We start from the raw sequence: 69,340 nt of genomic DNA, 5'->3' as shown, positions 1-69,340 counted from the left end.
TTTGCCGATCGACCAGCCCCGCCATTCTTTGGTCCCACCCCGTCTTCCGCTCCCTTCGCCACCCCGGACCAAACTTATGAACTTTTAATCGCTCATTTCCAACGGATAATACCGACAAATTGAAAAGCAAACTGTGTAAAGTTTGCACTCGACTTTACTAAAGGCGTAGGTACTCAGTCCCCCCTCCCAACCCCTTTTCGCCATCCTCCGTTGACTCTGTGTAACCCTCGACTAATTCCTCGCAACGTTTACCCAAAGAAAACCACGGTTTCTTTCTAGCCTGCAGGAAAACAAATAATTGAGGGCGAAAAAAAACCGAGAAAAAAAACAGTAAAAAAAAAAGGAGGGAGGGAGAAAAAGCAAGGAAAGTGAAATAAAATTGGTAGAAAGTACAATTCAAGACGGCAAGCATTATTTGCTCGCAACTGTTTTTAACTCTGCATCGCGAGAACAACTTTTCAACTTCGTTTTCAGGGAATTTCGATCATGTTTTTTTGTGCGATACAGCCGTCGTGCGCAGACGGTAACTTATAATTAATCGTAACAGACTCGTATAATGTTGGACAGTTTTCGTTTACTTTAAAATATTTTGAAATGTTATTGTTGAAAATTCGGCACAATGGTGCATTTACATAATTTCTCAATTTAGTATAATTCAAACAATGACGATTATTTTACCTGTTTGATTAAAAGGAAAGAAAACTGAAAGTGCATAAATCAAAGTTGCAAGGTGTTCCTTTGCAGCAACCTAAGTAGTAATCAGCGTTAGACGGGGTCAGGAGGCGCGAAGAAATAGATCGATAGTAGATGAGAGAATAAAAAATAATAGGATAATTTGAAGCAATACTAATTTCTGGCACGTACGATACGGAGTGTCGATAATTGACAGGCTCAGACCGTCTTTACGAGCTACACACACACACACACGGATACAACAGATATGCAATGCGATAAATCGGTTAAGTATATCAATCAGACCGCGGCGTGAACATCATGATTACTTCTCGAGCCACGTACGTGGGTATGTAATTTCCAAACGATCTATCGATCCGTGATTCGCGATATCTTTGCAATTTTGTCATTTTCGAAGGTGCGATGATTGGCCATAACGGTGTAGAAATTAAGATTTACGACGGTATGAGAAGCACCCGAGAAAGCAGTGATCGAATACGGATTGAGAAAAAAAACGAGGAAATGAAAAATCGTCGGCGGTAAAGAAAAAAAAAATAAATGCAGATTCATCATCGCGGTGTAAAGTAAAAAATCTGACTATCGGTAGCCCGTGGGTAAAAATTGACGGTAACGGAGGTGTAAAATCCATCATGTGGCGTCATCGAGACGCCCCGAGATCACAATCGACAATTAACGGCGATCGAGGCGTCGAATCCGGAGCTGGAATCCATCGGATCCCTGGCTCTGGTATCGCGCAACATGGAACTACGTCGTAAGGACGTAACTCTACCTCCTGATATGTAGACCACATATATGCAAGCCAGCCAGGTGCGTACAGGATGCCCTAGATACACGATACGCCGGCGAACGCGCATCGCATCTCCGTTTTTTATACGCCGCGTCGCGTGCAGAGCTGTGAATTCGACACGCTCGTAGAATCGAGAACCCATTGAATCTCCTCGTTCTCACTCGCCTTCGTTAAATTATACGGGAGATTTTTAATCTTAGGGCGTGAACTGCGTGTAAAGAATCGAAAAATCGATACCGAGAAAATATGGGGTGTATATAAAATTTGGTATGGTTGATTCCTTCGATCACTCCCGGATCACGTCCCACTGATATTGAACTTAAGTTACACTTAGATTTCACGGTGTAGTTGAGAACTTTTTTAACCCGGTATTTTCACTGTAATTGTATTGAAAGCGTACCATATTTCCACAGAAAAATCACTGATATAAAAATTTTCAAATCCACCACCAGAATAACACTGAAATTACACTTGAAATCTACTGAAATTAAATAAAGTGAAAAAAAAAAACAAACCTATCAGTCATATTTTGGTAATACCAGAGTAGATTTACTGAATGTTATTTTGGTAAAACTGATGTAGAAAAATTTCCCAATTACACCGAGGAATTGAGTGGAATTTAAGTGATTATCCGAAGTATCATTCTAATATCACTGACTTTAGGATCCGCTGAAGAAACACTGAATCCAGAATTTCAGCTCACGCATAATCAACCTTCTACACTGATTGTGACAGAAATTTTTAGTTCCGTTTACCGCTCAGGCCTTAACTATTTTCATTTTTTACCACAATCGAAAAATATAGTTCTAGGTAGAAAATGACAATTAGTTTTCTAGGTGTTACCGGAAAGTCTAGTATCCGTTACTATTCTTTCTCATTACGATCACTTTTGCTATATTTTCTTGCAACTGTTGCGAAAATTTAATGCTGGTGCAACGATAAATTGACGTTAAAGTCTTGTTTAACTAAAAAAATAGAGTAAGCCTCGTAAACTGATTTTACGTTGCAATTACCAAAAAAGGATCGACGATAGCGCAAAATGATTAGGTATACCTCGTTTTTCGCAATTCCAACAATATTCAAACAGTTTTTTTAACGATACCTGTTTTACCAAATTTTTCTGGTTACTGTAACAAATGAAATGTTTCTCAGTGTAGAATTAGCAAAAGCGTCTTTCGCAAAATGCAAACCGCATCGTTGACCGGAAATTCTGAAATATTGGTGCGACTACTCCGCGATATTTCGGCTGACGTTAATTGATTTAGCCTGAGGACAGATGCCTGCAGTTGTTCCAGTTTATCTCGATGGAAGTTCGCGTTTGGTATTACAGGCTGCATCGACGAGGGGCAGACGGCGGATCGAATTTGACGAAGTAATTTCGATGTACTAATATTCACGGATCAACTTCGCTGATACGCATCCTTGGGAAATCTAGAAGGGTATTAATGGGTACGCCTTGAAATGAGATATTTCCGAAGGTCCGATTTAAGCGTGTGTATGCCGATGGGATTTTGACGTAATTAATTACTAGACGAGCGTCGGTGAGGCGAGAAACGAGATCATCCGACGAAGAATTTGCCTACATAAAGAGTTCCGCCACATTGAGAAAAAAAAAAAACAACATCCTTCTCTCTAATTACCAGAAAATTGAACGGTTCAAATTATTTTAAAATCACAATGAAAAGCGGTACAAGCAATCATTTGGTGCAGTTATTCCAACATTTAATCGCTTGTTCATTGGACCAAGGTCTAAATATCCATTTATCATTTCACAAAAATTAAATCACCCCAATAGTTATAAGAAAATATGATACGAGTGAACATAATAAAAAAAAAAAATAAAAATTCTAAGACATATTAGGTCTTTTTGGTTACAGATAAAAAATTAATTTTCCTTTCGTACCAAGAACTATATTTTTCAATTCCTAGGAAATTCCAATGTCTCGTTTGGACTACTGTCGAACGAAATAGACGAAGAACGAAGAAACAAAAAATCGCATGTGGGCGTTGACGCGAGTCATTATGCATTGCCCGTAACTTGGAGTACGAGTCGAGTGACAAATTGCAGTGCAACGTTAAGAGACCGTGTGCATTGTCGGTAAGTGACGTGTCAAAACAATTAATAAAAACGCAGACGGGTGGATTACGCTCGGCCGTTTATACAATCTTCCAGCCTTTTTCTTCTCGAAATTTTGCAATCTTGTCACCGCTACGTGGCTAATTCCCACCGTTTCGATCTCTGCATTCGTTGCAGTTCGAGAGACATCCAACAGGATCGATGTAATTCGCACTGAACCGGATTTGGAAATCAGCCTTAAGTGGGAAGGACGATTATCTGAGGATCCGCAGATCAGCCGAAGGATAAACGAGTTCTTCGAATTTAAAATCAATCAACTTCTTTCCTCTTACCATATAACGCATCCCGTCGTACAATAAGCAAAGAATTTTATTCTGGCCCAAATTTCGCACGGATCTCCAATAACGGAGAACAACGGTCAACCAGAGAGAGAGAGAGAGAGAGAGATTGAGAGAGAGAGAGAGGAGTGTTAATTTCTCTGTGTCATTCAGGGCGAGAGCTCGAGGAATAAGAAGGCCGTGAATCCCGGTGTTCGAGGTCGTTATACGTTTACGTATAAAAGATACTTATCTACGTTTGCGCAACTCGAGCGCGCTGTTTGCCGGGATGCTGTTGCCGACTTTGCGGGCGTACCTTCGGCAAAAATTATAATTAATATTTAATGCACGGTCGTACGAAAGCGCAGGAATTTCGTGCCTCCGAACTTAATTCGCATAGGATCACCGCCGCGGTTATATATGTATTTGGGCATCGCGACTCGAGCAGCGTCCTCGAGATTTTACGCTCCGGGCTTCGCGCTCGATCATTGAGAGATCTCGCCTCCGCGGTCTGTAATCCATCCACATATTATAATACGTACCGCCCAACAGCCTCTTAGTCTCTTGACCTCTCAGCCTCCGCAAATCTCTGATCCCTTAACCCCCGGAATAAATAAAAAGAGTGAGAAAAAAGAAAGGAAGAAAAAAAAAAAGAAGTATTCATCCGGCCCCTGTTACAACCAGCGGCTTCTGTGTGAACTCGAACGAATTTCTCGCCCTCCTATTTATAGCTGCGGTCAAATTCTGGCGAGAGAATTCTTATCTCATTCGAACTGGTTCAACGTCGGTAATTATGCCTCGTTAGATTCCGCGAAATTTAGATAACGCGATAATTTGCCCAAGTTTGATGTTTTTACGTAAGCGGCGTTTTGAAAGATCGATCATTTCCAAAGATTTGATCATCCATCCAAGTTGCAAAAGTCACGAGTATCGTAGATTTCTGTCAAGAAAAAAAAAAAGAAAAAAAACAAAGCAAAAAAAGAAAAAATAAATGTGAAACGAAGCTTGGTGGCAGGGTCGGAAATTGAAATTCTAAATACATGCCCGGTGGTTTGTCTAACAATAAGCAAATTTATTCGGGCAGGTGGTCAGGCATTCACGCCAAATGTCAATTATTAACAACGGTTGTTATTCAATCGAATAAACTGCCCTCGGAGTTCGTCACCGCTGTGCCGCGATTCTCTCTGTATAAGCTCGCAGCGCGGAGAAATACGAACGTTTTGCCGTATAAAATCGAGTAAATTGAAACAGACCGAGAGGGGAAAAGTGTAAAATACATTTCCCGACCGACCCAGTCGCCTCCGTTTTCATTGTTCCCGGTGTTTTACATTTGCGGATGGATTTATATTTTCTCTATTGTCCGCAACGCAATTCAGGAAAATATATTAATTCTAAATCCATCTGTCGAACAGCATTACAGAGCTCCGCAGCGAATGTTCGATCAGTCGGAGCTCCCAGGGATTTTACGGTTTCGCAATCCGTCCTCATCAATAGTTGTACGTTCCATTCAAATGTTCCGAATTTAATTATTCAAACAAATTCCCTTTCCAAATGCGTAAAAGAATTTTCAGAAAATAATTGTCACTCGTTCTTCGAGCTGCGAACCCTGTATCCGAGCCGTTTTTTCGCGTCCATCATCTTGTCATCGCCGAGCTTGCGTCTCCGCGTTCGTCGACGGAAAATTTGCGAATGCGGAAGCGTCGCTCGTTTTCCGATAATCGATGCGGTCTTGTTGCAGGGTGGAAATTCGACGATGCGAAATATCCTGTGCCCGAAGTGTATCTGAAAGGTCGACAGGTTTTCCTTCCTTTGGACGCGTCGTCCGAGTGTGGAGATGTCCAGCAGGGCTCGTCATTTTCCGTACGTATTTCATAGCGCCGAGTCGACTGTTTCTGATACCAAAAAATTCTCCTTCACCGATGTCTAAACGCGGCCAAGCTGAATTTCCGAGTTATTTCCTCGTGTGATACCTTGATGTAGACCTTAAATGGCCAGGGTATAAAATCCTCAACGAACACGCTCATCGCGCTGCAGATGTCTCAAGGGAATCGTGCGATAACATCGTTCGTTGCGCCAGTGCAGCGCGCACCGAGTATAATCTCTGAGATTTTCAAGCTAACATAATAGGATACACGTGTGTCTGTAGTCACGTAAGAACGTGAGTTAATATGATTTGTGAGAATCGTTACTACTGGCCGGCTCTCGCTGCTCGAGATATTATACGGTCAAAGTAAAAGCACCGTCGTCGTAACATGGAATCAGATCGACACAGCTGCGAGTTTCAACGTACGTGAATATTTCTACATTTCTTCGTCACCGGACTCATTGGTTTTACTTGATATATCGGAACTCTTCTTACGAACAAACTTTTTCAGCTGAAACGAAAAGTCACGGCAAGAAATTTTTGGAAAAATACTTTGCGGGAATGATGAACGGCGCATGCAAGTTCAGGTCCATGGGCATGCGTACTTGGTATTGTATTATCCCCGGCAATAACGGCGAACCAGTGCCAAATGGTTGTATTATATGGTCTTGTGCTTGTATGGTGGGAAGAGTGAAGGATTCATGCATCATCCCTGAAGCAATAACTGTCAGAAGTAGATCAATTAGGAACGCCTCAATCGGCAATAGAGTTGCGGATTGATCTCATCCACATTAAGATCGCTTATGCACGCGTGTCACTCGACTTCTTTGCAACATCATTCTATTTCAGGGGATGGTGTCATCTAATGCGCAATTACTAGTCCATGTAGCTTAGGGTGTGCTAAAAAAAAAATAAAAAATTTTTTTCAACGCGCAGCAATATTTCAGGAGAGCATCTAATTTGCAATTAGATTATCTTGGCCATATATGAGCTCTTAGTATTGATATGTGAAGGTATATATTTCATTTTTTCCATTTTCCATTTAAGTAGCACGTAATAAAAATAGGACAATTTTTGAATTTTTTTTTTGCCTCGTAAACGGCCTTGCTTTATAAACTATCTAAATACAGATTCTTGTAGGATATTTTACGCTCTATAAAATAGCACTGATACAGAATTTTCCTATCTCTAACCGATTACGAGAGTTTCGCCTCTTAAAAATTAAGTCATCTCGAATATCTATTAATTCATTGGAGTAAGAAAAATTCTAGCTTGGTACTTTTTCATTGAGCGTGAAGTTTCCAATAAGAATCTGTATTTAGATAATATATGAATCACGCCATTTACGAGAAAAAAAAATTAACAAATTTTCAAAATTTTCCTACTTCTTATTTAAATGAAAAATGTAAAAAATAAAATAGGCATCTCTAAATAAATATAATAAGAGCTCATATTTGGCAGAGATATTCTATTTGAGATGCTCTACCGGAATCTAGATGAGCATTTGAAAAAAAAAACTATTTTTTTCTTGGTACATATATCCTGAAGTAGTTATATCGGAATGACAGAAGGTGCAGCATATTTTTGATTGTGATCCGTTATGAAATTTGCAAAAGAATCATTGCCAGGAGCTGAATTTTCACCATGCAGAGAGTTATGCGATAAGACTTAACGCAACATTGTAATAATGACAGAGGTGCAGCAATTAACATCACTGGAGGTTAACAGCGGTGTGGGTAATAAAGAGTTTTAGTAGGCTTTCGCGGTATTTGCGTGAAAGAATAAACAGCAAACGTGCAAAAAAAAAAACAAAAAAAAAAAACGAATTAAACACTACGAATTATAGCATTGTCTCTGCGAAAACGTTGCGACAGAGACAGAGAGTTTCGATCGCTCTGCTTACGGAGCGTTTGTACCGAGTACGAAAAACAAACCGGCCTCAATCAGTCATTGCAAACTCGGCGTTCACCGTTTGTTGCAACGACGGGTGTTTTCCACGCGACGAATGAACATCCGGTTGAAATTGTCGACGATTAACAAATTGCAGAACGTAATTCAGCGAGCGGTTTTTTCCCCATTCAGCATTCAGGATATAAAAACGGGGAAAAAGTTCAAGGCAAAAGGTTGTTCGTTTTCAATGAAAAGAGCAGATCATCGATGACCCGGCAAAGTGCTCGGTAATTCCTGGTTCCACGAGTTCGGTTCAAACGGCTGACATTTGATTGAAGCGAATTTGCCCGCGTTCAGAGTTTCGCACGTTCAAAAACAATTCACCATAGGTACCAACTCCTTCGGATCAAGAGCGTTTGCAAGCACGGCTGAGAATCCGAAGCAAAATGCGATGACCGATCGTTCGCTTGGCTCCCGTACAGCAGCTGACAAGGTGTATTAAAACTTGTGCAGAAAGTGAGATCTTTTGGTGAAATGATCGTTCAACGTTCAAAGTGGGCCCGGCAGCTGAGCACGCGTGAGGCCCATTCCGGCTCGACGAATGGTGGGGACCACCGGCCCGCCCGTCCTTGCCACTCGGCGATCTCGTTGTTACAGTTTGCTCCTCCGGGCCGCACGCGTGCGTTACGCAACGTACTTGCAGGTTTTTGGCGGGGATATGGGCGCCGTTTTTTCGGTATAAAAACCATGCACTACCAATGGTAGACATTACACCATCCTGTGTTCTCCAAAGGCAAACATGAAGGTGAGCAGAGCCCGAGTCCGGCGTCCGACCGTCTCGTAAGCTTCTAACCGTTTTCTTCTTCCAGGTCTTTATCCTCCTCTCGCTCTCCGCCGTCGCTCTGGCCAGTCTCGAGCCGGCTGGATATCGTCCTCCAGGATCTGCTTCTCCATCGGCCAGGTACCTGCCGGCCAGCCCCATATCGAACCAATACCTTCCGGCCAGCCATCACTCCTCCAGCTCTATCTCGAACCAGTACCTTCCGGCCAGCCATCACTCCTCCAGCTCTATCTCGAACCAGTACCTTCCGGCAAGCCACCACTCCTCTAACTCCATTTCGAACCAGTACCTTCCGGCAAGCCAACACTCCTCTAACTCCATTTCGAGCCAGTACCTTCCGGCCAGCCGGTACTCGTCCGCACCTTCGAACCAGTACCTGCCTGCCAACAAGTGGAGCCAAGTGCCCGCTGTCGCTCCTTCGAACCAGTATCTACCGGCCTCACCTTCGTCCTCGGCGCCATGGGCCAGCTCTGCATCCTCTCAGTCAGCACCTTGGGCCAATTCAGCATCCTCTTCGGCGTCCCGTTGGGCCGCCCCGTCGAGCCAGTACCTTCCGGCCGCTCAGAACAGCGTCCACAAGTCCTCGATAAGCGTGCCTTCCAACGTCTACATCCCAGCAAGCAGTCATGGATCGTCTTCCAGCTACTCGTCTCACAGTAACGCAGCTCCGTCGAGCCATTACCTTCCGGCGAATGCCGGGTACCGATACGCCCATCAGGATGACGAATCTGTGAGTTTGAGGTGCGGTGTGTGGTTGGGACAGTGATGATGGTTTTTTCGATCTTGTTTTCAGGCGCCGGCTAAGTATGAGTTCGAATACGAAGTCAAGGATGAACCCTCCGGCAATGACTTCGGACATCACGAGAGCCGCGACGGTGATAACACTCAGGGAGTCTACACCGTCGTTCTTCCCGATGGACGCAAGCAGATCGTACACTACGAGGCTGACCAGGAGGGGTACAAGCCAAGGATCTCGTACGAGGAACCCAAGCAGGGATACAACGGCGGATACAACCGTCAGGGTGGATACGCTCACGGACACCCGCAGGGACCCTACTGAGGGATTTGCCTCGGGATTGGATTATGTGCCAGTAACAACGACGACCTAGCGATCTAGATCTTAATATTCGCGTGCTTATTGCGTGCGCGTTTTTGTAATCGTCATTACCATTCGCGCACGGTTTACTTCTCTATTGTGTAAATTATTTTTTTAATAAAAAAGAATGAATTCGATTTGATAATAACTTGCGATTTTTTTAATGCGCGATTCGAACGAACCCATTGCCCCCTTCATTATTTTCATCTCTCTCATCTTGGCGTAAAAAATACAATCAACGGAAGAGTGTGAGGTTGAGTTCCGATTTAAAATACGATAAAGGTGACCGCATCAATGATTTACCAAGACTGCTAACATTGGAGAAAGTATACAAGGTAAAGCCTGTTACGTTTCAAGGATTCGGAGAGCGTATGTCGTTTCATTGAGTCGTTCGATGCGTTGATTCTCGTTTCAAGATTTTCATTCTCGATTCAAGATGCAATCTGAAATCAGAAAAATTTAGTATAAACTAAAATATTTGTTATAGCTTAATACACGGAGCTATTGTTAATGAATTTGCTCTTGGCGTATCCATGACGGATGTTTCATCATTCGTTACGGTAATTGAAGAGCATCGGGTCTTCCTGCTTGAGAATGAGAAGCCATTTATTCAAGAATGGGATAAATTTAACAGTTGTTGATCGAATTTTCAATAAGAGGAACTTGGATGATTGCAATATTCTTTGAAATCACGAGGAATCAATCAAGATAATTCAAATTATTTGAAATTATTGCGAATCAAGTGAAATCATACGACAGCGTTAAAGAAACCAAGGGCAGGTGTTAGAAATCATAGAAATCATTGCAAATCTTGCGGTAAACGGCAAATGGTTACAATTAATTAACATCCAATTGATTTATATGCTCTGTCATGTTTTTTCGTTGGTTCACAGTGGCTTGGTTTACTTGGTCGGTTCACACAAATTTTCATTGAGTTCCAATCATTTTCAGTAATTTGTTGTAATCCGTCGTGATTCCAATAATTCTGTAAATGACTGAAAATCTCCCAAAACGCTAAATTATTGGGAGTCAGGGCTAAAGTTGGTACGCAATGGAAATCACTCTGAATCAATGTCGATGAATTTGAGTCAGTTATTTAATTTTCAAGTGGATCAGGTGCCTCGTTCTTACGTGATTTGAAAGCAAGTTATAGTCACTGCCTTTATTAAAATGCCCGAGAACTTTCTTCGGAAGAGTTTCCTGGCCTAGAGGAAAACGAATTTCCTAGCATGAAAAATATATCCTAGTGATTTGTTAGGCTTACCACATTCACGGCATCCTTAACCATAAATACCATAAAAATCTCATTCTTTGTCAATCACTGCGATAGTTTTACGCGAGATTTCGAAAAACTTGATCATTTAATGTCAAAAATCAAATTCCACGTTGTTCACTTCGCGGAGCTATCCGTTCTCACTATTTCAGAACAGAGAGAGAGGCTCTGAGGTCAAAGCCGAAGGTCGGGTGAGATCGATCCGTACCTGAGTAATGGGTAAGAAGAAAAGACGCGGTGATAACAATGAAGGGAGGGGGGGGGGGGGGGAGAGTTTGAGAAAAAGGGCGAGTAGAAGTCGGGGTCTATTCGTTGTTGGAAATTCTTTCAGGATGAAAGAATTGAAACGTTTACAAGGCAGGAAATGTGTCAGCGTAGATTTTTTTTTATTATCTTGTTTTCCTTTTTTTCACACCGTTATGAAATAATATATCACCGGCTCAGTTATACGTTCGCGAGAAAACTGTACAAGAGTACCGTAATAGGGCTTTTGGGTGGAGATTGCGTAAGCAGGCGTGAGTAATGTTTCGCAGAGCGATAAATTAAACCCCGTTTATCGGAAGAGGGCTCTGACAAATGGGTGACAATTCTTTTTCTCGCTTGGGTTGTTATAATAACCCAGCGTGTACAATTTGACATTTGGAAATGACGAATGTACGATGCTATATATTAGATATCTTCCGCTCATTCTTACAGCTCTACTTATTATTCTTAAAAATTTCTTACCACCCGTCGGCTGGCAAACCCTGAAACCTCGACAAGACGAAGCGGTGCGAATACATCAGCGTGGTTAGCGATTGAGAAACATGGGACGGGGCCATGGATCGAATTAGAATATAAAAATATCGTCGGGATAAATTATGCGGTTTACATGGAAAGACGACGATCACCGCATGACGGTCCTTGCTAGAGTAATTGTGCGATTTGTCGTTATTCGAGAAAATTGAGTTCTCAGCATAAGGCACAGGTACGTATTCTCAAGAGTCGAATAACAAGATTAGTCAATGGATAACGAAGACGAGAAGCTAACGACTCATTATTTCTAAGATTTGGGGGCGTGTGGGTTATACCTGTTAGTTGAAAGTGCAGGCGATCCCTTTGCCAAATGAGGAAGTGATTGATTGGCACAATCCTGGCTCGCGCCGCGCGTCGGTTGCACAGTCTAGAAGCAACTTTGAAAGTGGCTGGCCGAGGAATCCTTGGAGTGAAATTGAAGAATCAAGGATGCCGCGTTCTCTGTGCAGCGAGATGGGCTGTGCGCGGCCTTGCTCTCGATGTTACAGTTGCGTTATGAAACACGACGGATAGAGATACACTCTTACCCACACCCGGGCACAGCCTCCATCGCTCATCTACGCCGAAGATGAATTATATATTATGTAGAATTTGAGAGAGATGCGCAGCTGCCGCTACATTCACACCGGGGGCATTTTTCACTCGGTTTTGCAACTCCCACATACAGCATAGAGCGTACCTATGCAACTCGCACTTTCGCGATCGCCAGGGAACTATATAAGCCGGGGTGGATCCTTGCTTTTAATTACAACCGTTCGGCACGCAGAGGAATACCTACCATGAAGGTAAGAGGAATAAACTAGATCGACACAATGTGATCTGTTGGGCTTCAGTTATCCGAAAAACGGTGCAACTTCTCTTGTCAATTTTCCAAACTGCAGTGATATTTCGAACACATGTAATCTGAATGATTTTATCGCGACTCTTGTGATTCTACAACTACAACTGTACATTGAATTTTAACAGATCGTCGCTGTATTATGTCTGATCGCGGTGGCGTCCGCAAGCCTGGAGCCAGCCGGATATCGTCCTCCAGGCTCCGCTCCCTCGACGCGTTACCTGCCCGCCAGTAACTACCAGGCTTCATCGCCCCGTCAACAGCCCTCGGCCAGGTACCTGCCGGCCAGCCAGTCGGAGAACTCTGCTACCCTGGCTCGTTTCTCAGCCCCATCCAGCGCCTATCTTCCCGCGAACAACTACCAAGCTCCCGCTCGAGCCTCCCCGTCGTCCTCGACGTTCTCCAACGCCCCGTCCGCGTCCTACGGAGTCCCCGCTTCATCGCAGTACTCGGCACCGGCTGCTGTTCCTGAAAATCGTTACCTCCCGGCCAACAACGCTTTGACCGGAGGTGCCAACTCGGGATACGGCTACGCGGATGCTGAAAATTCGGTGAGTCTGAGAATGAACTGATGCTGTAACATCGTTTAACGGTAGACCGATTTTTGGGTTCCGTTTGTTGTTTATCGGTGAACGTTGAATTGGACGTGATTTAACGATGTGAACTTTGCTGCCATTTCAGGAACCCGCTAAGTACGATTTCCAGTACGAGGTAAAGGACAACTACGACAACGACTTTGGACACCAAGAGAGCCGCGACGGCGATGACACCAAGGGCATGTACTTCGTTCTTCTTCCCGACGGACGCAAGCAGATCGTCGAGTACACGGCCGACCAGGAAGGGTACAAGCCCAGGATCTCGTACGAGGAGTCGAGGCAAGGATACAACAACGCATACAATCAACAAAACCGTCAAGCTGGCGGATATTCTCAAAGTGACTCCGTAGGGCCTTATTAGAACTTGACATGGATGATTCCTTGAATAATTTACATTTCAATGTATAGATGTATAATATATATGATTACACATAAATACACATAAAGAAAATTAGTGAACATTGGTCTGAGTTATAATTATAAAACCCTTGGATGTGGGTAATGTCACACTAAAAAACCAACACAAGCCGCTTGAATGTGATTAAACGAGCCACGGCGAGAAAAATACAAACTAGTTCGTTTTACACGTGTATATTTTCAACTTATAACAGGGGTGACTTGGAACTAATCACGAAGATTAATCATACTAAGTTGTATCATGATTGCGCACGTGGGCCTTACTTTTTTCTTCATTTTTGACCGGAAAATTTTAGTCTCAGATACGATTCGTATGACTCTTACCGGACTAATTGGGCCCCCAGGAACTCAGAAAACGTAGCGAAAAAAGCGTTAAATAAATCAGAGGAAAATTACGAGAAAAAAGTACCTGCCAAAAAATGTCGAGAACACAGGTTCTCGTTTAACTTCTGATTCATTAATCGCAGCGTATTAAGACTGCGCCCAGTCGATTTCTCTCGCAAAATTACGTCGAAATACTGCCACAATTATTTGATTCCAGGACTTTTCAAGATCGCAAAAATTTTTGCCAAAAATGCAAAGGGGTTAGCCTTACTTTTTCTTCATTTTTCGACCAAAAATTTTGGGTCTCAAAATCGTTTTGTATCACCCTATCCCGACTAATTGGACCCCTGGGATCTCAGAAAACGCAGCGAAAACAGCGTGGGATCAACAGGAGAGGAGCTACGAAGGAAAAAACACCTGCCGAAAAATGTCGAAAACACAGGTTCTCGTTTTTTAGCTGTAACTTTTGACCCATTGATCGCAGCCTATTGGGACTGCGCTCAGTCGATTTCTCTTGCAAAATTACGTCGGAATACTGCCACAATTATTTCATTCCAGCGCTTTTCAAAATTGCGAAAATTTTCGCCAAAAATGCAAAGGGGTTAGCCTTGCTTTTTTTTTGGCCGAAAAATTTTAGGTTTCAGATTTGATTTAAATGACCGTTTTCTGATCAATCAGACACCCAGAAACTCAGAAAACGCTGCGAAAACAGCGTGGGATCAACAGGAGAGAAGTTACGAAGGAAAAAGCACCTGCTGAAAAATGTCGAAAACACAGGTTCTCGTTTTTCGGCTGTAACTTTTGATGCGTTCATCGCAGCGTATTGGGACTGCGCCCAATCGATTTCTCTCGCAAAATTACGTCGGAATGGTGCATGAAAGAATTTATTCCAGCACTTTTCAAAATTGCGAAAATTTTCGCCAAAAATGCAAAGGGGTTAGCCTTACTTTTTTTTTGGCCGAAAAATTTTAGGTTTCAGATTTGATTTAAATGACCGTTTTCTGATCAATCAGACACCCAGGAACTCAGAAAACGCTGCGAAAACAGCGTGGGATCAACAAGAGAGAAGTTACGAAGGAAAAAGCACCTGCTGAAAAATGTCGAAAACACAGGTTCTCGTTTTTCGGCTGTAACTTTAGATGCGTTTATCGCAGCGTATTGGGACTGCGCTCAGTCGATTTCTCTCGCAAAATTACGTCGGAATACTGCCACAATTATTTCATTCCAGCACTTTTCAAAATCGCGAAAATTTTCGCCAAAAATGCAAAGGGGTTAGCCTTGCTTTTTTTTTTGGCCGAAAAATTTTAGGTCTCAGATTCGATTCAAATGACCATTCACCGACTAATTGGACCCCCCGGAACTCAGGAAACGCAGCGAAAACAGCGTGGGATCAACAGGAGAGGAGCTACGAAGGAAAAAACACCTGCCGAAAAATGTCGAAAACACAGGTTCTCGTTTTTCGGCTGTGACTTTTGATGCGTTCATCGCAGCGTATTGAGACTGCGCCCAATCGATTTCTCTCGCAAAATTACGTCGGAATGGTGCATGAAAGAATTTATTCCAGCACTTTTCAAAATCGCGAAAATTTTCGCCAAAAATTCAAAGGGGTTAGCCTTGCTTTTTTTTTGGCCGAAAAATTTTAGGTTTCAGATTTGATTTAAATGACCGTTTTCTGATCAATCGGACACCCAGGAACTCAGAAAACGCAGCGAAAACAGCGTGGGATCAACAGGAGAGAAGTTACGAAGGAAAAACCACCTGCTGAAAAATGTCGAAAACACAGGTTCTCGTTTTTCGGCTGTAACTTTTGATGCGTTCATCGCAGCGTATTGAGACTGCGCCCAATCGATTTCTCTCGCAAAATTACGTCGGAATGGTGCATGAAAGAATTTATTCCAGCACTTTTCAAAATCGCGAAAATTTTCGCCAAAAATGCAAAGGGGTTAGCCTTGCTTTTTTTTTTGGCCGAAAATTTTTAGGTCTCAGATTCGATTCAAAAGACCCTTCACCGACTAATTGGACCCCCCGGATCTCAGGAAAAGCAGCGAAAACAGCGTGGGATCAACAGGAGAGAAGTTACGAAGGAAAAACCACCTGCTGAAAAATGTCGAAAACACAGGTTCTCGTTTTTCGGCTGTAACTTTTGATGCGTTCATCGCAGCGTATTGGGACTGCGCCCAATCGATTTCTCTCGCAAAATTACGTCGGAATGGTGCATGAAAGAATTTATTTCAGCACTTTTCAAAATTGCGAAAATTTTCGCCAAAAATGCAAAGGGGTTAGCCTTGCTTTTTTTTTGGCCGAAAAATTTTAGGTTTCAGATTTGATTCAAATGACCGTTTTCTGATCAATCGGACACCCAGGAACTCAGAAAACGCAGCGAAAACAGCGTGGGATCAACAGGAGAGAAGTTACGAAGGAAAAAGCACCTGCTGAAAAATGTCGTAAACACAGGTTCTCGTTTTTCGGCTTTAACTTTTGATGCGTTCATCGCAGCGTATTGGGACTGCGCCCAATCGATTTCTTTCGCAAAATTACGTCGGAATGGTGCATGAAAGAATTTATTCCAGCACTTTTCAAAATTGCGAAAATTTTCGCCAAAAATGCAAAGGGGTTAGCCTTGCTTTTTTTTTGGCCGAAAAATTTGAGGTTTCAGATTTGATTCAAATGACCGTTTTCTGATCAATCGGACACCCAGGAACTCAGAAAACGCAGCGAAAACAGCGTGGGATCAACAGGAGAGAAGTTACGAAGGAAAAAGCACCTGCTGAAAAATGTCGTAAACACAGGTTCTCGTTTTTCGGCTTTAACTTTTGATGCGTTCATCGCAGCGTATTGGGACTGCGCCCAATCGATTTCTTCCGCAAAATTACGTCGGAATGGTGCATGAAAGAATTTATTCCAGCACTTTTCAAAATTGCGAAAATTTTCGCCAAAAATGCAAAGGGGTTAGCCTTGCTTTTTTTTTGGCCGAAAAATTTTAGGTTTCAGATTTGATTTAAATGACCGTTTTCTGATCAATCGGACACCCAGGAACTCAGAAAACGCAGCGAAAACAGCGTGGGATCAACAGGAGAGAAGTTACGAAGGAAAAAGCACCTGCTGAAAAATGTCGTAAACACAGGTTCTCGTTTTTCGGCTTTAACTTTTGATGCGTTCATCGCAGCGTATTGAGACTGCGCCCAATCGATTTCTCTCGCAAAATTACGTCGGAATGGTGCATGAAAGAATTTATTCCAGCACTTTTCAAAATCGCGAAAATTTTCGCCAAAAATTCAAAGGGGTTAGCCTTGCTTTTTTTTTGGCCGAAAAATTTTAGGTTTCAGATTTGATTTAAATGACCGTTTTCTGATCAATCGGACACCCAGGAACTCAGAAAACGCAGCGAAAACAGCGTGGGATCAACAGGAGAGAAGTTACGAAGGAAAAACCACCTGCTGAAAAATGTCGAAAACACAGGTTCTCGTTTTTCGGCTGTAACTTTTGATGCGTTCATCGCAGCGTATTGAGACTGCGCCCAATCGATTTCTCTCGCAAAATTACGTCGGAATGGTGCATGAAAGAATTTATTCCAGCACTTTCCAGAATCGCGAAAATTTTCGCCAAAAATGCAAAGGGGTTAGCCTTACTTTTTCTTCATTTTTCGACCAAAAATTTTGGGTCTCAGAATCGTTTAGTATGACCCTATTCCGACTAATTGGACCCCTGGGATCTCAGAAAACGCAGCGAAAACAGCGTGGGATCAACAGGAGAGGAGCTACGAAGGAAAAAACACCTGCCGAAAAATGTCGAAAACACAGGTTCTCGTTTTTTGGCTGTAACTTTTGACCCATTGATCGCAGCCTATTGGGACTGCGCTCAGTCGATTTCTCTCGCAAAATCACGTCGGAATACTGCCACAATTATTTCATTCCAGCACTTTTCAAAATCGCGAAAATTTTCGCCAAAAATGCAAAGGGGTTAGCCTTGCTTTTTTTTTTGGCCGAAAATTTTTAGGTCTCAGATTCGATTCAAAAGACCCTTCACCGACTAATTGGACCCCCCGGATCTCAGAAAACGCAGCGAAAACAGCGTGGGATCAACAGGAGAGAAGTTACGAAGGAAAAACCACCTGCTGAAAAATGTCGAAAACACAGGTTCTCGTTTTTCGGCTGTAACTTTTGATGCGTTCATCGCAGCGTATTGGGACTGCGCCCAATCGATTTCTCTCGCAAAATTACGTCGGAATGGTGCATGAAAGAATTTATTTCAGCACTTTTCAAAATTGCGAAAATTTTCGCCAAAAATGCAAAGGGGTTAGCCTTGCTTTTTTTTTGGCCGAAAAATTTTAGGTTTCAGATTTGATTCAAATGACCGTTTTCTGATCAATCGGACACCCAGGAACTCAGAAAACGCAGCGAAAACAGCGTGGGATCAACAGGAGAGAAGTTACGAAGGAAAAAGCACCTGCTGAAAAATGTCGTAAACACAGGTTCTCGTTTTTCGGCTTTAACTTTTGATGCGTTCATCGCAGCGTATTGGGACTGCGCCCAATCGATTTCTTTCGCAAAATTACGTCGGAATGGTGCATGAAAGAATTTATTCCAGCACTTTTCAAAATTGCGAAAATTTTCGCCAAAAATGCAAAGGGGTTAGCCTTGCTTTTTTTTTGGCCGAAAAATTTGAGGTTTCAGATTTGATTCAAATGACCGTTTTCTGATCAATCGGACACCCAGGAACTCAGAAAACGCAGCGAAAACAGCGTGGGATCAACAGGAGAGAAGTTACGAAGGAAAAAGCACCTGCTGAAAAATGTCGTAAACACAGGTTCTCGTTTTTCGGCTTTAACTTTTGATGCGTTCATCGCAGCGTATTGGGACTGCGCCCAATCGATTTCTTCCGCAAAATTACGTCGGAATGGTGCATGAAAGAATTTATTCCAGCACTTTTCAAAATCGCGAAAATTTTCGCCAAAAATGCAAAGGGGTTAGCCTTGCTTTTTTTTTGGCCGAAAAATTTTAGGTTTCAGATTTGATTTAAATGACCGTTTTCTGATCAATCGGACACCCAGGAACTCAGAAAACGCAGCGAAAACAGCGTGGGATCAACAGGAGAGAAGTTACGAAGGAAAAAGCACCTGCTGAAAAATGTCGTAAACACAGGTTCTCGTTTTTCGGCTTTAACTTTTGATGCGTTCATCGCAGCGTATTGAGACTGCGCCCAATCGATTTCTCTCGCAAAATTACGTCGGAATGGTGCATGAAAGAATTTATTCCAGCACTTTTCAAAATCGCGAAAATTTTCGCCAAAAATTCAAAGGGGTTAGCCTTGCTTTTTTTTTGGCCGAAAAATTTTAGGTTTCAGATTTGATTTAAATGACCGTTTTCTGATCAATCGGACACCCAGGAACTCAGAAAACGCAGCGAAAACAGCGTGGGATCAACAGGAGAGAAGTTACGAAGGAAAAACCACCTGCTGAAAAATGTCGAAAACACAGGTTCTCGTTTTTCGGCTGTAACTTTTGATGCGTTCATCGCAGCGTATTGAGACTGCGCCCAATCGATTTCTCTCGCAAAATTACGTCGGAATGGTGCATGAAAGAATTTATTCCAGCACTTTTCAAAATCGCGAAAATTTTCGCCAAAAATGCAAAGGGGTTAGCCTTGCTTTTTTTTTTGGCCGAAAATTTTTAGGTCTCAGATTCGATTCAAAAGACCCTTCACCGACTAATTGGACCCCCCGGATCTCAGAAAACGCAGCGAAAACAGCGTGGGATCAACAGGAGAGAAGTTACGAAGGAAAAACCACCTGCTGAAAAATGTCGAAAACACAGGTTCTCGTTTTTCGGCTGTAACTTTTGATGCGTTCATCGCAGCGTATTGGGACTGCGCCCAATCGATTTCTCTCGCAAAATTACGTCGGAATGGTGCATGAAAGAATTTATTTCAGCACTTTTCAAAATTGCGAAAATTTTCGCCAAAAATGCAAAGGGGTTAGCCTTGCTTTTTTTTTGGCCGAAAAATTTTAGGTTTCAGATTTGATTCAAATGACCGTTTTCTGATCAATCGGACACCCAGGAACTCAGAAAACGCAGCGAAAACAGCGTGGGATCAACAGGAGAGAAGTTACGAAGGAAAAAGCACCTGCTGAAAAATGTCGTAAACACAGGTTCTCGTTTTTCGGCTTTAACTTTTGATGCGTTCATCGCAGCGTATTGGGACTGCGCCCAATCGATTTCTTTCGCAAAATTACGTCGGAATGGTGCATGAAAGAATTTATTCCAGCACTTTTCAAAATTGCGAAAATTTTCGCCAAAAATGCAAAGGGGTTAGCCTTGCTTTTTTTTTGGCCGAAAAATTTGAGGTTTCAGATTTGATTCAAATGACCGTTTTCTGATCAATCGGACACCCAGGAACTCAGAAAACGCAGCGAAAACAGCGTGGGATCAACAGGAGAGAAGTTACGAAGGAAAAAGCACCTGCTGAAAAATGTCGTAAACACAGGTTCTCGTTTTTCGGCTTTAACTTTTGATGCGTTCATCGCAGCGTATTGGGACTGCGCCCAATCGATTTCTTCCGCAAAATTACGTCGGAATGGTGCATGAAAGAATTTATTCCAGCACTTTTCAAAATTGCGAAAATTTTCGCCAAAAATGCAAAGGGGTTAGCCTTGCTTTTTTTTTGGCCGAAAAATTTTAGGTTTCAGATTTGATTTAAATGACCGTTTTCTGATCAATCGGACACCCAGGAACTCAGAAAACGCAGCGAAAACAGCGTGGGATCAACAGGAGAGAAGTTACGAAGGAAAAAGCACCTGCTGAAAAATGTCGTAAACACAGGTTCTCGTTTTTCGGCTTTAACTTTTGATGCGTTCATCGCAGCGTATTGGGACTGCGCCCAATCGATTTCTTTCGCAAAATTACGTCGGAATGGTGCATGAAAGAATTTATTCCAGCACTTTTCAAAATTGCGAAAATTTTCGCCAAAAATGCAAAGGGGTTAGCCTTGCTTTTTTTTTGGCCGAAAAATTTTAGGTTTCAGATTTGATTTGAATGACCGTTTTTTGATCAATCAGACACCCAGGAACTCAGAAAACGCTGCAAAAACAGCGTGGGATCAACAGGAGAGAAGTTACGAAGGAAAAAGCACCTGCTGAAAAATGTCGAAAACACAGGTTCTCGTTTTTTGGCTGTAACTTTTGATGCGTTCATCGCAGCGTATTGGGACTGCGCCCAATCGATTTCTCTCGCAAAATTACGTCGGAATGGTGCATGAAAGAATTTATTCCAGCACTTTCCAGAATCGCGAAAATTTTCGCCAAAAATGCAAAGGGGTTAGCCTTACTTTTTCTTCATTTTTCGACCAAAAATTTTGGGTCTCAGAATCGTTTAGTATGACCCTATTCCGACTAATTGGACCCCTGGGATCTCAGAAAACGCAGCGAAAACAGCGTGGGATCAACAGAAGAGGAGCTACGAAGGAAAAAACACCTGCCGAAAAATGTCGAAAACACAGGTTCTCGTTTTTTGGCTGTAACTTTTGACCCATTGATCGCAGCCTATTGGGACTGCGCTCAGTCGATTTCTCTCGCAAAATTACGTCGGAATACTGCCACAATTATTTCATTCCAGCACTTTTCAAAATCGCGAAAATTTTCGCCAAAAATGCAAAGGGGTTAGCCTTGCTTTTTTTTTGGCCGAAAAATTTTAGGTTTCAGATTTGATTTAAATGACCGTTTTTTGATCAATCAGACACCCAGGAACTCAGAAAACGCTGCGAAAACAGCGTGGGATCAACAGGAGAGAAGTTACGAAGGAAAAAGCACCTGCTGAAAAATGTCGAAAACACAGGTTCTCGTTTTTTGGCTGTAACTTTTGATGCGTTCATCGCAGCGTATTGGGACTGCGCCCAATCGATTTCTCTCGCAAAATTACGTCGGAATGGTGCATGAAAGAATTTATTCCAGCACTTTCCAGAATCGCGAAAATTTTCGCCAAAAATGCAAAGGGGTTAGCCTTACTTTTTCTTCATGTTTCGACCAAAAATTTTGGGTCTCAGAATCGTTTAGTATGACCCTATTCCGACTAATTGGACCCCTGGGATCTCAGAAAACGCAGCGAAAACAGCGTGGGATCAACAGGAGAGGAGCTACGAAGGAAAAAACACCTGCCGAAAAATGTCGAAAACACAGGTTCTCGTTTTTTGGCTGTAACTTTTGACCCATTGATCGCAGCCTATTGGGACTGCGCTCAGTCGATTTCTCTCGCAAAATTACGTCGGAATACTGCCACAATTATTTCATTCCAGCACTTTTCAAAATCGCGAAAATTTTCGCCAAAAATGCAAAGGGGTTAGCTTTGCTTTTTTTTTTGGCCGAAAATTTTTAGGTCTCAGATTCGATTCAAAAGACCCTTCACCGACTAATTGGACCCCCCGGATCTCAGAAAACGCAGCGAAAACAGCGTGGGATCAACAGGAGAGAAGTTACGAAGGAAAAACCACCTGCTGAAAAATGTCGAAAACACAGGTTCTCGTTTTTCCGCTGTAACTTTTGATGCGTTGATCGCAGCGTATTGGGACTGCGCCCAATCGATTTCTCTCGCAAAATTACGTCGGAATGGTGCATGAAAGAATTTATTTCAGCACTTTTCAAAATTGCGAAAATTTTCGCCAAAAATGCAAAGGGGTTAGCCTTGCTTTTTTTTTGGCCGAAAAATTTTAGGTTTCAGATTTGATTCAAATGACCGTTTTCTGATCAATCGGACACCCAGGAACTCAGAAAACGCAGCGAAAACAGCGTGGGATCAACAGGAGAGAAGTTACGAAGGAAAAAGCACCTGCTGAAAAATGTCGTAAACACAGGTTCTCGTTTTTCGGCTTTAACTTTTGATGCGTTCATCGCAGCGTATTGGGACTGCGCCCAATCGATTTCTTTCGCAAAATTACGTCGTAATGGTGCATGAAAGAATTTATTCCAGCACTTTTCAAAATTGCGAAAATTTTCGCCAAAAATGCAAAGGGGTTAGCCTTGCTTTTTTTTTGGCCGAAAAATTTTAGGTTTCAGATTTGATTTAAATGACCGTTTTTTGATCAATCAGACACCCAGGAACTCAGAAAACGCTGCGAAAACAGCGTGGGATCAACAGGAGAGAAGTTACGAAGGAAAAAGCACCTGCTGAAAAATGTCGAAAACACAGGTTCTCGTTTTTTGGCTGTAACTTTTGATGCGTTCATCGCAGCGTATTGGGACTGCGCCCAATCGATTTCTCTCGCAAAATTACGTCGGAATGGTGCATGAAAGAATTTATTCCAGCACTTTCCAGAATCGCGAAAATTTTCGCCAAAAATGCAAAGGGGTTAGCCTTACTTTTTCTTCATTTTTCGACCAAAAATTTTGGGTCTCAGAATCGTTTAGTATGACCCTATTCCGACTAATTGGACCCCTGGGATCTCAGAAAACGCAGCGAAAACAGCGTGGGATCAACAGGAGAGGAGCTACGAAGGAAAAAACACCTGCCGAAAAATGTCGAAAACACAGGTTCTCGTTTTTTGGCTGTAACTTTTGACCCATTGATCGCAGCCTATTGGGACTGCGCTCAGTCGATTTCTCTCGCAAAATTACGTCGGAATACTGCCACAATTATTTCATTCCAGCACTTTTCAAAATCGCGAAAATTTTCGCCAAAAATGCAAAGGGGTTAGCCTTGCTTTTTTTTTTGGCCGAAAATTTTTAGGTTTCAGATTCGATTCAAAAGACCCTTCACCGACTAATTGGACCCCCCGGATCTCAGAAAACGCAGCGAAAACAGCGTGGGATCAACAGGAGAGAAGTTACGAAGGAAAAACCACCTGCTGAAAAATGTCGAAAACACAGGTTCTCGTTTTTCCGCTGTAACTTTTGATGCGTTGATCGCAGCGTATTGGGACTGCGCCCAATCGATTTCTCTCGCAAAATTACGTCGGAATGGTGCATGAAAGAATTTATTTCAGCACTTTTCAGAATTGCGAAAATTTTCGCCAAAAATGCAAAGGGGTTAGCCTTGCTTTTTTTTTGGCCGAAAAATTTTAGGTTTCAGATTTGATTCAAATGACCGTTTCCTGATCAATCGGACACCCAGGAACTCAGAAAACGCTGCGAAAACAGCGTGGGATCAACAGGAGAGAAGTTACGAAGGAAAAAGCACCTGCTGAAAAATGTCGAAAACACAGGTTCTCGTTTTTTGGCTGTAACTTTTGATGCGTTCATCGCAGCGTATTGGGACTGCGCCCGATCGATTTCTCTCGCAAAATTACGTCGGAATGGTGCATGAAAGAATTTATTCCAGCACTTTCCAGAATCGCGAAAATTTTCGCCAAAAATGCAAAGGGGTTAGCCTTACTTTTTCTTCATTTTTCGACCAAAAATTTTGGGTCTCAGAATCGTTTAGTATGACCCTATTCCGACTAATTGGACCCCTGGGATCTCAGAAAACGCAGCGAAAACAGCGTGGGATCAACAGGAGAGGAGCTACGAAGGAAAAAACACCTGCCGAAAAATGTCGAAAACACAGGTTCTCGTTTTTTGGCTGTAACTTTTGACCCATTGATCGCAGCCTATTGGGACTGCGCTCAGTCGATTTCTCTCGCAAAATCACGTCGGAATACTGCCACAATTATTTCATTCCAGCACTTTTCAAAATCGCGAAAATTTTCGCCAAAAATGCAAAGGGGTTAGCCTTGCTTTATTTTTTGGCCGAAAATTTTTAGGTCTCAGATTCGATTCAAAAGACCCTTCACCGACTAATTGGACCCCCCGGATCTCAGAAAACGCAGCGAAAACAGCGTGGGATCAACAGGAGAGAAGTTACGAAGGAAAAACCACCTGCTGAAAAATGTCGAAAACACAGGTTCTCGTTTTTCCGCTGTAACTTTTGATGCGTTGATCGCAGCGTATTGGGACTGCGCCCAATCGATTTCTCTCGCAAAATTACGTCGGAATGGTGCATGAAAGAATTTATTTCAGCACTTTTCAAAATTGCGAAAATTTTCGCCAAAAATGCAAAGGGGTTAGCCTTGCTTTTTTTTTGGCCGAAAAATTTTAGGTTTCAGATTTGATTCAAATGACCGTTTTCTGATCAATCGGACACCCAGGAACTCAGAAAACGCAGCGAAAACAGCGTGGGATCAACAGGAGAGAAGTTACGAAGGAAAAAGCACCTGCTGAAAAATGTCGTAAACACAGGTTCTCGTTTTTCGGCTTTAACTTTTGATGCGTTCATCGCAGCGTATTGGGACTGCGCCCAATCGATTTCTTTCGCAAAATTACGTCGGAATGGTGCATGAAAGAATTTATTCCAGCACTTTTCAAAATTGCGAAAATTTTCGCCAAAAATGCAAAGGGGTTAGCCTTGCTTTTTTTTTGGCCGAAAAATTTTAGGTTTCAGATTTGATTTAAATGACCGTTCTTTGATCAATCAGACACCCAGGAACTCAGAAAACGCTGCGAAAACAGCGTGGGATCAACAGGAGAGAAGTTACGAAGGAAAAAGCACCTGCTGAAAAATGTCGTAAACACAGGTTCTCGTTTTTCGGCTTTAACTTTTGATGCGTTCATCGCAGCGTATTGGGACTGCGCCCAATCGATTTCTTTCGCAAAATTACGTCGGAATGGTGCATGAAAGAATTTATTCCAGCACTTTTCAAAATCGCGAAAATTTTCGCCAAAAATGCAAAGGGTCTTGCTTTTTTTTTTGGCCGAAAATTTTTAGGTCTCAGATTCGATTCAAAAGACCCTTCACCGACTAATTGGACCCCCCGGATCTCAGAAAACGCAGCGAAAACAGCGTGGGATCAACAGGAGAGAAGTTACGAAGAAAAAACCACCTGCTGAAAAATGTCGAAAACACAGGTTCTCGTTTTTCGGCTGTAACTTTTGATGCGTTGATCGCAGCGTATTGGGACTGCGCCCAATCGATTTCTCTCGCAAAATTACGTCGGAATGGTGCATGAAAGAATTTATTTCAGCACTTTTCAGAATTGCGAAAATTTTCGCCAAAAATGCAAAGGGGTTAGCCTTGCTTTTTTTTTGGCCGAAAAATTTGAGGTTTCAGATTTGATTCAAATGACCGTTTTCTGATCAATCGGACACCCAGGAACTCAGAAAACGCTGCGAAAACAGCGTGGGATCAACAGGAGAGAAGTTACGAAGGAAAAAGCACCTGCTGAAAAATGTCGAAAACACAGGTTCTCGTTTTTTGGCTGTAACTTTTGATGCGTTCATCGCAGCGTATTGGGACTGCGCCCAATCGATTTCTCTCGCAAAATTACGTCGGAATGGTGCATGAAAGAATTTATTCCAGCACTTTCCAGAATCGCGAAAATTTTCGCCAAAAATGCAAAGGGGTTAGCCTCACTTTTTCTTCATTTTTCGACCAAAAATTTTGGGTCTCAGAATCGTTTAGCATGACCCTATTCCGACTAATTGGACCCCTGGGATCTCAGAAAACGCAATGAAAACAGCGTGGGATCAACAGGAGAGGAGCTACGAAGGAAAAAACACCTGCCGAAAAATGTCGAAAACACAGGTTCTCGTTTTTTGGCTGTAACTTTTGACCCATTGATCGCAGCCTATTGGGACTGCGCTCAGTCGATTTCTCTCGCAAAATTACGTCGGAATACTGCCACAATTATTTCATTCCAGCACTTTTCAAAATCGCGAAAATTTTCGCCAAAAATGCAAAGGGGTTAGCCTTGCTTTTTTTTTTGGCCGAAAATTTTTAGGTCTCAGATTCGATTCAAAAGACCCTTCACCGACTAATTGGACCCCCCGGATCTCAGAAAACGCAGCGAAAACAGCGTGGGATCAACAGGAGAGAAGTTACGAAGAAAAAACCACCTGCTGAAAAATGTCGAAAACACAGGTTCTCGTTTTTCGGCTGTAACTTTTGATGCGTTGATCGCAGCGTATTGGGACTGCGCCCAATCGATTTCTCTCGCAAAATTACGTCGGAATGGTGCATGGAAGAATTTATTTCAGCACTTTTCAAAATTGCGAAAATTTTCGCCAAAAATGCAAAGGGGTTAGCCTTGCTTTTTTTTTGGCCGAAAAATTTTAGGTTTCAGATTTGATTCAAATGACCGTTTTCTGATCAATCGGACACCCAGGAACTCAGAAAACGCAGCGAAAACAGCGTGGGATCAACAGGAGAGAAGTTACGAAGGAAAAAGCACCTGCTGAAAAATGTCGTAAACACAGGTTCTCGTTTTTCGGCTTTAACTTTTGATGCGTTCATCGCAGCGTATTGGGACTGCGCCCAATCGATTTCTTTCGCAAAATTACGTCGGAATGGTGCATGAAAGAATTTATTCCAGCACTTTTCAAAATTGCGAAAATTTTCGCCAAAAATGCAAAGGGGTTAGCCTTGCTTTTTTTTTGGCCGAAAAATTTTAGGTTTCAGATTTGATTTAAATGACCGTTTTTTGATCAATCAGACACCCAGGAACTCAGAAAACGCTGCGAAAACAGCGTGGGATCAACAGGAGAGAAGTTACGAAGGAAAAAGCACCTGCTGAAAAATGTCGAAAACACAGGTTCTCGTTTTTTGGCTGTAACTTTTGATGCGTTCATCGCAGCGTATTGGGACTGCGCCCAATCGATTTCTCTCGCAAAATTACGTCGGAATGGTGCATGAAAGAATTTATTCCAGCGCTTTTCAAAATTGCGAAAATTTTCGCCAAAAATGCAAAGGGGTTAGCCTTGCTTTTTTTTTGGCCGAAAAATTTTAGGTTTCAGTTCTGATTTAAATGACCGTTTTCTGATCAATCGGACACCCAGGAACTCAGAAAACGCAGCGAAAACAGCGTGGGATCAACAGGAGAGAAGTTACGAAGGAAAAAGCACCTGCTGAAAAATGTCGTAAACACAGGTTCTCGTTTTTCGGCTTTAACTTTTGATGCGTTCATCGCAGCGTATTGTGACTGCGCCCATTCGATTTCTTTCGCAAAATTACGTCGGAATGGTGCATGAAAGAATTTATTCCAGCACTTTTCAAAATTGCGAAAATTTTCGCCAAAAATGCAAAGGGGTTAGCCTTGCTTTTTTTTTGGCCGAAAAATTTTAGGTTTCAGATTTGATTTAAATGACCGTTTTTTGATCAATCAGACACCCAGGAACTCAGAAAACGCTGCGAAAACAGCGTGGGATCAACAGGAGAGAAGTTACGAAGGAAAAAGCACCTGCTGAAAAATGTCGAAAACACAGGTTCTCGTTTTTTGGCTGTAACTTTTGATGCGTTCATCGCAGCGTATTGGGACTGCGCCCAATCGATTTCTCTCGCAAAATTACGTCGGAATGGTGCATGAAAGAATTTATTCCAGCACTTTCCAGAATCGTGAAAATTTTCGCCAAAAATGCAAAGGGGTTAGCCTTACTTTTTCTTCATTTTTCGACCAAAAATTTTGGGTCTCAGAATCGTTTAGTATGACCCTATTCCGACTAATTGGACCCCTGGGATCTCAGAAAACGCAGCGAAAACAGCGTGGGATCAACAGGAGAGGAGCTACGAAGGAAAAAACACCTGCCGAAAAATGTCGAAAACACAGGTTCTCGTTTTTTGGCTGTAACTTTTGACCCATTGATCGCAGCCTATTGGGACTGCGCTCAGTCGATTTCTCTCGCAAAATTACGTCGGAATACTGCCACAATTATTTCATTCCAGCACTTTTCAAAATCGCGAAAATTTTCGCCAAAAATGCAAAGGGGTTAGCCTTGCTTTTTTTTTTGGCCGAAAATTTTTAGGTCTCAGATTCGATTCAAAAGACCCTTCAACGACTAATTGGACCCCCCGGATCTCAGAAAACGCAGCGAAAACAGCGTGGGATCAACAGGAGAGGAGCTACGAAGGAAAAAACACCTGCCGAAAAATGTCGAAAACACAGGTTCTCGTTTTTTGGCTGTAACTTTTGACCCATTGATCGCAGCCTATTGGAACTGCGCTCAGTCGATTTCTCTCGCAAAATTACGTCGGAATACTGCCACAATTATTTCATTCCAGCACTTTTCAAAATCGCGAAAATTTTCGCCAAAAATGCAAAGGGTCTTGCTTTTTTTTTTGGCCGAAAATTTTTAGGTCTCAGATTCGATTCAAAAGACCCTTCACCGACTAATTGGACCCCCCGGATCTCAGAAAACGCAGCGAAAACAGCGTGGGATCAACAGGAGAGAAGTTACGAAGAAAAAACCACCTGCTGAAAAATGTCGAAAACACAGGTTCTCGTTTTTCGGCTGTAACTTTTGATGCGTTGATCGCAGCGTATTGGGACTGCGCCCAATCGATTTCTCTCGCAAAATTACGTCGGAATGGTGCATGAAAGAATTTATTTCAGCACTTTTCAGAATTGCGAAAATTTTCGCCAAAAATGCAAAGGGGTTAGCCTTGCTTTTTTTTTGGCCGAAAAATTTGAGGTTTCAGATTTGATTCAAATGACCGTTTTCTGATCAATCGGACACCCAGGAACTCAGAAAACGCTGCGAAAACAGCGTGGGATCAACAGGAGAGAAGTTACGAAGGAAAAAGCACCTGCTGAAAAATGTCGAAAACACAGGTTCTCGTTTTTTGGCTGTAACTTTTGATGCGTTCATCGCAGCGTATTGGGACTGCGCCCAATCGATTTCTCTCGCAAAATTACGTCGGAATGGTGCATGAAAGAATTTATTCCAGCACTTTCCAGAATCGTGAAAATTTTCGCCAAAAATGCAAAGGGGTTAGCCTTACTTTTTCTTCATTTTTCGACCAAAAATTTTGGGTCTCAGAATCGTTTAGTATGACCCTATTCCGACTAATTGGACCCCTGGGATCTCAGAAAACGCAGCGAAAACAGCGTGGGATCAACAGGAGAGGAGCTACGAAGGAAAAAACACCTGCCGAAAAATGTCGAAAACACAGGTTCTCGTTTTTTGGCTGTAACTTTTGACCCATTGATCGCAGCCTATTGGGACTGCGCTCAGTCGATTTCTCTCGCAAAATTACGTCGGAATACTGCCACAATTATTTCATTCCAGCACTTTTCAAAATCGCGAAAATTTTCGCCAAAAATGCAAAGGGGTTAGCCTTGCTTTTTTTTTTGGCCGAAAATTTTTAGGTCTCAGATTCGATTCAAAAGACCCTTCACCGACTAATTGGACCCCCCGGATCTCAGAAAACGCAGCGAAAACAGCGTGGGATCAACAGGAGAGAAGTTACGAAGAAAAAACCACCTGCTGAAAAATGTCGAAAACACAGGTTCTCGTTTTTCGGCTGTAACTTTTGATGCGTTGATCGCAGCGTATTGGGACTGCGCCCAATCGATTTCTCTCGCAAAATTACGTCGGAATGGTGCATGGAAGAATTTATTTCAGCACTTTTCAAAATTGCGAAAATTTTCGCCAAAAATGCAAAGGGGTTAGCCTTGCTTTTTTTTTGGCCGAAAAATTTTAGGTTTCAGATTTGATTCAAATGACCGTTTTCTGATCAATCGGACACCCAGGAACTCAGAAAACGCAGCGAAAACAGCGTGGGATCAACAGGAGAGAAGTTACGAAGGAAAAAGCACCTGCTGAAAAATGTCGTAAACACAGGTTCTCGTTTTTCGGCTTTAACTTTTGATGCGTTCATCGCAGCGTATTGGGACTGCGCCCAATCGATTTCTTTCGCAAAATTACGTCGGAATGGTGCATGAAAGAATTTATTCCAGCACTTTTCAAAATTGCGAAAATTTTCGCCAAAAATGCAAAGGGGTTAGCCTTGCTTTTTTTTTGGCCGAAAAATTTTAGGTTTCAGATTTGATTTAAATGACCGTTTTTTGATCAATCAGACACCCAGGAACTCAGAAAACGCTGCGAAAACAGCGTGGGATCAACAGGAGAGAAGTTACGAAGGAAAAAGCACCTGCTGAAAAATGTCGAAAACACAGGTTCTCGTTTTTTGGCTGTAACTTTTGATGCGTTCATCGCAGCGTATTGGGACTGCGCCCAATCGATTTCTCTCGCAAAATTACGTCGGAATGGTGCATGAAAGAATTTATTCCAGCGCTTTTCAAAATTGCGAAAATTTTCGCCAAAAATGCAAAGGGGTTAGCCTTGCTTTTTTTTTGGCCGAAAAATTTTAGGTTTCAGTTCTGATTTAAATGACCGTTTTCTGATCAATCGGACACCCAGGAACTCAGAAAACGCAGCGAAAACAGCGTGGGATCAACAGGAGAGAAGTTACGAAGGAAAAAGCACCTGCTGAAAAATGTCGTAAACACAGGTTCTCGTTTTTCGGCTTTAACTTTTGATGCGTTCATCGCAGCGTATTGTGACTGCGCCCATTCGATTTCTTTCGCAAAATTACGTCGGAATGGTGCATGAAAGAATTTATTCCAGCACTTTTCAAAATTGCGAAAATTTTCGCCAAAAATGCAAAGGGGTTAGCCTTGCTTTTTTTTTGGCCGAAAAATTTTAGGTTTCAGTTCTGATTTAAATGACCGTTTTCTGATCAATCGGACACCCAGGAACTCAGAAAACGCAGCGAAAACAGCGTGGGATCAACAGGAGAGAAGTTACGAAGGAAAAAGCACCTGCTGAAAAATGTCGTAAACACAGGTTCTCGTTTTTCGGCTTTAACTTTTGATGCGTTCATCGCAGCGTATTGTGACTGCGCCCATTCGATTTCTTTCGCAAAATTACGTCGGAATGGTGCATGAAAGAATTTATTCCAGCACTTTTCAAAATTGCGAAAATTTTCGCCAAAAATGCAAAGGGGTTAGCCTTGCTTTTTTTTTGGCCGAAAAATTTTAGGTTTCAGATTTGATTTAAATGACCGTTTTTTGATCAATCAGACACCCAGGAACTCAGAAAACGCTGCGAAAACAGCGTGGGATCAACAGGAGAGAAGTTACGAAGGAAAAAGCACCTGCTGAAAAATGTCGAAAACACAGGTTCTCGTTTTTTGGCTGTAACTTTTGATGCGTTCATCGCAGCGTATTGGGACTGCGCCCAATCGATTTCTCTCGCAAAATTACGTCGGAATGGTGCATGAAAGAATTTATTCCAGCACTTTCCAGAATCGTGAAAATTTTCGCCAAAAATGCAAAGGGGTTAGCCTTACTTTTTCTTCATTTTTCGACCAAAAATTTTGGGTCTCAGAATCGTTTAGTATGACCCTATTCCGACTAATTGGACCCCTGGGATCTCAGAAAACGCAGCGAAAACAGCGTGGGATCAACAGGAGAGGAGCTACGAAGGAAAAAACACCTGCCGAAAAATGTCGAAAACACAGGTTCTCGTTTTTTGGCTGTAACTTTTGACCCATTGATCGCAGCCTATTGGGACTGCGCTCAGTCGATTTCTCTCGCAAAATTACGTCGGAATACTGCCACAATTATTTCATTCCAGCACTTTTCAAAATCGCGAAAATTTTCGCCAAAAATGCAAAGGGGTTAGCCTTGCTTTTTTTTTTGGCCGAAAATTTTTAGGTCTCAGATTCGATTCAAAAGACCCTTCACCGACTAATTGGACCCCCCGGATCTCAGAAAACGCAGCGAAAACAGCGTGGGATCAACAGGAGAGAAGTTACGAAGAAAAAACCACCTGCTGAAAAATGTCGAAAACACAGGTTCTCGTTTTTCGGCTGTAACTTTTGATGCGTTGATCGCAGCGTATTGGGACTGCGCCCAATCGATTTCTCTCGCAAAATTACGTCGGAATGGTGCATGGAAGAATTTATTTCAGCACTTTTCAAAATTGCGAAAATTTTCGCCAAAAATGCAAAGGGGTTAGCCTTGCTTTTTTTTTTGGCCGAAAATTTTTAGGTCTCAGATTCGATTCAAAAGACCCTTCAACGACTAATTGGACCCCCCGGATCTCAGAAAACGCAGCGAAAACAGCGTGGGATCAACAGGAGAGGAGCTACGAAGGAAAAAACACCTGCCGAAAAATGTCGAAAACACAGGTTCTCGTTTTTTAGCTGTAACTTTTGACCCATTGATCGCAGCCTATTGGGACTGCGCTCAGTCGATTTCTCTTGCAAAATTACGTCGGAATACTGCCACAATTATTTCATTCCAGCGCTTTTCAAAATTGCGAAAATTTTCGCCAAAAATGCAAAGGGGTTAGCCTTGCTTTTTTTTTGGCCGAAAAATTTTAGGTTTCAGATTTGATTTAAATGACCGTTTTCTGATCAATCAGACACCCAGGAACTCAGAAAACGCAGCGAAAACAGCGTGGGATCAACAGGAGAGAAGTTACGAAGGAAAAAGCACCTGCTGAAAAATGTCGGAAACACAGGTTCTCGTTTTTCGGCTGTAACTTTTGATGCGTTCATCGCAGCGTATTGGGACTGCGCCCAATCGATTTCTCTCGCAAAATTACGTCGGAATGGTGCATGAAAGAATTTATTCCAGCACTCTTCAAAATTGCGAAAATTTTTGCCAAAAATGCAAAGGGGTTAGCCTTGCTTTTTTTTTGGCCGAAAAATTTTAGGTTTCAGATTTGATTTAAATGACCGTTTTCTGATCAATCAGACACCCAGGAACTCAGAAAACGCTGCGAAAACAGCGTGGGATCAACAGGAGAGAAGTTACAAAGGAAAAAGCACCTGCTGAAAAATGTCGAAAACACAGGTTCTCGATTTTCGGCTGTAACTTTTGATGCGTTCATCGCAGCGTATTGGGACTGCGCCCAATCGATTTCTCTCGCAAAATTACGTCGGAATGGTGCATGAAAGAATTCATTCCAGCACTTTTCAAAATTGCGAAAATTTTCGCCAAAAATGCAAAGGGGTTAGCCTTGCTTTTTTTTTGGCCGAAAAATTTCAGGTCTCAGATTTGATTTGAATGACCGTTTTCTGATCAATCCGACACCCAGGAACTCAGAAAACGCAGCGAAAACAGCGTGGGATCAACAGGAGAGAAGTTACGAAGGAAAAAGCACCTGCTGAAAAATGTCGTAAACACAGGTTCTCGTTTTTCGGCTTTAACTTTTGATGCGTTCATCGCAGCGTATTGGGACTGCGCCCAATCGATTTCTTCCGCAAAATTACGTCGGAATGGTGCATGAAAGAATTTATTCCAGCACTTTTCAAAATTGCGAAAATTTTCGCCAAAAATGCAAAGGGGTTAGCCTTGCTTTTTTTTTGGCCGAAAAATTTTAGGTTTCAGATTTGATTTAAATGACCGTTTTTTGATCAATCAGACACCCAGGAACTCAGAAAACGCTGCGAAAACAGCGTGGGATCAACTGGAGAGAAGTTACGAAGGAAAAAGCACCTGCTGAAAAATGTCGAAAACACAGGTTCTTGTTTTTTGGCTGTAACTTTTGACCCATTGATTGCAGCCTATTGGGACTGCGCCCAGTCGATTTCTCTCGCAAAATCACGTCGAAATACTGTCACAATTATTTTATTTCAGCACTTTTCAGAATCGCCAAAATTTTCGCAAAAATGCAAAGGGGTTAGCCTTACTTCGTCCTCATTTTTCGACCAAAAATTCTGGGTCTCAGAATCGTTTTGTATGACACGTTCCCAAATGATTGGACCCCTGGGAACTCAGAAAACGCAGCGAGAAGAGCGTGGGATCAGCAGGAGAGAAGTTACGAAGGAAAAAGCACCTGCTGAAAAATGTCGAAAACACAGGTTCTCGTTTTTCGGCTGTAACTTTCGATGCGTTTATCGCAGCGTATTGGGACTGCGCCCAATCGATTTCTCCCGCAAAATTACGTCGGAATGGTGCATGAAAGAATTTATTCCAGCACTTTTCAAAATCGCGAAAATTTTCGTCAAAAATGCAAAGGGGTAAGCCTTACTTTTTCTTCATTTTTCGACCAAAAATTTTGGGTCTCAGAATCGTTTTGTATGACCCTATCCCGACTAATTGGACCCCTGGGATCTCAGAAAACGCAGCGAAAACAGCGTGGGATCAACAGGAGAGGAGCTCCGAAGGAAAAAACACCTGCCGAAAAATGTCGAAAACACAGGTTCTTGTTTTTTGGCTGTAACTTTTGACCCATTGATCGCAGCCTATTGGGACTGCGCCCAGTCGATTTCTCTCGCAAAATTACGTCGGAATAGTGCCACAATCATTTTATTTCAGCACTTTTCAGAATCGCCAAAATTTTCGCAAAAATGCAAAGGGGTTAGCCTTACTTTTTCTTCATTTTTCGACCAAAAATTTTGGGTCTCAGAATCGTTTTGTATGACCCTATCCCGACTAATTGGACCCCTGGGATCTCAGAAAACGCAGCGAAAACAGCGTGGGATCAACAGGAGAGGAGCTCCGAAGGAAAAAACACCTGCCGAAAAATGTCGAAAACACAGGTTCTTGTTTTTTGGCTGTAACTTTTGACCCATTGATCGCAGCCTATTGGGACTGCGCCCAGTCGATTTCTCTCGCAAAATTACGTCGGAATAGTGCCACAATCATTTTATTTCAGCACTTTTCAGAATCGCGAAAATTTTCGCAAAAAATGCAAAGGGGTTAGCCTTACTTTTTCTTCATTTTTCGACTAAAAATTTTGCGTCTCAGAATCGTTTCGTATGACCCGATCCGGACTAATTGGACCCCTGGGAACTCAGAAAACGCAGCGAAAAGAGCGTGGGATCAACTGGAGAGAAGTTACGAAGGAAAAAGCACCTGCTGAAAAATGTCGAAAACACAGGTTCTTGTTTTTTGGCTGTAACTTTTGACCCATTGATTGCAGCCTATTGGGACTGCGCCCAGTCGATTTCTCTCGCAAAATCACGTCGAAATACTGTCACAATTATTTTATTTCAGCACTTTTCAGAATCGCCAAAATTTTCGCAAAAATGCAAAGGGGTTAGCCTTACTTTGTCTTCATTTTTCGACCAAAAATTCTGGGTCTCAGAATCGTTTTGTATGACACGTTCCCAAATGATTGGACCCCTGGGAACTCAGAAAACGCAGCGAGAAGAGCGTGGGATCAGCAGGAGAGAAGTTACGAAGGAAAAAGCACCTGCTGAAAAATGTCGAAAACACAGGTTTTTGTTTTTTGGCTGTAACTTTTGATTCATTGATTGCAGCGTATTGAGACTGCTCCCAGTCGATTTCTCTCGCAAAATTACGTCGGAATAGTGCCACAATTATTTTATTTCAGCACTCTTCAGAATCGCGAAAATTTTCGCAAAAAATGCAAAGGGATTAGCCTTACTTTTTCTTCATTTTTCGACCAAAAATTTTGGGTCCCAGAATCGTTTTGTATGACCCCATCCTGACTAATTGGACCCCTGGGAACTCAGAAACCGCAGCGAAAAGAGCGTGGGATCAACAGGAGAAAAGTTACGAAGGAAAAAGCACCTGCCGAAAAATGTCGAAAACACATGTTCTAGATATTCGGCTGTAACTTTGGATGCGTTTATCGTTGACCAACCAACCACGACTCTATGAGGAAATTCAGTTGCTCTACGGTAATTAACATTTTTTCATTCATGTCAACGTCACACGTCAAGGTTACTGAATTGTTGATATCAGAATACTAATAATGATATTTCATTCTCCGCAGACTTCAGCTGCACTTTTCCGCCTATCAAAACTTGAGCAATTCATAGTCAATACATGATCATACCTACCGTGTACAATTTTTCCAGCATGTTGTTTACGACAACATACACTGTACACCTTACTTTGCATACATAACCGTAATGTCTTATGTAATATCATATTTTTTTTTCTCATATCCATTTACCATTCACGTTAATTATATTAGTTGACGATTCAAATTATCACCCACCGATACTTGAACACTTGTACTAGAATTAAGGCGTCCGAAATAAACTGATGCTTCAAGCTAATGATCTGTGATATTATAACACTAATATAGTAGTCATATACTCCCTTACTTCTTTGAGAACCCTTCGCAAATCTTCTGTATTCATGAACGGAATTTTTGAAAGCTATTTATACGTTGATTTTCGCTGCTTCTACAATTTTTGAGGCTGATAGGTCCTTCAGAAATCCAAAATGAACACGAAGAATGACAAAGGATCAACAGCTGAAAATATACTGAGACTGTTTCCTCTTTTTTGCCTATAACTTTCATTCCGTTCGTGCAAGCGTATTTGGATTGTGCACAATCCATTCCTCTCGCGAAATCACGTTGATACCGTATATAAAAAGATTGATATCGGAATTTCGGGAATATCGTCAAAATATTCAACGAAAATTTAAAGGGGTTAACTTTACTTTTCCTTCGGGCAAAAACTATTTAGGCTCAGATTCAGTTATGTTAGCCCTTTTCGATTAATTCTACCCTCAGGAACGCAATGAACACAGCAGAAGCGAGCTGAAAACATTGTATCTTGAACTTAACTCCACTGAACTTGCTAGATTTATTGGACTCCAAGAAAAGCAGAAATGTCATTTAGAATCGGATTACGACTTTTTTCGTTGCACGCTGAAGAGCTGAGGAAATCCTAAGTGAGAGACAGAAAACATCAAAGCACAGGTCTCTTCTCGTTCATTGGTTTCGCAATTCCTTCACTCGTTTTGTGAACTGCTACTCAGCTTCAGTCTCATTCGCTGCTTGGGCTGTCAGGACCGTATTATCAATTTCACATTACTCATTTAATCAAGAACTGGACCAAGGAATGCACAGAGATCAGACGCAGGTAAATATCACGTGGTACAAAATTTCTTTATTTTACATGGTATTAATACATCGGTAGCCACAATATGTACATTTAAATACATGATCGCCTTTATGACGTGTCTATTTATCAAGCCACCATTACGGAACTCATTCCACTCTTAGTACGGTCCTTCGGGATAACCTGCTGCCTGACCATTTCGTTGATTGTATGCGTTGTTGTATCCTTGCCTCGACTCCTCGTACGAGATCCTGGGCTTGTACCCTTCCTGGTCGGCCGTGTACTCGACGATCTGCTTGCGTCCGTCGGGAAGAAGAACGAAGTACATGCCCTTGGTGTCATCGCCGTCGCGGCTCTCTTGGTGTCCAAAGTCGTTGTCGTAGTTGTCCTTCACCTCGTACTGGAAATCGTACTTAGCAGGTTCCTGAAACGGCAGCAAAGTTCACATCGTTAAATCACGTCCAGTTCAACGTTCACCGATAAACAACAAACGGAACCCAAAAATCGGTCTACCGTTAAACGAGGTTACAGCATCAGTTCATTCTCAGACTTACCGAATTTTCAGCATCCACGTAGCCGTATCCCGAGTTGGCACCTCCGGTCAAAGCGTTGTTGGCCGGGAGGTAACGATTTTCAGGAACAGCAGCCGGCGCCGAGTACTGCGATGAAGCGGGGACTCCGTAGGACGCGGACGGGGCGTTGGAGAACGTCGAGGACGACGGGGAGGCTCGAGCGGGAGCTTGGTAGTTGTTCGCGGGAAGATAGGCGCTGGATGGGGCTGAGAAACGAGCCAGGGTAGCAGAGTTCTCCGACTGGCTGGCCGGCAGGTACCTGGCCGAGGGCTGTTGACGGGGCGATGAAGCCTGGTAGTTACTGGCGGGCAGGTAACGCGTCGAGGGAGCGGAACCTGGAGGACGATATCCGGCTGGCTCCAGGCTGGCGGACACCGCCGCGACGAGACACAGGGCAACGAACACCTGAGCAGTCGTAAATCGCAACGTTATTTATGTCTTATTCAGTATTTTGCACGAAGATCGGCTACGAAAATTTTAAGCTGCGCTGTGTTCAGGCGCATTGCAATCTAGCGCATATTCGACAATCACACTTGTCGTACTTATATCTAATTGTAAGAAGTAATGAAATGGGAAAGAATGCCGGTGTATGATTCAAAGTCACTGATCGAGAATCAAGTATCATATCGATTGTAAAATCTCCGTTCTCTCCACGTCGCTTCTATTCATCAGAATTCAGACTGACTCGCGAGTTTATTTCGAAAAGAAATCACTGATGTGTTCAAAGTTTGAGATGCAATTCAGTCCTGATTTTCAGCGAGAGCGATTCGCTGGCACCATACAGATTGCGAATATTTGCACTAGCCGTTTATTCTCACCTTCATGCTTCTCGGAGGGATGCACAATTTGATTTGATTTTTCGGTAGCGATCGCGGATTCTTATACCATCCATCACGGCCTCCCCCTCCTCACAATTTACGACGAAATCAATCTTTCCCCGGCGTTGGGCTTGCGAGCATAAAGCAATATTGGGGATCCGCGTCGATCTGACGTAATCTGTAACATCGGGATCAGAGGCAAGGCCAACTCTGTACGCGAGCCTCGGGATGGGCGCGTGATTAGATCACCTCGTATGATCTGCCTCTCAAAGATGTTTCTCCGTTACGTTTCGCCGCCCGCGTTTTCGGCGCACTTTCAAATTCGAGGCTCCAACGACGCCTCGGCGAATGATCCTTGACTCCCGCACTTGATCATAATTAGTCAGACGCATGCATTATCTGAAACAAAAACGGAAAGCTCGAGGCGTGCGAGACGGCGCGAAAAGTGCAAAAAAAAAAAAACAAAAAAATGTCATTCAAATCCCCGTAAGATCGTTGCAACATTTTCTACCTCAGGTGAATTTTTTCCATGGTAGGTAAACAGCGACAAGAGCGAAAAGTCTCCTTCACATTTCGTACTGTTATTATTCAGAAACAAACGCTGCTTCCACTCAAGTTTTAATGAGACGATAATGAAGCTTAATTGCCGATGTTCTGCAGACGTCGTTGCTTTCATCGGGGACAAAGAGCTTTTCACCGAACTGAAAACCTCACGCTCTTTGAATGAGTCGAGAAGTAACGATAAAAATATATCGATTTTCACCCATCGTTGGTCGAAATTAACGCGGTGAAGATCGTCCTCGCGCTCGGCGATTTCTGTTTTCAACATTTGCAACACCGCAGATGCGCCCGAGGCGATGCAGTACGTTATTATACGGCAGAACTCTCGCGCAAAGTGCAGGAGCTGCTTGCTCCTGCTCTCGAAGGTGGCCGTGCAGTTTTAATTATAATTGATCGACTCTACGCGAGAGAGTAATGCTTCGAAGCAGTAGCCAGTTCTTTAATCGAAGAAATACTGCCCCTCGCGTTCACGTAGGAACGAAGAAAGTCACGTAGGGGAATAACTCACAGCCGTTTTCTGTGTATAAAAACTCACCCGAGTAGGTAAGGGTATACATAGTACCCATGTACACCCTCGAATTCTCTGTATAATAAATCTATCGTGTAATCTGATTTGCGAAGAACGGTAAAGCGGCTCGCTTTTTCGACTCTTGCACACCCTTTTCGTAATTTCAATTCCACTCACGCCCATGATGAGCTGTAAAAAATTTCACTCGTCGGTGTAAATTCGAAACTTGGATAAGATTTCCGTCAAACAATTGGTGTCGAGCTTGCGCAATTCTTGCCTGTTTCAAATCGGAGTATGAGATAATCGGATATTTTTAACAACCGGGGATTATATCCGCGGTGAATCAATACGGGAATCGCGTTTCGCGGAACTGATGGCGAGTAAAAATATAGAGCAAACTTTCATCGAAATGCAATTACACCAAGGGGAGGGGGAGAGATCTGTGTAACGCGTAAGACGAGAATTAAGAAAGTTTTGACAGCCGGCGGTTTGATAACCGCGCTCGCTAGACTTTATCGCGAGAGTAGCGGCTGGTTTCCGCGATAGTATTTCAATTACGCGAAATGACAGACGGACGGGCAAGTAAATTCGCGTTCGTTCATGAGAGCATAATTAACCATACACGTTACACCAACGTCTCCCCTCCGAACAGTACACACACCTTTCTCGCATCGGTGTAATTTTGCGAGATATTATGTGTACCTGCGGAGCGAAAAATCTCTCGTTACGCTTCGGCCGCAAAATTATATCGCGTATCATCGCGGGACCGGCTCTCGCGAAATGGTTTATTTTTATCGCTCGTTTAGTCTCATTTTACTCCTTTTCTCGCTTTTTTTTCGTTTCGTTTTTCTTCTTCGTCTTCTTCGTTTAAATTAAACTTTATTCAATGCAGAGAAGCGCCTGCGGGTGAAAGGAACCTCTGTACATGTGCAGTATCGTTTCGTCTTACGCATGTACGCGTAAGTGTTACGTTAATAAAAGGCATACACGCATCGATGTATAAATGGCTATTGAATTTTTTTATTCATTTAATCGTTCACACAATATGTTGTCTTTTTTTTTTATTTTACTCAATTTTATTTCTTTTCGTGTAAAATATATCATGTGTGTAATGTATATATGGATATGTTATAATATATATGTATGCGTATTCCCCGTGTGTGTAAGCACATGTGGATCACGTTACGCCGTTATGCAACAGCCGTCGACCGGCTTTAACCGATTTTCGCCAACGCATCACGCGTTCAATATGTGTAACATCGTTTATACATCAGATTATTGGTAATGGTTTGATCACAGTATGTGTATTATCAGTAATTCGGAGGCCGGGTGAAAAAGGGGGATGAAAATGTCGGGTTTAGTCTATTGAAATCAGCACGGGCAGAAGATTGAGCAAGATTGGGATTTCTTTATAAAATATCCTCAAAATTGAGGACTCGTTTCTCACAGTGTTCTAAAAGATTCTAAACAATGAATCTGAAATTTCTACAGTGGTTAAAAAAAAATAGTGCTAAACTTTCAGCTTGAATAGATACACCAAGAAAAAATAACCAGCTTGAGTAAATTTCTTTCGTAATCGCCATATTCGTCTTTCCTGAATATGATACTATTGAGTAACCGGCAACTTGTGACAGATGTTATAAGTTTCGATAACACTCCGGATAAAAACCGCGAATTCTTTCTAATTTCCCTTTTATCTTCACCCAGCGCCTGAATAACTTTGTAAACTTCTAAAGGTCCAGAGTGACAATTAAGAACGACGTCTTCAGGAAGCTAGTATCCGTAGCCCCCGTTTCCTCCGGTATTTCCGCCCCTGGATCCTTCGTCCGTGTATGTAACCTTCGGCCGGAAACCATTCTCGTCGGCTTCGTATTCCACCGTCTGTCTGCGACCGTCCGGCAACAGGACGTAGTAAATGCCACGAGCAACGCCACCCTCGGTGTTCTCTCTGTGTCCAAAATCGTTCCCAGATTCAAAGTCGTTTACGGTATATTCGAACTCGTACTTCGCTGGTTCCTAAAGAGGATTCGAAAAAAAAAAAAAAAAATTGAGCAGTGTTGTAACAGAAAACGGGTATGACAACGTAACGTAGAAAAATGGTCATTCGTGCGGTATAATTATCTTTACAAAAGTAGTAAGATCATCCTAGTTTTCACCTAGATTCATTCGTTTTCAATGTAATGAGAAAAAAAAGAATCTTTCGTTTGGCAAGCTTTATTTTTGTGGATGCCCTAAGGTTGATGGCCCGTCGGACAATCGAACGATGGAAAAATACTTACGCCGTTGGAACCATCGTCGTATCCCTGGTGGGCACCAAAGGTGTTGGAATTCGGCGGTAAGTACTGAATGCCTCCGGGTCCATGGGCCGGGTTGGATCCTACAAAGTCCGAGGGTATTTGGGAGGGAATGAACTGTTGATTCGGTGGCAGATACTGGTTCACCGGGGGTTCGGGTCGGGCGGCGACCGCGGCCAGGAGAGTAATTAGCAAACTCGTTGCGGCGAATAACTGAAAGAAGAAAAGGTCGACGGTTGGGTAGATTGCAATTAGGGATTCGATTTACTCTCCCCGAGCTACGAACCAGGGCGGGAGATATCCCCTGGTAGAGTAAGTCTACGTTAATTATATGCACTCGCTACTGCAGCGGTTATCGCTAAATGACTTAATGAACCGCAGTCTGGTTTAACGTGTATTATAATTACCCTCGAGTGGCGGTCAGCGAAGATCGAAAACATCGCCGCAGTCTCCGGGCTTATTATGCTAATAAACAAGCGTCAATGTCGAAACGTCGTCACGGTGATCCGGAGTCAAGTGCCGACAATTAGCACGTGTGTATCGGGATGAATCGCAAAGTCGGATCACGTATAGCTCGTATATGTCTGGGATTAAGATGCCCGTAGAGTAAAAAGTAATTTGTGGCAGCGGCTAGATAACAATTAACTTTCTTAAGTCATCCGCGTAACGTCCCGCGGGCTTCTAATTGTAAGTACGATACGGCAGACGAGAGGTTGGTTATATCGCGTCTTACGCAACGCCCACGTGTCACGTACCTGGGATATTCACGGCATATTCGTAAATCGTACGTGAGCCGAGTGATCTGTATTGCGATCGCAACGGTCAGCTGACAAGCTACTCGTACATATGTAGGGGAAAACACTCGCCGGAGAAAGGATTCACATCCGCGATCTTCCAACGATGGATGTAAAGCAAGAAAAAGAAAAAAAAAAAAACGCGAGAGATTGATCACCGCCCATTTGCATTGCAAAGATGCGTGTCTCACTCTTGACCGAGAAGAAGAACACTTCGAATTGGATCGAGCATGCGAAGTATTGCGGAATCGGCTTCCGACTGTTGGACTGCAGGACTGGGAACAAGACGTTCCAAAAAGAATTGACTAAAATTAATGGTCCCGACTAGAACTGGATGTCGTTCACTGAGAATCTATTTTTCGTCAAATCTTGGTTACCTCCAATCAATACAGCGACCATTGCCAAATGTGTTTTTTGCGGAAAAATTACGAACACGCGGTAAGAAATGGGCTGAATTACGAGATGATTACGCGAGTGGCCAGGTCCTCGAGTCCCTGAATACCGGGACGCTTGCAGCTTTAAGGGTCGAAAACGGCGGCGGTTTGGTTTCAGGGAGGGTGGGTGGAGAAAAAGGTCTGAGATCGGATTAACGAGTTACGGTAATTTATCGGTTTACTCTTTTTAATTAAATTAGTATCGTTAAGCGGCGGTTTTCGCGAGCCATAAGCGTACTCGTGATCGTCAAAGTTGCCGCGGAAAAAAGAGGTTGAGGGTGCGACCTCAAAGGTTAATTGGATCCGCGCGGTGGTTTTTCCGCCTCTTCTTCTTCCCCTCTTCATCTTTCTCCGAGCAGGAGGAAGAAAATCTCCGCGTCCTCTTTGCTTTTCCCATTTTCCGCGTGAACCACGCAATGGTTTAAAAACGGCAAAAATATCATGCCCGGCACACTCACCTTCATCTCGACGATCGGTGCGGCGATTCCTCTCTTCAGATTCTGTGGACTAGCGGTTTTTCGGGCTGCTCTGCGTCTGGGGATGAGACGGTGTGAAGTGCTCTGGCATCTGCCTCTCCCAGGCTTTATACCTTCCCGGTACCTGGTGCATCCTCCGTTCTCCGATATATGTAACATCTCGAGCAAGGTCGTTGCGACAGAATTGCCTCTGCGGAACGACCTGCCTAGCCGACCCTACACGCTTGTCACATCCTTTTGTTCGCGCTCCTCACCGCAAACCATCTCCACCTTCATCTTCTTTTCTGACAAATACTCAATCCGCAATCCCGCGAACTGCAAAGTGCCAATTATAACTGCTTCGAAGAGGTTGTTGCAGTCTGTACTGTATACATTTTTTTGTTTTTTTTGCTCACGAAATTAATAAGCAGCTTATAAAATTCTATGCGGATTTCATTTTCCCCTCCTCGAAGATCGATGTCTTAGTCCTTTTTTTCTTCCCCGCTCATTTCATGCAAAGCTCTATCTCGCGACGAGCGGTAATAGCCCATATTTTTACGCCGATATCGTATTTTTTTTTCCGACTTCGACAGAGGATACCTTCAACACGGAGATGCACTGCGGTGTATATATTCGTGGGTATCCCGGCAGCTGACGCGCGTTCAAATTTACCGTCTCAAGCTTTCCTCAAGCTTGTCGTTTCAAGAATTGTTTTTTCTTTATTTTACCCATTTTATCCGGAACGCGATGCATCTCTACCTCGAATTTATTTTACCGCAAGACAGCCGCAGCTTGGAACGCTGTCTCCTTTGCATTTGTCAAAGGAATCAATCGGTGTCTTGAAAATTTTTAATTCCGTCATCGATATTCCGAACGTCAGGTTTAGAAAGATTCTTACCTTCACATACGAAAAATGATGAGTTTTGTTTCTCAAGTAGATTCTTGTTGAGATTCCGTACCATTGAAATCAAATATAAATCTACCGTATGATCTGGCGATTTTTTCAGGATAAGTCAAGCCAGAAAAACCCCTTTGTAAATAATTTTTCAATGGTTGAAAAAGCGATAAAAATTAGAGCGTTTCAGCATTTATAAAATTTTTCGGGTTTGATATCGACGAGAGACGAAAGGATGTCGCGGTCTGTCAATAGCATCCGATTTAATCGACTAAAATCGAAACGACTACCTCCACGGATATTGCAGTTTTTTATCGCGCAATCAGTACCTACTACATACGTAGGTAAAGTTTTAATTACGTCTGGGGTTTCGCCTCTGGTTGAAATTATTTGTTGTCACGGTATCCATCGCAAAGTGATAGAAGGAAAAAAAGTTATGAATTTTGATGAAATTTTGAATTTAGGGTATAATCCGAGCCTCTTTGTTCGGTGCGAAAAAGGCCTGCAGCGGCTGATTGACGGCCGAATTACGCGATCCGCGAATATAATAAGTTATGCAAACAACGGTGATACGTACGTATCGGCAATGCGTATCTGCATGCATCTGTGGGTGGATGGTAGATAGGAGTGAGAATAGGGGGGGGGAGAAACAGGCGGGTATACGCGGTGCAGCTCATCTCATGAATACATTATTTCCTTCTATTACTCGGGGCGTTCCATCCGAGAGATGCAAATGGGTACGCCTAAATTTTGCAAATTCGTGGCGTGATTGTAATTGCGGAGAGAGAAAGGCTGCGGAATACTCCGACTTGACTTCCCTCTCGATCGGATTTTAATTAGTTTTCATCGCAACTGAGGCGTAGGAGCGGATCCTGGATTGCAATGAAAATACGTTGACCCCTCGCAGCTCTCACTTGCATGTGCTACACTGCAGAGTCGCTGCGGCAGCTGCAGTTGGCGGCTGCTGGGGCAAAACTCAATTATTACGGGACTGTTTCTGCATTTTTTGATAAACCGCCGGAGCGCCGTGAACGAATTAATTCTGTTATTACGTAACGTTTTTCCCCGTCGCCGCGCGGGCGTTCTTCGAATAAGCGCTAATGCAACGAAGCTAGGAAGAAAGCAAAGCTGTTACAACGCTGCGCGTCGATGACTCGATTCCGGAGCGCGGAAAAGCGGCTTCAGTCGGAATTCAAGTCGGTTATTCGTTTCACAGAACCGACCTTATCCGCGGCTACGTAATATCGTTAGGCCGCAGGGTACGTCTGAAAATTTCGAGAGTAACTCGCAACCAAGTGGGTGAGATCAAAGCCACGCATTGCGTATCCTTTGATCAGGCACTTCTCGCGTACTTAAAGTTTCGTTTCAGGTGATCGTACCTACATGGGGTTTGTAAAGATATTCATCCTACCTTGCAGCATCGAACCTGGGTGGAAACTGACCCGGCTTGATCAGACTTGAAGAACGTGTCATGTCAGTCAACGAGTTAAAAGTTGAATTTTTCAGTCGAAAGAGCAGAGAGCTAGTTTTGTTTCGTCAGGCACCCGAAATTCCGAGCAAAACGTGCTCATTTCAATTGTTTATTCACTTTTATTGTTAGATGCATAATCAGCAGAATATGCGAATCAGGCAAAAAACAGATTTCTGTTAGTTTACAGGACAAATTCGAAGACATAAACAAAAGAGCGAGAAAAATATCATTCAAGGCATCAGGTGACGCTTTTCCCTGCACATATCCTGGAGCCTGCGAACGCCGAGTGTCCTGCAGGATCCGTAGCGGTGCTCCCAAGCGTCGAGAAGCATGTCGTAGTACTTTGGCTTGGTAAAGTACTTAAGGTACTTGTGACTCTGGTTAGTTGGGAATATCTTTTCGAACAGCTCGAGTTGGGTGAGTTCGTCCTCGAAAGTAATCAGGTTGCGGATATCGTCGGATGTAAGGTCCTGCAATATGGTGTCGAGATACTCGTCCCTGGAGTTACGGTACATGTAGTTAAACTGCTTCCGCGTTGCTTGATGCGTGAGGGTTTTGTCGCTCAGATGAAAGTTCTGACAGACAGAGCCAGCCAGATCGTATCGACTGGACAGTTCCTTCAGGACTGATTCAGGGACTCTGGGGTTCAGCTGGAATCCAGCGATGTTGAAGAGCGTCCTGATCAACGGTCCCTTCACGGCTTTGTGGACGGCGGAGTCCGTGTGAAGGGACGGCGCTGTGTTGACCTCCAGCAGCCAGGGCCTACAGTTCTCTTCGATGAGGATATCGAAGCCAAAGAGCTCGAAGCACGTGTACCGAGAGGTCAAGGTCCTCTGGATGACGGGACCGACTGCACCGTCGGTGGCTATCAACGTTTTCACCACAATGTCCTTCATCTCAGACCACAGCTTGGGGACGTTAACCGATTCTCGTTCCAAAAGCGACCACAGACTTTTTAGCGACCACAAATGGCCAGTGGCTGTGTTCACGTTTGGACTCAGCTGGTAGGCCTTGCTGTACTTATTCACACTGGTGTTTGTCAGGTGCATGAAACGGTTCTTGTGGTGCTTGGCGTCCTGGTCGTATTTCGTCGTCGCTATCCTGACCAGCCCGTCAGAGTAGAGGTACGCTCTCAGGGGATCGAAGCTCGTCACCAGCACGTAGATTCTCAGGTCGAACTTTGCCCCGTCTATCAGCCTTGGCTTGGCCAAGTACCGCTGGACCACGAGGTACGAGTTCACCGGCACTTCCCACCACTGGTGGACCACGTGGACTCCCGTGCCACGTGCCGAGCTTGGCGGCTTGATGATCCACTTGGTTCCGTCGTTCCGCTTCCAGGTGACCATCAGCCGTCGCTTATCTCGGGGCAGGACGAAGGACAGTGGCATGAAGCCAAAGTGCCGCTTTCCAAACTTCTTTATCATCTCGCTGATGCTTGCCCAGAGCTGGTCCTTGTGCCCGAGTTTGTTGGTCCCAGGAAAGTGGTTTACCTTCTGGTACCAGCGGAGGCGCTCGTGATTCTTCGGGAACAAGTGGTCCCAGTTACCGCACCACGAGTCCGAGTCCCGGGGGTCGCAGGAAACCACGCGGAAGCCGGAAGCCTCCGCGATTCGGCGTACGATCTGCGGTGTGCAGGGATTCAGCTGCCACTTCATGTGCTTTGAGACTGATTTCGGTAGCGGCGAACACGTGCAGTTGTCGCAGTGGAAGAAGATATAGGGTGGCACGTGGGAAAAAAGGCTTCTTCTAAACGGGAACTTGAACTTCTTTCTTCCAGCCACTGCTACCGTCGTTTTTAGCTCTGATCGAACCACGGGTTCGATGGTCAGAGGCTGATGGTATCCTCCATCCTCTGTGTTGGCAAAAAACTCGTCATCTTGATCACTGTCCTCGTTCGTGAGACGCTGAACGAGAATTAGACTCTTGCTCGTCCTTCTCGAGGCGCAAATTAGCCTCGACTCACTGCGGAAATAGTTTCTTTCATCAATTACCTCGAAGTCTCCGACATCTTGTAGGCTATCCTCGGAATTGCTCAAAAGTTTTTTGATACTTGTGCGTCGGTTAACAGGGGCAGATCTAGATCGCCGAACGGTCGATTTTGTATTTCCGTCGATCGAAATGGATTGTGATTTGTACAACATGATCGCGAGTGTTGGTTTTGTTTAGGTTAACGGCGAATTTGGGCAATACATTTCCGAAAGAGGTTGTAAGTGATGTGTCAGACCTTTGATTAGTTTTTCCCGATACTTGTCGGCATGGTTCGATCACGGTCGATACCGAGTATCGATTACCGACTGTTCGCATCGCGACAGTTTCGCGTGTCTCCAGAAATGAAGATAAAAATGATGAATGGCGGTTGGTTATGACATTTGGCTAGCTGCACTTTGTAGTGGTAGTGGACACGCTGAGGCTGAAATGACGCGATCAAATGGAATCCCGCGAAAGCGGAGGTGGAGCATGTATAGTACGTTGTATGAGTGGTGCGCGAGAAGACGCGTTTCATTTTATGGTTGCGCAAAAGACCTTGCTCCGCGTAAATAGATCGCTGCGTGTAACACAAGTTAAGCAGTGTGTATTGGAGTGCCGGGCAACTTGTATAGGCTAATTGGATGGATGGAAAATGGTGCGCATAATCCACTCACCGTGGGCTCCGGGTCCAGCAATACGAACTCGTGTAACCATGATGTCTCGTCAGATCGCTTTGTCCGCTCGTTGTTGAGGATTGAAAAAAGGAATAATACGCGGAGAAAATAGACGAGGTGAAATTTATTCTTTCACAGAGATCAGCAACAGTAAATTTCCCCTCCTGCTTGCAGTCAGTTTCAGAGAGAGAACCGCAGATTTAAACGCAGCGTGTTCAATGTAATCAGTGATGAATTGGAGGGAGCGAGAAGTGCCGGAGAATCTGCTGCCCAGTACATGTGGTGGTGGTGATGGCCGTATTTGTTATTACATCAGATCTTCAGCCACGTGGTGATGCAATTCCGCAACGTCTCACCATAATCAGCATAGCACCAAGAAATATGTTATACCCGCAATGAAGATCTACGCAAAAAGTAGATTGCCGGCTGATGAGCAGAATCGATTTATGTAATATAATCACCGATGTGCTGCAGGGCTGCACTCCTTACCGTCACTCCCTTGGGTATGTCGATAGCGAAAACGCTGACGAGCGTGAACTGTAGCTGCTTGTTATCCAGTTGCCGAGAGAAGGCTTCCATCTGAAATGTCATTATTCACTCCTGATCATTATCCGGGTCCATCACCACCGAACCTGAATTTGTAAAACGTTCACCCCGCAATGTATCCCGTGTCTCTCTCATTCTCCCCGACAAAATGTGCCATGACCCGAAATATACGGATCGGGCCGGCCGCTGGACCGTGAATTTTACCAATTGATTTAAATCATTCGTGCGTAGAGAACAGAGTCCGGCTGTACAATCGAGCCAATTAAACACCGGGGGTAATTACATCAATCTTTTTTCCAAATTGCCCGAGTAAATTCGCAGCACATTTTCATTACGGCATGGTCGTTATTTTATTCGATCAAAGTGTCTTTGAACACAAACCTCTTCGCTCAGGCCACTCGGTCCTCGAACAATTGGTGCACCTAGAAAATATCCGCCAGCCAGTTTTCCCTGAGGAACATGAAACGCTGAATTTCATACTTTTCCACTTCACCGATCTAACGAGCATCCACTCACCTCTGAAACGGTAGCATGACAGGCATTCGCGACGTAGAAGTATTTCGCCATGTGGAAGCATATCCACACCAGATGGAGGCCAAGGTCCATGATGCCGAGCTGATCGTCGCGGAGAGCGATAGCGTTCCGGAAGTGGTTTAGGATCGAGAACAGGGTGACAAAGAAGATGAAGAACATCCGAAAGCCATAAGTCTTATTGACAGCGGCCGCAACGTCGTGGAGTTGGAAGTGCACGCGTCTGGCAAGTCGAAGTTTGGAAGCTGAAAGAGAAGTAAAAACCTTGAGAACCTGGTGGTCAAAAATTAACACGATGCAGAACTACTTCACCGTTATCAAAGCTCGTTGACTGGACCAGTATGACACTGATCTTCCTCGGCGTCAGGGTCTCAGCGATGACCGAGTTGGTCCGTTCGAAACGGACGCGGATCTTGGCAATGACAGCGACGAATCCGCAGAGTATCACCACCTCGAGAAGCACCGGAACGTGGCTCAGGATCCACGCGACGTCAAAATTCACCCCGGATCCCGCCATGACAACAGCGAAGTACGTCAAGAGGTTGGTGACGAGGGTTAGAAAGACATAGACGCAGAGATTGCTGACTTCCTCTCTCGTTCCAGCCGCGTGGTCGATCGGGGCGTTCAGGTAAAACAGAAGACGGTCGACGCAGTCGAGCTTCTTGTACCCCTCAAGGTCATCCGAGCTCCTGACGATGCTCGATAAGATGAGTACCGGCACCACAACAAGGTGCAGGCAGCTCTGCAGCTTCTGGTCCTTGAAGTAGTAGATCGCCTCGTTCAGTGAATCGTAGTAGCGCCAAATGTCCTTCCGGATCATGACGAACAGTCCGATGTACAAGATGATCAGGAGGATCGGATACAAGCAGCCAAACCACCGCCGATCGCCCGACTCGATCCTTCGAAGACCTGGAAAATGATTGGAATCCTTGCTTCGAGAAGCGTTCAACGGCTTGTGCAGGCTCATGCCAGCATGTGGACTTTCTTTTTATCCCCTTTTTCATCGTGCCTGTGAATTCTGGACCGCGTGAAGATTAGGGTCTGGTTCTGGACTGAATTATTACTCACCGAGAAGGCTGCTGAACAGAAATGGAAGACGGCTTTCGGCGAGGACATCATTCGGATTCAATAAGCCCATCTAGTTGCCTCCTTCGCGGAGTATGGAACATGCAAACCATTTGCTGGGTGCGCGAAAATTGAAGCACCGAGAGTCACGCCGGGCGAACAACCCGGCGTTTCAGTCTATCGTGCACGCTAGTTTTGTGAATTATTAACTATCCAATCCTTGTTTCATAAAATATGTACTATTTTTTTTTCATCTACAATATTTCCCGCAATCTGATGTATATTTTCTCCCTTCCATATGTTCAACGAAATCAATACTCGTCGGGGATTTATTATTATCTCGTTATATTTGAAACTTTAGCCGAGCTGCGGACTTTTCGCTTCAATTTCACTGATGGTGTTTTTTTTTTTTTTTCTTCCTTTCACACAAATTCAAATTGATTTCAATCAGAAGACAATTATAATGCAGATTCGAATTTCTCTCGGTCTCGCGTGTAAAACATTTTCACTGCCTGGATTTAAAGTATTTTTAGCCGATGCAACGATCCGATTCGGCGATTAGCTGGGAGCTCGATTCGCGTACCGAGTTGATACGCGCACATATACGCGCACATATATGTTGTATAGATAACCACCGATCTGGGGAACGATTGGGAAAATTGGCATCAATTTTCCGCTGCACGAATTACATGTGCATATATACATAATTACCCGAGTGAAATGTCGATAGAAAATGTATCGCCGCTTTGAGTGTATTCCGAAAACACATCTGCCTCGCTAATGTTATCTGTTAATTACACCGTGCAAGCATGCAAGTGCATTGCAGCATAATCACCATGACAGAAATGACGGCATTATCATACACGCGTCCCGATGGCTTATTGTTCTTTATGGGGGCGCAACTCTCCTCTATACACGCTGTATATCATGCTCGAAATCATTCAGACAGCGGGTGGTTATACACCGTGCGTAATGGTTCACGGTTTACACTCGAGGCTGCGCATATGTTTGCGGCTTGTTTGCTATTATAGATGATGTAAGCGTCCCCCTCTCCCCTTATTTCCCCTCAGGGGAAACCGCGCGTGATGGATTCAAGCAACGCCGATTGCGCAGTGCAGCTAAAAAAGGCTTTGTCGGTTTTTTGAATTTTGTCTTTTCTAAATTTCTATGCGCGTTTGTCTGTAACTCCGAAAACAAACATTGCGTTCAAATATACCGATATTGTCACTCGGACGACTCACTCGAAGACAGGTTTCTGTATCTCCGGGATCTGCACCCACAACTACATCGATCACGCTAAACGGGGCCCAGATGCCTTATCTTGCACCTTTTGTGCCGCCCATTCATCTTTTCATGCATCCAACTCCGTGGGCGAATGGAATGACTGCTTGAAACGAGCCTTTGTCTTCGAGTCATGACGCAACGCCGGCCTTGCAGGTCCATCAATCAATCAAGGATAACCCGTTCATCGGATCAAACAAGTTAGTGTTGGAAACTCCGACCGAGTTTGGAGTTTTTGGTGAGGAAATCAACAAGACTGCTTTTCAGCCTGTACAATTAAGGTTTTTAAACCTTTATTCAACTGCTCGGGAATTTATTACTCACCGAGTCGTGTTCTCCGGCCCTCGACACTTGCATTCAATCTATTTACTCGCTGTTTAGTATTCAAACACAATTACCGTGATATTGTGCCTGGTCAAATTTACTGTAACTCAAATTTCACCCGATCACAATCACCCCGGTGTTTGCGTAAACAACTCGATAAACTATGTACGACACGCGGGCGAGGTTGGAGTGTAGATCAACGTTGAACAAGGTCTCCTACTTCAGACCATCAGAACGAACTTTGGCTTCTCGATTTTGTTCTTATTTATTTACAGCGCATTTTATTTCTACGATTTTTGTCAGTCGGGCAATATTTTACTGGTCCAATTAGTCTGCCGTCTCGGAGATAAGCGCAGAGAAAAAACTGTTCCCTCGATAATTTCGGAGAAAGTTGAGTGAAAATATAATTTATTTTTATTTATCGAAATAAAGTTTGAACAGGCTTCGGATTTTTTACCGCCCTTTGCGGCCAACAATTAGAATCATCACTGATATTTGATTTTACAATGCCGGATTAGGTTTGTTTGAAAAAATGAGAAACGAATCGTTTACAAATTCTAACTGTATTATTGTCATTATTATTTCGATACAATAAGGTATTACAGCACAGCGATATCGAGTCGAATTCAATTTGATATTCAACGAGTGAAGCTGGAGCCGATAAAAAGTATTCGTCGTTAATGGCGCAGCGAGAAAGAAGCAGGTATAGAACCGAGCTGCCCACCCCTTCTTAACGAGACCATTAAACGATAAAAGGTAGGAACCTTCGGGGTTGATCATTGTCAGACTCGAAGCCTGTAACGTGACTCTGCGGGAGGTTAGAAAGGGCTTGAAAATGTTGAGAATTATAAAGATGTGGGCGGTTCAAAGGTCGCCTTTAATTTATCCAAACCCTCCCTCTTTCGTCTAAATTATACCCACAAATTAATGGGTGGAAAATTCTAATCACGAGATAATTTATTTCCCAAAGTATAAAACTCCCCGTTTTTATTCTGTAAAAATGAGAAATTCGTTTTCTGTACATAACGGTGGAACGTGCGATCAAATAAATTCCGAGATCTGTACATGAAATTCATTTCATCAGTTGCATGAGTCGCGTTTTTGTCGAGTATTTCTTTTATTTATTTATTTATTTATTTTTTTCTAAGCGAAGAAATTTGAAGCCTTACTTTTCACGAATATCGTGGCAATTTCCTGTTAATTTCGGGCACGCTGTTCAGCGCGGGGAAAAAACGAGGGCCTCTCAGATTTATTTGCCGAATAATCCGGGGAGCATGGCATAACACGTACATTTCCATCGAATACGATCCACGCACGCGATATTGCCGAGAAACGCGTGATGCGGAATTATTCCGACGAAGCCGGAGGCCATCGAAACAACAATCCTGAGATAATTCAGAGTGCCTTTATTGAAATTGTGAAAATTGCAAATTACTTCCTTCCTCTTCTATTATTTTCAATAGCGCGATAGCTGCAGGCGCCTACACGCGAAAGCTTCACGTTTCAAACTGAATTAGAAACTCAGGAAGATCGTAGTCCCAAAATTATTTACCACCATAATTCATTCTTATCACTCCGAAATTATTTCGCGATGAAAAAGAGCCCGGACTTTCGCTCGACGATAAATATTAATTCTCGAATTCCATCGTTCGGATTGAAACCGACTAGCGAATATCAGGCTGCTGATCGATGTCGAGGGCGAGGACACCGCACGGTGCATCCTGGTATCCTGATCCTTCGGGACTTTGAAATCGATGTGACGAAACCCGTCAGGAATTAGCTAGTAATTCCGTGTTTGGTATATGATTTTCGTACGATTATCCAGACGATTGAATTACGTTTCGCGGAAGAGAATGAGAACGAAGAAGCAACCCTTCTTATCGCGATCTCGCTACGCATTCTCAATTAATGCGTGATTTGAATTAATAATAGTACTCGGGTCGACGTTGATTCAAGGGATGATCGGCGGTACGCGTTCTCCTTCAAACAAGGTCTGTCGAATCGATAGCGATGTAAATTCTGATATTACCTTATACCGTCGCATTTACCCTCCCCCCTGTGAAAACATATTACTGATCGGTATCGAAGGAGGAAAGAAGAAAAGTTCTTTCGCAAAACCAATTACGTTGCAAACGTTCCCCGCCCCCTCCCCCTCCCTCACCCCACCGTCTCCTGTCAATTCCTCCCCCCCCCCCCCCCCCACCCGCCTTTCTTATACCTCTCGACATCCCTCGGAGAAGACGAGATGCTCCCACGTGCCTTCCTTCGCTCGTATTATATGTAGGTACAGATAAATCGCATTATTCAAATTCCGGGGCACTCGATCGCCCGGAAATACCCCCGCAGTCCTGCCATCCGGTCGTTACTTTTACGCCGGTTTAACCGTTAAGATAAATATGTTATTGGGACCACCTTACTAAATTCCAATTCGGGGGTAGCTAGCCGCCCAGCTCCCGAACGGAAACACGGATAACGACAGCAGCTGTTCACCCCCCACAGATGCTCTTTATATTCACTGGGATATACTTGAATTTGTATTCATACCGTGTATCATAAATTCACCTTTATGTAACATGAGACCGTAATGCACGTGTATTTTTCACTCTCGCATATTTTTTCACAATATCCTATATAAAATAATATTCGCGAGTTTAACAATAATTGCGATAATAACGACGACAGTAATAATAATAATTATAATAATAACAATAATAATAATAATGATAATAATAATAATAATAATACTAGTTATAATAATGACGGTAACAACAACAATGATTCAGGCAATAAGGGAGATTAAGATTTGCGAATTCAACCACCATCGAGATACGCGGTTTTAAGACCCTGGCCTTAGGCAGACACGATTTGTCAGTGGATGCGATAATGTCGCGCAATTTCTTAGCCCTGCGACACGTAGCCCTTGTTAATCCACAGTCATAGAGACACGGACGCACACAGACACATATATAGGTATACGTATAACGTAGAAATGTAAACATGCATTTGTGTATGCTGTGTAATAATTGCAGGATTATACCTAATTCCTTGAAAATTAGACGCAAAGGGAAATGCGGCGTAAAATATAATTGTTGGTGCTTTAGCTTAGCGCCCTGCTAATGTATACATATACACGTACATATGTGCGTGTGTGTGTGTGTGTACGTGGGTGCGTATAGCCACGATTTATAAACGCGTTGACAAATAATAACATAATCATCTTTCACCGGAAAGAAATTGCCTCGTAATTTAATATCCATCATCACCTCTCGCAGGAAATTCGTTCAGACGTTTCGATCCTCGTGGTACGAGTTTTTTGTTTTCTTTTCGTTTACCACGGAAATTCGCAACTCGAACAACGATTGGCAGAATATTTGAGATTGTCTTTTCGTATTATACCGGGGATAATTTTTCCCGTGTTCATTATCAGCTCTGTGACTCGATTGCCGAAGGACGAATGATTGGAGATAGGTAATTTATCGAAAACGCGCGGACACTGATCGACGATTTTGCCGAAGTCTTCGATTCTGGTTTCTAGTATCTGTAACCCTCGCCACTTCCGCTTTGACCACCTGGAGCCGGAAACGAGGCTGTTCCCTCGTAGCGGACCATCGGACGATACCCACCGCCGTCTGCAACGTAGTCGACTATCTGGGTTCTACCATCCGGCAGTAGAACGTGGTAGCTTCCGGTCGCCTCGTCGTCCTTCCGCATTTCCCGGTGACCGAAGTCCAGACCCGATGCTGCGTCCTGAACCTCGTACGAGAATTCGTAGTTCGCCGGATCCTGATCGAAAGTGGCACAATTTTACGTTTAGATAGATTTGCGCGATTGGTTTGTGGCGGAGAATCGATCAGGTGATGAAATATGGTGACAAGATTACGCCTAAGTATCAGAGTTGTTCTCAAAATGGTCATTTTTTCATTTCGACAGGTTCACCTCCCAAGTTAGCTTTAAATAATTCAAAAATAACTTCCCAATTTTTTCAGATTTTCATTTCAGCTTTAACCCGTGTCTACAAGAGGGTGGATTTCCCCATTTCACCCTTTCAGGGATACATTGAATTTACCCGACAGATTTCGATCAAATTTGGCGTAACAGGGTTTTTTGGATCGCCGATTACGAAACTGAACTCGAAATTTGAATATTCACAATGGCGGATCGAACATAGCGAACCAAAATCCCAAAAATCACTTGATGTTGCCATATTGGATCTACCATTCGGAATTTTGTAATTTTGAGTTCAGATTCGTAATCAGTGACCTTGAAAGCCCCTGAGTACCGAGTTTTATCAAAAGCGAATTATTTTTTGGATTTTCCTCAACGATATTGGATCCACAATTTTGAATTTTCAAATTTTTAATCAGTGACCCAAAATCCCCCTACACCAAATTGTGTCAAAATCCGTTTGGCAGATTTAATGCGCCCTGAAAGGCTTATATATATAATATTGAGACAAATTGAGATAAAAAAACTGAAAAAATTGGGGAATTATTTTTGAATTATTTGTGACGAATTTGAGAGGTGAGCCGGTCAAAATTCAAAAATCACCATTTAAATATGTATAATTACGCAAATTGCGCTCGGTATTTTAAAATGCCGAAGGTTTGGAACTTCTGCGGTGAAAAATGACTTGAAATCAATGGCGAACTCTTTCTTTGACTGAAAACGAGCTTTCTCAGAAAGACAATTAAGCTCTACTCTTCACGATTGAAACCGACGAAGAGTCCTCGTTTTTTTTTTTATCATTCTTCGACTCTGGCATGATTCTTCGTCAAGTACGGTAAGTCGGGTCAACATTGAGGGATAGGTGATTGGCAATTGAGCGGTGGGATTCGGCGAGATGAAACGAAGCACAGGAGAGTCCGGAATGAGGTTCGCAGGATGCGAGGGTTTAAATGTATTATGCATATGTACGTACGCCAGCCCATTCGTCGGGATGGCCGGCGGCAGGTCTTCCCGGTGAATTCCCAGTCGGTGGAAGGTACGCGGGTCCTTGGGGAACGGCCAGAACTGCCACCAGTAACGGCAACAAGAAAATCGTCTGAAAATTCAGTACGGTAGGGGGTTGAATATTGCAGGTGAAAACGTCCGTGCGCCGAAAGAAATCCTTTCGCCTTTCCAAACTGCACGAAAATGCGTCGTCGCGGTCCGCAAAATTATTACACGATTCCGGCGCTTTCGCAGAACGCGAATTTCCGGTACACCCGATTACTTTTATGAATCAAATTTTTCCCCCATTCCTCAGTCTCGGTTCATAGTACATAGAACCCAACGTCGTCGTGGTATGGAAGTTAATCGCGCGTTCAAGTCGTTCCGAATTCCTCGAGGAAAATTGAAAAACCTTTACGACGGTTTACCAGTGGACCCTTATATTCGAGCTGCGGTTTAGAGGGTGGTTGGGAATTCCCTCCCTCTCTCTCCCCAATTTTACCGAACCAAATTTTTTATTTTTTTTTTCCATGCACTTTCGCGGCGTATGAAGAAATTCGCGAAATTTCAACCCGTGTTTCATTGATTCATCGACTAGGGGTGAGGGGGAGAGGGAGGTTTTAATTATTCACCCTGTGTCTCGCAGGTGGGTCTGAATTGTGAGAACGAAAATGGTCCGCTGGTTCGAGTCTGGTTGCGCATCGACAATGAGTCTCTCAGGGGTTGGTGCTTGCAAGACGGTAACCGTGGCGACGCCTTCTTTCTCTTTCTCGCTCTAAGATTCTGCTGAGTGCCTATGCAGATGAATCAGATCTACTGGTTAAGTATTTGCAAATTATTTGAGCTGTCGCCAAGCCGAGTGCGGAGACTTGAATAAAATATAAGGAGCGAGGACTTCGAGGCGGACAATCGAATTGCGAGTCGCGGCGCTGCGCGGTTAAGCGCTAAGACAAACACCTGTTTCGAGCTTTTCCCGAAGCTTTGAAAGCGAATAACCGCTTCTTAGTTTCTTGTTTTTTAGGCGAAAGAAACAGTATTATCAGCTTTACCCACCTTTTCCAACATGGCGCTACTTCGTCTTCTTCTTCTTTTTCTTCCTCTTGGCGGATTGCGAGGACCGTTATCAGGCGTCGAAAGGGAGACTGAGATGAGCCGAGAAAACGTCGCCACCTTTTATACCTAGAACCGCATCGTCATCAGCGGGTACCGGAATGAAACACAGACCCGGGAATACAGTAATTTGGAGAATACGGTATGCATCACGGTAATTATATTTAATAATAAAACCGCAGATCCCGCGAAGTGGGAGCGGGAAACCGGCGATGTTGCGACGCAGGTAAAACACGTCTCAAATTCCGATGGATCGTCGATCGATGATCGAGGACGCTGCGAGTTCCTCGGCTAGAAAAAATATTCAGTCCGATCCTTAGCGGCGTTCGAATTGCGCAGGCATTATTATAACACGGGAAGAAAGTTCTTCCTCCTGATATCCTAATGCACATTAGATGAGCTCGAGAGTACGAGTTTGTCTCGGTCGCACGTGAGCCGATTACGAAAGTCTTGAGACAGAGTGCAGCAGCCGGCGCCGAGGTGCATCCACCACTCTCTCTGGGTAAAAATTTAGCCGGTGCACTGCGGTGCAGCAATCGATTACGTGCATCGGAGGCGGCGAGCATCTCTCGAAGATGTTCCTGTTACTCTTGGCAGCTGTTACGTGTGAGCGCCGAGTCTCACTTTCAGTACCGCTGCGGCCCGATTCGCCGTTACAGTTTTATATCCAGGTTCGAGCCTGCGGTGCATCGGGAGATTCGAAGGAGGAAAAAGAACCAGAAGCCCAAGAAGAAGAAGAAGAAGAAGAAGATTAACACAACTTCTCCGCGAGATTTTACCCGTATTAACGATTGCGAAAATTTCTTACCGCATCGGTTTACACAGTATGCCGTATACTTACGCTCCTTGAGTCGAATAAACTGCTGCAGTTGTGCTAAATATTTACATCCTCTGCCCCAACGGCAAATGGCTTGAAAATTAAATCGTTCTACAGTCTATACCCGTTGTCGCAGCTTTTGTGGTTGGTCTAAAATATAGTTCAGGATATATTTAACGCTGTGTTGGTTACAGTTTTTTTTTTTTTTGAATTAGGTAGCTCATGAAGTAACTAATTGCGAAAAGCTCGTGCAAGGCTTCGATACCGACGAGATTTCACGTGACGGTGAACCCAAACTTTAAGAGGCATTAGTTTTGGACGATTGAGGATAAAATTTTAGCTATGTGTTGATTTGAGGAAGAAAATAAGTCAGTACAATTTACCTAGGTACGCAAGCATTGTATAATGTCTTATGTTTATTATTATTATTTGTTATTTTTCATAAATTGTGAATAATTCAATACGGTGATACACAAAGATGATCGAGACTATAGCAACCGCACGATCCGAGTTACAGGTATAAACTATGAGAGATGCGTAGTGAGATCTGATTAAATACATATAAGAGAAAATAAAAAACAAGACTAAAAATTAATTAGAAGTTTTACTACTTTGTGATATAGGAGAAACGGAACGAACTCTACTGATGCAACTGGCAAACATGCCGGACGAAAATTGAATAAGAGAGATCAAACTTGTCGAATTAAGTGAGCATGATTGTATAACGTATCGTTGACCTCGAGCCATCCTTGAAAATCCTGAGGCTGATCTCGGGGCCGAGATCTGGGATAATGGATGATTACATTATACGGGTGACATGATCGGAATCAGAGCTTGTTTCGCGTTACGCGTTAAATAAAACTAGGTATACTGCGTATTGTACGATTATAACGTACGATATAGCGGCTTGATGATATAATAATGATAATAACATATATAACACGAGAAGGTGATTACACAGTATATATGTAGATAGTATGTAAATTATACGTTTGTATGTCTGTGCGTGTATGGCTAAATGAAAAACAATAAGTTAATCCGGTAAGTCGATATTATCGTCCGCGGGAACGTTCGTACAAAATACATTATATAACAGGCCATTTGTGTCTAACTAAATCGGTGCGGATTAGTATTGATAACCTCCGTTAGCCGCCGCGTCACCTCCGCTCCCCGACGGGTAACCGCCCCCGTTTCCACCCCCGTTACCGCTGCTCGGACCCCCGGAAGAGTAGCCACCATTCCCGTTTCCGCCTCCACCACCACCACCGCCTCGTCCGCCTCCGAATCCACCGTTTCCACCGTTTCCTGATGGTCCGCCGGACGGGTAACCGCCTGTGAAATCCCGAGTTCAAGTTTGCCGACTAACGCCATTTTGCTTTTTTCATTTGGTGAAATACTCACCGTTTCCGCCGCCTCCGAATCCTCCGCCGTTACCACCACTTGAACCACCCGAAGAGTAGCCCCCGTTACCGTTCCCGTTTCCGTTTCCGTTTCCGTTACCTCCGCCGAATCCGCTGCCTCCGGGTCTTCCAGAAGAGTATCCACCGCTTCCACCTCCGTTGCTACCAGGTCCTCCAGAAGAATATCCACCGTTTCCGCCTCCGTTGCCTCCGGGTCCTCCGGAAGAGTATCCACCGTTTCCGCCTCCGTTGCCTCCGGGTCCTCCGGAAGAGTATCCACCGTTTCCGCCTCCGTTGCCTCCGGGTCCTCCGGAAGAGTATCCACCGTTTCCGCCTCCGTTGCTAGCCGGCCCACCGGAGGGGTAACCGCCGTTTCCACCGGAACCGGAACCTCCGTTGCCGCCATTTTCGCCTGGTCCACCGGAGCCGTAACCCTCGGATCCAGCCTCACCTTCGTACCTTATTTGAGGTTTGAATCCGTCCTGATCAGCCTCGTATTCGACTATCTGTTTCCTACCGTCGGGAAGGAGGACGTTGAATTCACCCTGAGCTCTGTCGCCATCACGAGTTTCGGTGTGTCCAAAGTTGCTGCCGGACTCGTCGTCCTTTACTTCGTAGGAGAACTCGTACTTCGCCGGTTCCTGAATTTTTGTTTCGTCTTTTGTTTCAGAAAAATTGGGGTATGTGCTAGGAGGAGATTTGGGGCTTCGGTTGTACTCACGTTTCCACCATCTTCACCGCCCTCGCTGCCGTATCCGCTCCCACCACCTCCGCTGCTACCACCATTTCCAAATCCTCCGCCGTTTCCTCCGGGCCCACCAGATGCGTAACCATCGGCTCCTCCACCGCCGCCTCTGTTGGCACCTGCAGCAGGGGCTCCATAGCTGTCAGAAGGATTGCCACCTCCGAATCCACCTCCATTTCCTCCCGCGCCAGGAGCACCGTAGCTGCTCGATGGTCGGCCAGCTCCGCTTCCTCCATTTCCATTACCGTTGCTACCTCCTCCAAATCCACCACCGTTGCCTCCGGCACCAGGGGCTCCGTAACTACTCGATGGTCTACTTCCTCCGTTGCCTCCAGCACCTCCAGCGCCTCCTGGCGCTCCGTAGCTACTTGATGGCCTACCGCCTCCATTTCCACCTCCGAAACCTCCACCGTTGCTTCCTGGCCCACCTGGAGCTCCGTAGCTGCTTGATGGCCTACCACCTCCGCTTCCGCCTCCATTTCCACCTCCATTTCCACCTCCGAAACCTCCACCGTTGCTTCCTGGCCCACCTGGAGCTCCGTAGCTGCTTGATGGCCTACCACCTCCGCTTCCACCACCGTTTCCGCCACCGTTTCCACCTCCGAAGCCTCCGCCGTTGCTTCCTGGTCCACCCGGAGCTCCGTAGCTGCTCGATGGTCTACCACCTCCGCTTCCGCCACCGTTTCCACCACCGTTTCCACCTCCAAAGCTTCCGCCGTTGCCTCCTAACCCACCTGGAGCTCCATAATTGCTCGATGGTCTACCACCTCCGCTTCCGCCACCATTACCACCACCGTTTGCACCTCCGAAACCTCCGCCGTTGCTTCCCGGTCCACCCGGAGCTCCGTAGCTGCTTGATGGTCTGCCACCTCCGTTTCCACCATTTCCACCGAACCCACCGCCGTTACTTCCTGGTCCACCTGGCGCACCGTAGGAGCTCGATGGTCTGCTACCGCCATTTCCATTTCCACTTCCGCTTCCACCGCCTCCAAACCCACCTCCGTTACCGCCAGCGCCTCCGGGTGCGCCGTAACTGCTTGATGGTCTGCCGCCTCCGTTTCCGCCATCACCACCTCCAAATCCATTTCCACCACCGTTACCACCTGCACCAGGCGGTCCGTAGCTGCTAGATGGCTTGCCACCACCAGAAGGACCGCTGCCACCTCCAAAACCTGGTACTCCATACTGGTTTGACGGGGGACCACCACCGCCCCCGGAACTACCGCCGCCTCCAAAACCTGGTGGACTGTATTGATCCGACGGCGGTGCACCACTGCCTCCAAAACCTGGGGAACCGCCGCCACCGTTTTGTCCACCTCGACCCGGTGGCAGATACGAATTCACCGGCGGCTCTGGCCGCGCTAGAGCCAACGCCATTATGGCGGTGGCTAGGACACACTGGAAAGTAACGATAACAGTGTTGAAATATCGATGAGTTTGTTGGTCGCGGTCACATTGTTTTGCAGCCGACTCATAATTGGAGGCGAAAACAACTGGTGAGGAGGAGGTTTCGAACTACAGTCTTCGAACTTTTTCATCTAATCTCGGAATCTCCAGAATTCGTTAGAATCTCAACGTGGAAAGCATTTTTGAGAGATGAAAAATTTAAGATTCAGAAGTGAATCTCTTGGGTTTACGACACTCCAATACACTGAATAAAACACGAAGCTCACCTCGAACTTTTAGATCAAATATCGGAATCAATCAAGGAAGGAAATATCTCGACACAAAAATCATTTTCACAAATCTTAAAATCAACGGACTAGAAACGAATCTCTTCGACTCGCAGTGGCTTCAACACTATGAATCGACTATGAAACTCACCTTGAACATCTCAAATATCCGTGCGTTGAGCGATAAAGATTTTCACCAACGGTTGAAGCGCAATGTGATTTCGCGATGGTCGGGGCTCTGATACCTTGTTTTCCAAGGATGAGCCAGCACCACAGAGTGGTGTTCAGCGAATGATAAACCCTTGAAGCAGATCGTCTTTATATACCCCCTAAGCATCGGCTCATCCGTGATTCTCGATCATGGATTTCGTGCAACGAGGCTAAGATTTACTGCAGCGTTGATGCACCGCTCCGTGTCTTCTCTGCATCGGTAGTGGTGCAGAGCGGGTAAGCGGGGGCAGAAAGAACCGCTCAAAGACATCGAAGACAACGTCGTCACCTACGGATCATGGATCTTCCCGCTTATTCCTTGAGCCTGCAACCGCTCTCGTTACGAGATCCGATTTCTGCATCCACGTGGAGCAATCGGTCATTATCTCACAATGATCGGCTCAAACAGTACGCGATGGTATCCATTATGCTCATCAGCACCCAACTCATTCGGCACAACCACTCGATATTTCTCAATCAATAAAAGCTATGAAACTTTTGTGGTTAAGGAGCCTTGGATAATGCACGGAAGTAATCGTAGGCTGCACCACTTATCAGCTGTTAACGAAGTAACAAAAGTAAAACGATGTCTCGGTAATTCTTGCATTATTCTTATCTTCTACCGCCAAGAGGATGACAATTTTTTTGCAAACTTCTCGGCATTATTTGGTCAAAAATCGTTCCTAATTCCTGCTCAAAAATCAATAACTGCAGAAGTACTAAAATTATTTATCTTTGAATATGTCAAATTTCCTCACTTGAGCTTTCCGATTCATTTTGAATTCCCCAACATCGTTCTCCACCTTCTTCTTCGACAATTATCGCTGGATTCTCGCAAGTTCGAGATCTCTTCTCCACAGTAACCAGTTTTCGATTTGCGATCATCAATGATAGCAGCCGATTCGTTATTTCTCTTTTAATATTGGCTTCGATGTGAAGAAATTGGGTTCCTTTAACGGGTATTAAGGATCGTATAAATCGTCGCATCTGATGAGTCGCCAGTGCGTTGCAGCTGTTGGAGCCTGAGGCAGAGGACGAAAGAGATACGGGAAGTCGCTAAGAGGACGAGAATTTCGCATCGGAGAGTGAATTGACCGGGTTATAAAAGTCGGAATGCATAACACATGTCTGTGAGAAGAAGACCAGGTATACCGGCACATCGCGCATTCCTCGATTGAAGTGGCAGCGAGTTGCCGCGCTGTAATTATGTAACGATATATTGTGAGGCCGCCTTTGATTTATATTACAGTTTCGAGCCTTCTACAACTCCGTGTGGTCTAGTTAGCCGTGCGTCTCATCGCTTAATGACTCAATTCGCTCGTGTTGCAAGTGAAGTGAAAAGAGCCGGTGAATTGAACGATATAAAATAAAACAAAAAAAAAAAGAAAAAATCTCACTGAAGATAAGTCGCTGCTGTAAAATTATCGCTCCTCAATCACTGTCAAGAACCACGTTGAAAAGAACGCTATAAAGAAAAATGTAAACGATCGAACGATTGAGTTCGATTTTAGTCTATTACCATTCCCCGATCTTCCACTCTGGCTAATGAAGTCCTCGATATTTTCTTCCAAGATATGCTTGGCGATTTTTTCCCGACTTCAAGGCGATCGTTTTGGATCTTTGCACCGTACAGCGATCTCTGTTTGCTCAATACATCGTAGTACGGAATGACAATGCGAGTATTTTACTTACATAATTAGCTCGAGGTTTAGCACTGGCACAACGTGGGTAGATATGGATGAGTACCAACCAGCAGAGAGAGAACGAGAGAGAGAGAGAGAGAGTGAGATAGAACTGCAAATAGTTTCGCAACTAGGACGTATGTATCATCGGTCTCCGTGCTCCTCGCGCACACACGTATGTGGATGCGCACAACCGTACGTGTGGGTATATAGTCGACAATACGCCTCATTCCACATTGTCGCCAGCCGGCGCATCCTGGTCTAGATAATCGATTTCGCAAAGGAGAATTTCGCACGTATCGCATCAACGCGCGCGCTATGCACTAAGAAACGGGGAATTCTCACTTCGAATTTCAGCCTCGGAATGAGTTATTATATTTTCACGATCACACGCGAAAGCGTTTCCCTCTCCTTCTCCTCTTCTTCATTTCGTACGTGGCTCAGCGCTGCAGCAGCATATCCACCGGAAGTGAACCCGGAAGCTTCAGCAGCTGCAGCGTGACACGGAGAAAATTGGATCGCGAAGACAATCTTATGCGTTCGCCTGCGTCCGCCGAGTTGAAGGAATTGTAACACCGTCTGGTCTCAGTTTTCCTTTCTTTTTGTCAATGCGTTTATTTTTTTATTTTATTATTACGATCATTGTTGTGCTCCTACAAGTTTCCTCGAGCGACTCGCCGACGGTGGAATATCGGAAAAACTCGAGTTTCCATTATAATATCAACTGAAAATTGACTCACGACTCGGATCCAATCTACGAGCTTATTTTACAAGGTCGAGATCCCGCGTGATTTGCGAGTATTATAATAACCGCTCGGTATAACTATTTCTGGAAGCTGTCGGGTAGGAAAAACAATCATATACCTACCACGCGTACAATGTAAGTACATGCACGCAAAATGATCTAAATACTTGTGGCTGCGGTATGAAATTATTCGAAATAATAAGCACCGTGACTCGGTTTCGCTGTATGCATTTATTCTCGTCATCCTCTCGAGCATTCGCAGATTTTACTACGCGCGATGATTTCACATCCCGATTGCGGAATCACGTGTCGATTTTCAGCAAAAACAAATACAAAAAAAAAAAAAAAACAAAAAAAAAACGAACAAGTTTACCGCATATCCGTACTCGTAAGCAAATCGTTCTACAACGTTCAAATCTTTCCCCCTCATCTTCTCTCTTGAAAATCGTTTCCGATATTTTTTTTTTAACCGCATATAGCTTAAAATATAAGCGAACGATGCAACGCGAGGCGATATGTACGCTACGGTTGGAACATCGTGGAGATTTTTTTTTCCTCCTCTCCCCCTTGCGCAAACGGCTGCAAAGTCGAGGATTGAAGAGCGAGCCGACTCCGGTTAGGTAAAGGAATACCGACGTATGTATCCGTGATCCATGCGCGGTGTGGGTGTACCAAGGATGTGGGTAACACGCTCGCTCCGCTACCACATCATCTTTTATCCTCATCCCCGATACGTGTAACACACCTGAAACTCTTATCTCTATATTTTACGATATGACACAATACCGGCGTGCCGTTTTTTACGTCAAGCCTCGAACCGAAACGAAATTCTACCCCGGTCCATCCCTTCGTGCACACGCCAAAGTATAACAATAAGTGACACGTTTTATGACCCGTTTCTACACCCTTCGCGGAAATCGATCCACGTGCTTAGGAAACTTTTTGAGAATTATTAATATCGCGCGTAAAAGATATCAACGATTGTATTTCGTGGGATTTTCAACGTCTGTCTTATTATTTTTACACCTTACCTCGCCGATTATTCGACCAAAAATTATAATTTTCCGGTATACCGAACGATGATGTTTTGATAAAATTTCTTTCTCAGGTTCATTGTTTTGCAATTTTTTTTATCTTTATTCAGACGAGCTTTAAGAAAAACCAGAACTGTGATAGGAAAAGAAACCCTTGCGTACGTAAAACCCTGAGAAACTCACCGTGTACAATTTATTCCATTCTTTTTCACCAACGCCGCTTGCGTAAAATGAATTGTACAGTATCAGCCCAGAGAAACGCGAACGGATTTGAATCGTGGGTGAAAAATTACTACGCCGCACACCGTCTATCGAAAGATGTACGCTTAACGTGTTGTCTATAGTCCGAGAAGAGTTGCAGTTACAGTTGGCCAATCGTATGTGTGTTCCAATTTAGAAAATATCTGCTACAGATCTTCTCATCTGCGGATAGACGGTATATCCGAGCATCGGATCGGCAGCTGAATGCGATTGCGGAATCTTTTTTATGCGAACCGTGAATAAATACCGCGGATCTCCGAGACGGTTGCACACTGCGATAGTCGCGCTCGTTTCTGACGGATCTATGGATCTGTGGATCCGGAATTATCGAATATATTCACCGCCGAGAACAGGTATCGCCGATTCTCAAACCCCTGAACGATTTTTCCGTTCTCCGATTTGACTGCTTTGACGATATTTCACTGCTTTATTACGCCAACTCTTTAGCTTTGTTCTGGCCTTTGTTCAAAAGGACGTAAACCTGGCGGCTAACCAGATTTTATCTCGCATCGTTAGAACTTTATTTACACATTTACATGTCGCGGTTAGATTCTGGCATCGAGATACTGGCTTCTCTTCTCATATATTTGTGCTCCAGTGTCTGCTTGGCAGACTCCTGGAAATGAGTACCGAGTTCTGAACACGTTCGGCAAGTTGCATCGCTTCGCTTGGCGGTCCTGACAGTGAAACGCTCAGAGGCCACCCCTTTCACCCCCGAGACGTTCGGGGAATATTCAAATCCCGTTAACGTTTTCCTCATATCTGATGACAGTTGATAGATTAACGAGAATCTTGTAAGAAGTAGCATTATAATGATGGAAAGAGATCAGATTTCTCTAAAGGATACCGATTATCTAATCGTTATTCAGTCGTTCTATCGATTCTTGTTCGCGAGTTCGTTGAAAGTCGTCTTTTTTTCTTTGTCTCACTCTTCTTTTTCGTTAAATAGAAATAGGGACTCGCAAGTTCTGGGTAAATATTTAACATTAATCGGTTTGATTTTTTTTTTTCCTACTGTAACAACTTTAAAACAGTATCTCTATTTTCTGTGTTATAAATCCAGCTTAAAATCGCAAAAAACTCATGGCTATAGTGTGATTTACAGGGTTTAACAATGGAATGAATGACGTTGGACAGTTTCAACAATGCTCCAAATCTAGGTCGAGGCTTCAGCTACGCTCTGAGCTTTGTTTGAACTCTTCAGCACCCTCTGTGCCAGAGTGATCTGTCGGAAAACACGAATTAAACATTTTCCGTGCCTTTGAAATATAGGTATTCACAGAAGTACTCCGAGTACTGGAGAGTTGAAATTTTGATCGTATTGTGGGTGCAGATTTCATCTAAATTTTAAGACTTGTCACAACTTTGCAGAGATTTTTCAAGAAATCAAGGAATTTGTCAAACATGATTACAAAAATGTTTGCTCGTGTTTGGAATAACAATTTAAAAAAATGGTAAACCTACGAGGTGGTTCAAACAAAGCTCACAATTTTTAGACAAGTCTTAAAGTGCACCTTGAATTTCGTTTGATCACTTCCCATGTATTAATGTATCGAAAAACAGTAAAAAGGCAAACTCGATTTAATTCCCGCGTTTCTTCTCCACTTCCACATTCCAAAATCGTTTTCACAAGCAGAGTATTCAATTAACAAATCTGCGTAAAAGTGAGGATGCTTAAAAACTATTCCCATGTATAATGCATGTGAATTTGAAGCAAGCCCGATTGCACAATATAAGGAATAACTCCGAACCGTCTCTGCCGCGATATTCAATGCATCGAGAAAAGCACAAGACACGCACGCTCGGTGAATAACCGAGTTGAGATTTTCATTGTTATACGTGAGTCGATATCACCGCTTGAGATTCATCGAGCATCTGAACTCATAGAGCCGGATAGAATACGAGAAAATATTCCCACGCAGTCCATTTCCGTCGATATTCCGTCGGGTCAAAATACTGCAGAGTGTAAGCTTTGGCGAAAAATTTGTAACGAGTAACGGAAATATTTACGTCGGCAGCTACGTGTCGCGGTAATTGTGTAGATTATTTGAAAGAGGGGAATGTTTGGGCCAACAATTTTGCAGGATAAGAAGGAAAACGGTGAAAAGAGAAGGCGGAAAGTTGAAGCTGAGCTTTTGCACGTAACGCCGCTCTGATATTGGT

The 69,340-nt window shown here is 43.8% G+C and overlaps 8 protein-coding genes across 11 annotated transcripts; 2 read left to right on the top strand and 6 right to left on the bottom strand.

Annotated features, from left to right (window-relative positions):
• The first annotated feature begins 8,286 nt into the window (after positions 1-8,286).
• LOC124186501 (pro-resilin-like) lies at positions 8,287-9,710 on the top strand. Its single transcript, XM_046578263.1, has 3 exons — positions 8,287-8,433; positions 8,498-9,199; positions 9,263-9,710. The coding sequence occupies exons 1-3, from the start codon at positions 8,428-8,430 to the stop codon at positions 9,527-9,529; spliced, it is 975 nt and encodes a 324-aa protein (XP_046434219.1). The 5' UTR covers positions 8,287-8,427; the 3' UTR covers positions 9,530-9,710.
• Positions 9,711-12,339: 2,629 nt separating this feature from the next.
• Positions 12,340-13,513, top strand: LOC124185958 (pro-resilin-like). Its single transcript, XM_046577216.1, has 3 exons — positions 12,340-12,418; positions 12,600-13,022; positions 13,153-13,513. Exons 1-3 carry the CDS (start codon positions 12,413-12,415, stop codon positions 13,426-13,428), a joined length of 705 nt encoding a protein of 234 aa, XP_046433172.1. The 5' UTR covers positions 12,340-12,412; the 3' UTR covers positions 13,429-13,513.
• Positions 13,514-37,408: 23,895 nt separating this feature from the next.
• On the bottom strand, positions 37,409-38,805 carry LOC124186537 (pro-resilin-like). Its single transcript, XM_046578329.1, has 3 exons — positions 38,771-38,805; positions 37,935-38,357; positions 37,409-37,804 (listed from the first exon to the last, which is right to left on the bottom strand). Exons 1-3 carry the CDS (start codon positions 38,774-38,776, stop codon positions 37,541-37,543), a joined length of 693 nt encoding a protein of 230 aa, XP_046434285.1. The 5' UTR covers positions 38,777-38,805; the 3' UTR covers positions 37,409-37,540.
• A 2,623-nt stretch (positions 38,806-41,428) lies between these two features.
• Positions 41,429-43,930, bottom strand: LOC124185951 (pro-resilin-like). Its single transcript, XM_046577208.1, has 3 exons — positions 43,820-43,930; positions 42,119-42,346; positions 41,429-41,855 (listed from the first exon to the last, which is right to left on the bottom strand). The coding sequence occupies exons 1-3, from the start codon at positions 43,823-43,825 to the stop codon at positions 41,613-41,615; spliced, it is 477 nt and encodes a 158-aa protein (XP_046433164.1). The 5' UTR covers positions 43,826-43,930; the 3' UTR covers positions 41,429-41,612.
• Positions 43,931-46,412: 2,482 nt separating this feature from the next.
• On the bottom strand, positions 46,413-48,323 carry LOC124187079 (tubulin monoglutamylase TTLL4-like). Its single transcript, XM_046579331.1, has one exon. The coding sequence runs from the start codon at positions 48,321-48,323 to the stop codon at positions 46,413-46,415; it is 1,911 nt and encodes a 636-aa protein (XP_046435287.1).
• A 622-nt stretch (positions 48,324-48,945) lies between these two features.
• Positions 48,946-51,368, bottom strand: LOC124185983. Of its 2 annotated transcripts, XM_046577261.1 has the most exons (6): positions 50,970-51,368; positions 50,214-50,810; positions 49,887-50,146; positions 49,752-49,820; positions 49,314-49,403; positions 48,946-49,227 (listed from the first exon to the last, which is right to left on the bottom strand). In XM_046577261.1, the coding sequence occupies exons 1-6, from the start codon at positions 51,037-51,039 to the stop codon at positions 49,186-49,188; spliced, it is 1,128 nt and encodes a 375-aa protein (XP_046433217.1). In that variant the 5' UTR covers positions 51,040-51,368; the 3' UTR covers positions 48,946-49,185. The 2 variants fall into 2 exon arrangements, with proteins under 2 accessions (XP_046433217.1, XP_046433218.1); XM_046577262.1 differs by lacking the exon at positions 49,752-49,820.
• Positions 51,369-55,593: 4,225 nt separating this feature from the next.
• LOC124187078 (pro-resilin-like) lies at positions 55,594-59,300 on the bottom strand. Its single transcript, XM_046579330.1, has 4 exons — positions 59,215-59,300; positions 58,133-58,190; positions 57,490-57,612; positions 55,594-56,354 (listed from the first exon to the last, which is right to left on the bottom strand). The coding sequence occupies exons 1-4, from the start codon at positions 59,298-59,300 to the stop codon at positions 56,103-56,105; spliced, it is 519 nt and encodes a 172-aa protein (XP_046435286.1). The 3' UTR covers positions 55,594-56,102.
• A 495-nt stretch (positions 59,301-59,795) lies between these two features.
• On the bottom strand, positions 59,796-63,686 carry LOC124186298 (pro-resilin). 3 transcript variants are annotated; one of them, XM_046577863.1, is made up of 5 exons: positions 63,397-63,686; positions 62,070-62,970; positions 61,549-61,967; positions 60,829-61,468; positions 59,796-60,759 (listed from the first exon to the last, which is right to left on the bottom strand). In XM_046577863.1, exons 1-5 carry the CDS (start codon positions 63,403-63,405, stop codon positions 60,554-60,556), a joined length of 2,175 nt encoding a protein of 724 aa, XP_046433819.1. In that variant the 5' UTR covers positions 63,406-63,686; the 3' UTR covers positions 59,796-60,553. The 3 variants fall into 3 exon arrangements, with proteins under 3 accessions (XP_046433819.1, XP_046433818.1, XP_046433817.1); XM_046577862.1 differs by having other exon boundaries at positions 61,549-61,976; positions 62,079-62,970; XM_046577861.1 differs by having other exon boundaries at positions 61,549-62,970.
• Between the last annotated feature and the right edge of the window lie 5,654 nt (positions 63,687-69,340).

Source organism: Neodiprion fabricii, chromosome 7, assembly GCF_021155785.1.
Source record: "Neodiprion fabricii isolate iyNeoFabr1 chromosome 7, iyNeoFabr1.1, whole genome shotgun sequence".
In the NCBI taxonomy this organism is placed as follows: Eukaryota; Metazoa; Arthropoda; class Insecta; order Hymenoptera; family Diprionidae; genus Neodiprion; species Neodiprion fabricii.
Note: the sequence above shows the minus strand (reverse complement) of the source record. Positions and strands in the feature narration are given on the sequence as shown.

Excerpts from the sequence above, each read along its gene's own strand:
- LOC124185951 (XM_046577208.1), bottom strand. Across the intron at positions 41,856-42,118 it reads ACGACGATGGTTCCAACGGC|GAACCAGCGAAGTACGAGTT; the intron begins GTAAGTATTTTT and ends AATCCTCTTTAG.
- LOC124187079 (XM_046579331.1), bottom strand. The coding sequence starts at position 48,323 with ATGTTGTACAAATCACAATCCATTTCGATCGACGGAAATACAAAATCG.
- LOC124186298 (XM_046577861.1), bottom strand. Across the intron at positions 61,469-61,548 it reads GCGGTGAAGATGGTGGAAAC|GAACCGGCGAAGTACGAGTT; the intron begins GTGAGTACAACC and ends ACAAAAATTCAG. Across the intron at positions 60,760-60,828 it reads ATTCGGAGGCGGCGGAAACG|GCGGTTACCCGTCCGGCGGA; the intron begins GTGAGTATTTCA and ends GGGATTTCACAG.
- LOC124185983 (XM_046577261.1), bottom strand. The coding sequence starts at position 51,039 with ATGGGCTTATTGAATCCGAATGATGTCCTCGCCGAAAGCCGTCTTCCA. Across the intron at positions 50,147-50,213 it reads GTCAACGAGCTTTGATAACG|CTTCCAAACTTCGACTTGCC; the intron begins GTGAAGTAGTTC and ends CTTCTCTTTCAG. Across the intron at positions 49,821-49,886 it reads GTCATGCTACCGTTTCAGAG|GGAAAACTGGCTGGCGGATA; the intron begins GTGAGTGGATGC and ends CATGTTCCTCAG.
- LOC124186537 (XM_046578329.1), bottom strand. Across the intron at positions 37,805-37,934 it reads ACGTGGATGCTGAAAATTCG|GAACCTGCTAAGTACGATTT; the intron begins GTAAGTCTGAGA and ends CTGCCGTTTCAG.
- LOC124187078 (XM_046579330.1), bottom strand. The coding sequence starts at position 59,300 with ATGCACCGCAGGCTCGAACCTGGATATAAAACTGTAACGGCGAATCGG. Across the intron at positions 58,191-59,214 it reads GTGAGACTCGGCGCTCACAC|ACTCGAACCAGCGGACCATT; the intron begins GTAACAGCTGCC and ends ATGCGCAACCAG. Across the intron at positions 57,613-58,132 it reads ACCCACCTGCGAGACACAGG|ACGATTTTCTTGTTGCCGTT; the intron begins GTGAATAATTAA and ends CTGAATTTTCAG.
- LOC124186501 (XM_046578263.1), top strand. Across the intron at positions 9,200-9,262 it reads CCCATCAGGATGACGAATCT|GCGCCGGCTAAGTATGAGTT; the intron begins GTGAGTTTGAGG and ends TCTTGTTTTCAG.
- LOC124185958 (XM_046577216.1), top strand. Across the intron at positions 13,023-13,152 it reads ACGCGGATGCTGAAAATTCG|GAACCCGCTAAGTACGATTT; the intron begins GTGAGTCTGAGA and ends CTGCCATTTCAG.